The sequence below is a fragment of the Clavelina lepadiformis genome, chromosome 4 (genome assembly GCF_947623445.1).
Source record: "Clavelina lepadiformis chromosome 4, kaClaLepa1.1, whole genome shotgun sequence".
NCBI classification, from domain to species: Eukaryota; Metazoa; Chordata; class Ascidiacea; order Aplousobranchia; family Clavelinidae; genus Clavelina; species Clavelina lepadiformis.
In genome coordinates this window covers 19,789,860-19,858,900 of record NC_135243.1, presented here as the reverse complement: position 1 = coordinate 19,858,900, position 69,041 = coordinate 19,789,860, and the positions used below count along the sequence as shown (strand labels likewise).

Genomic DNA, 69,041 nt, shown 5'->3' with positions numbered 1-69,041 from the left:
GACATATAAACAGACATGTCGTGATGACATTACATGTTGTTCTAAATTTTTATGTTTGACATACATCAGATATTTCTTTCATTAAAGCAATGGTCGACGTTTGAAATCCGCTCCCAAAGTGGTTCCAGCCGTTGAGTATATGAAATAACATGTAAACCTTAAGACGCTTTTCGAAACCTGGAAGCTTTGGCAAGATATTGTGATAAGCTTCAAAAAATTGTGAATGGAATCCTCCATGTAAATGAAGAAGAGCGAGATCGAATTCGGAATGTCCGTAGAAAGATGCAGGGTCAAAAATACAGAGTTGGCTTTCAGCTTCGGTCTTTCCAGTATTAACAATCTCTCCAATATTTCCTTCCCAAAAATCACCATGCAGCAATGATGGAATTATATTCAAGTCATCGATGAAGATTTTTGGCAGAAGTCGTTCGATTCCCGACCAAAAACTGGCCACTTTGCGATCCTGGAATGTGGAAACGACCAGGTCGATTTGCGGTTTTAGTCGATTTCTGGCATAAAATGTCAACCAGTCATCTGCCCATTCATTGTTTGTTGAAACCAAACCGCAAGATGTTGAAACATCGAACCCAAACTTGTCAACGAATTGAGAAGTGCGTCGCCCTAAAATGGATCTGTTTTTAACGTCTTGGATGCGCAGATTTTCATTCTGGAGATGAAGTTGAGCCAACTTTTCCCCGAGAACTGCACAAAAATTAAAGTAAGCTTACAATACTCCTATGTAGGCTACAACTTTTCATGTGCTTAAAGTTTAAGTTGAAAGTCCTATAAAGTGTAACCTATAACAGCATACACGCGGGAAACCGCGTCCTTTGTTGCGAGGTTCTGTTATAGAGGATTCACACGGTTGTACATGCTGGGACACTTTTACTGACCCACGCCCATTTCGTGGTAGTTCGTGGGTGCTCCACCCCCTGGAATAAGCTATTTTATTAACACAGAGTGCAATAGCTTATAGTTATTTTGTGCGTCATGTCAAGACTATATCTGTCTAACAACAACCTTTATGTGCAAATAACGATCTAAATTTAAACTCTTTCAACATCCTGACGCTAGAATTAGACTTACGCAGTTTCTGTCAGCGAACAATAATGCTGAAAACTCCATCGCGTATAGAGAAAAGGAATGATTATAACACATTTTCCAGGTTAAATGTTTTTTGTTTAATTTCATTAACTTATCTTACAAATTGTCGATGAGACACAGAACAAAATGAATGTCCGCTGTGTTATATACAGCGCACCCAATACATACAGCTCATCCTAGCATAGGACCAATCTCATTGGATTTTTAAATATTTTCATTTTTATGGAATCTTGTGTTTAGACTTTAGAATAACGTAAGCCTACTGCAAAACCATTGCTTAATTAATATTTGCAAGGTTATTATCGAAATGTTATGTAAATAGTTTTTATATTTGGTATAAATTAATTACGAATTGCAGTGTCACGTACAGTATACGTAACCTAACTATAAAAGCATACATGATATATTCTGCTAAACGTAATACACATCATCAGCTCTTTGACTCAATCGTGCTTCCGCCTTCCTGTAACTGAGCTCAAAAAACGAAACTACCACTTTTATTACAGCCTTGTTAGGTTAAGCAAAGTTTCGTGTTGAGTTGTGATCGCTTTGACCAGTCAGTCTGTTGCAATATCTGTACTCTGTAGCGGAAGTGACGTTAACACAAGGCTATCAGGAAATCAGTGAGCACCAGTTTACAGTCACAACACAGTAGAAGTTAGTTGTACAAAGTTATTTCTTAGCCCAAGCTATACGCACGTGCAGCTTTCTTTATGACTGGGTTAATTTCTAGATATTCCATGACAAAGAAAGAGTTGTCACCACGTCCGAATACTTTAATAGGTTTTGGAGCTTTTACGACGTTGACATGGCCAAGTTTTGTTAGACTCACATATTCTCCTTCGTACATTGTTCTATGAAAAGTCGTTAAACAACTTTGTTTAAATCCGAACTTGTAGTGTATTTTATATCTTAACCTATACTTTCTATTCTTAGTTGCTGAACTTAAAAATCCAAACTTTAGATACTCTATCCTAAAATATACGGTGTCTAATATCTAATCTTCAATATCATTTAAGTTTTAAAGCATGTTAGCATAGGCTACTATCGGTGTCATTACCTGGAGCCTTTTAAAGCGTTACATTTGACAAAAACTTTCTCGCCATTCAGTGAAAAAACATTTGCATTTTTCTTAGCTCTTTGCTTAACTCCCACATTACCAATGGACCTTAATTCGTTGCAACCGAATTCTTCTTTAAGTAAATCCTCCATCGATGTAGTTTCTGGATGATTTCAGTCACATATTGCGAGCTTAGAATATTCCTCTCTTGTTATAATATTCTAAAAGAAATTACTTAAAAGCTGTAGAAGGAAAGGCAGATTGAAATAATTGCAATGTGGTCTCGATTTGTCTTTCAAAACTACAACTCTTGCAAAACTCTTTTTTGCAAAAGCTGGTCTAAATGTAGAAGCCCATACTGTTAAGTACGTACACGACTTACAGCAATGTCAGTTCTTTGTTTAGTCTACTGTTGTACACATATAGTATAGGATTACGTTAAACCATTGTCGATTGATCATTGTAGAGTCTAGACTGTATCGTACGTTTATGCTTTCAAGGCTGCCGGAATTACGACGTAGATTGTATCATTGTAGACAATATCAACAGTTACGATTTTCGATAGTTGGCCTACACCTAACATTTTTCAGCCAGGAGCTCCCTCCAGCAAACTTAGCTAAATTTGTCTAATAATAAATTTTCCTGCCTAAAGTTTAAGTAAAAATGTCCTTTTTCGACAAGCAGATCTGTCAATAAATTTCAGAGGAGGAAGATCGCCCGTCGTTCCGGTTTCGATATAACCTGTAAATAGTGAACTAAAGGCGCAAATTAGTGCACGCAAAAAACTGTGGCGTATCTTACGTCGTGATACCTTATTCCCGCCGTTAATAGAGCTCGGTTGAGCTGTAGAACTCCGTTGCCATCTGACACGATCGAATGAATGATTGACTGCTGTAACCCAGTCACTACACAAAACACTAAAATCGCTGTAGCGATAAATACTAAACATATCACAATAAAAATTTTTAAAGCCATGTGAAGCGTAGTCGTCACACAACTAACGAGTTTCAAACAACAGTTTTACAAGCTGAGATGGTTCATTGCTGACAAAGTATTTTCAACATTACCTAATCAATTTATGGAAAGATTTATTTCAGTAGGTGGGCTAATGAATTAATACGTACATAAAGAAGCCCACCTTGATGATCGTCTTTTATTTTTTATTTCAAAATGTTGTGACTTTATTAAGCTTTTATCTTGTGAAGCCACATATGTCAACATTCAATTATTATCTTATATTGCGCTAATTTTAACAAAATAAGGTATTTGTTCTGTACGCAAAACTGCACATTCCAAGCGTCCTTTATTTTGCAAAATTAATGGTAAACTGCCTATTAGGTTTACTTGCATCAAAAACGATATTTCGACGACATAAATGTAAGTTTATGATTAAACCAAAAAGGCTTAAAACGTGCTCAAGAGGAATAACGTTGATATTTCCTGGTAACAACTAACACGGCCACTAAACCTATAATTAGTTAAATCCATAAGACATGACTTGAAAAAGCGGGAATTGAGCAGACGAGCAGGTGGTGTGTTCAAGCAACTGATGAATGAAAATTTCTTCAATGCTGTACATCAGAGGATGGGAAAAAAACCCCATCCTGGGCAAGAGACCGGTGTCTGGTGGTCATAGCACTAAGGAAGGGCGTTGTTGATTAGCCCGAGTTTGTACAGCAAGAATGCAAACCAATGATAAATAATCTTTGGAAGATGTGATGATAATATACTAGTTGCAAGATGGACTTTTCTCTGGTGCATCGACAGTGATGTACGGAAAAAGATGCCAATGCTGTCCAATAGATGGTAGTGCTGAAAGAAAAACTCCTCTTAATCCGGAGCTGAAGACTTAAGTGGCGCTGGTGTTGGCATTTCAATCCAGTAACTGGTTCCAGTCTTTTATCTTGAAAATATTTAAAAAAAAAACGATCTGCGGTATTTGCAGTTAATAAACGAAATAGTTGTGTAATGAGTTTTGAAATTTTACAAGTTAATGAATAAACAGACTGACGTATAATTTTCTTAATCCGATTCGAAATTTCCAATACCATCATCTTATCAAAGTGCTTTATCAAATGGTTCTTTTTGTGCGCATGCTGGATGCTTACTGCCTATGTATAGAGTTTGGCAACCACAAATTTGGTGGCATTTCGTTGAGGAAAGCTTTAACTATTTTGAAGTTATAAGAACGATAAAGCAAGTGAACGTGTTTTTAAAAATTCAGTGAAATCTCGTCAATATAATTACAGTTCCAGTATTGCTATATGTTGCCATACACTCAATAACAGAATGTGACTTAAAGACAGTAAACGTCCATTAGTGAAATACAATTGAAAATATATACATAATAAAGAGAAAAACAGGTGCTGGAGTGCTTAATTGCAATTGTCACATAGTGTTATGCAAGTGTGATGATGAAGAAAAATAACTTATTAATTTTTTATAAAAAATTGTCTTACTTTCCAAAAGTTTCAAATCATTAGACAGAGCATTCCAAATTTTTGGTCCCATATATCGAATAGTTTATTGGGTTAATGATTTACTGTAGAAAGGAAGGCAAAAATTGTTTTGATTTTTTAGCGAATTGGCATATCTCGATGAATTTATTTCAGATTCTGCATTGTGGTTCTGTGTCTCATTGCAGCGTCACTACAGCCAGATTGCTGAACTGTTCCGATAATAATGTGATTATTAGTCAACCATTAGCTTACCTTAAGTCATGCAATTGTCACGAAATATTTTAGAATGAATTTACAGAGAATAGCTAATGTAATTACGTTTTCACTCATCGGAGATAAATTAGTGACTTGTGTACACTGCTTAGTGTACACCACAATTATTTTATTTTATTGCCGACTTTTGACTAATCGTTAATATTGTTATCTGACACTTAAGAATAATTAGAAGGTTGGGAATCTTGTCTAAAAATCCTCTTAACTTCGGTTGAGTAGATTATATAATATGAGAATCTGATTAATTTTGTAACAATTATGTGTTGAACTGAGAATAAACTTATGGCAAGTATGATGTTATGCAATAATAACGCGGTAAATAGCAGATACATAATTATAACGTCACAACTTAGAAAATAATAGAAACAGTGTCTTTCATGACCTTGGTGACATTCAGTCTTTTCAGATCGATCTTGCCTCATTCCCATTCTGATGTGCAATGCTCGGTGTGTGTCAGTGCATGAAGTTCAATCGTGTCATGTGTCATTTACAAGGTATTGTATGTTGTATATATTATGCTGCACAGACATTATTGTAGTGATGCGTGATAAGCTGATAATCCTGAGGGCAAATATAAGACCAAACGTACGCTAGATCAGTAGTCGTTTCTTAAGTCTTATTTCGGCATAAATACCTTCTTCTGATAATGTTTTAGTATCATTGAATTGACACAACGGCGATTCCATAAATTTGCTTAGTTCTTTCATCTGGACATCCCATGATTCCGCCTGAAATGGGGCGGCTGTTAGTATAACTCGACGAAAGGTATTACGCTATACATAATTTGTTGAACTGTTTGTGGTCCACGATTGAGGCTAATTCGATGCTTTTTATTGGCAAACAACATGTGCCGAAGCACAGGCAAAACTTGACCTGGAGAGACGTCCCTAAAGAGCGTCTCTGTGCCTCCATGTCTAACGACTGACTCGAAATACGTATGCCTAGGCTTACTGTGAAAAAAGAAATAAAAACGCGTTAATGATTCTTTCGGCAAATTGATGTCGTATCCTGCCGATAAATGTGAACTGAAAAAAAAGACTTCACGATCAACAGCAATATTGAATTATAGCCTTCACTTGCACCATCTTGTTTTGTGGACTTGTGAAAACAGCTACCATGGTAGAAAGTCATACCACACTGCCAGCAACACATTTGACACTTTGTAAGTTTTTTGATAAATCCTGACCTGATTCCACGCCCCCATATGGTTGCGTCAGAGGGCAGATGTTTTTCTTTGGCCTTGAGCTTCGCCTCTGCAAGGACACCCCATTCGTCAAGGATTAGCCCATAGGAAAGGGAAAAAAGATTGCATGGATTACCCATTCGTATGGGCTAAAAAGAATATTTCCATCTCTTAAAATAATTGTTGTAAGGCTAATCGTGTTCGAATGAGGTAATCCATTTGGGCACGTCACATTGCTGGTAGCTGTGTAGAAAACAGACAGCATACGTGAATTTACAGTGACTTCATTGCATCTACAGTGTAATAAATAGTGTCATCCCGCATATAAGCTAGGTTGCTTGGCCTACATAGACCTAAAACAATTGGCGGTAGTTGAAATACAGGACCCTGTATTGGCCTATAGCCTACATAATGTCCTTTGTAATGAAATGACTTATGCCTACAGATTATATAGGTATATAGTCTAGGCCTATAGTACAGGCTACCAGTATTCCAGTACTGCACCGACACACTAAAATGTTTGCAAGAAGGCCTATATGCCCTATAACTAACTTTGAAACACACTTCAGTAGAATATTAAATATTGCATCTATCATGATGATTGTCAGCTAGTAGTGGTAAGCATCCCGGACTGCTGAGTAATTGAGTTTGGAGCTTTTTTCCCCATCATTAAGTATGAACATTCACCGAAAGCTGCCAAGCCCAATATGCGACATTAACGTTTATGAAAAACAATATTGGGTGCTTCCTTGCCTAACTTTGCAATTTGGGTGACATCTATCTCACCGACTGCCAGTTATACCCATTGTGGAATGCGTGGCAACTACACAATCAAGGTTTTTAAAGACTATGCTTGCTGCACCCGAATATTTCACATGTAGACACTACCTCTTGCAAACACAGGCCACAGTTTCTAGATTTTGCCAACCAAATTGCAAAGTGTACCCCACCCCACCCCTACTCATCCTCCACCTAGTCATTCTAGTTTCAGCCATCTTGCACTTCTAAGATCTCGTTGAAAGGTGCAATGATTTCAGTGTGGTCAGATTCTAAATTCAGAAAAAAACTACAACTGTACATGCCTAGTCGGTTACAGCTTACGCTATTTGTATTTTGCTAGTCTACTTGGGTCTTGAAATAGACACTTATTTCACTAGGTGCCAGTAGCCGAAGTAAGAAAATACAAATATGAAAAATGGCAGTTTGGCTAGTCTGTCACGTGGAAGGTTTGCTTCTCAGTATTTACGGTTCACAGTTGGGTAGTTGTGAATATAACATTGATTGCATGCATTGTAATTTTTCAACTTAACGGTTACAGCGTTAGACAGAATAATCAACTTTTTCGTTACAGAATCACAACCTTTATCTTTGCGCAGCGTGACTAGAGTTTAGTAACTGAACTTGTTTTTGTCTAAGTTTCAACTTTTTTATTTGAATTTTTTATATTGTATTTCTCGAATTTGAAACTGTATAGTGAATTTGAAATAGCTAACTACGAGCGGTAGCAAGCTGAGCCAGGTGCTTTAACTGCTACATCTTTGAGCTGGCATTTTGTGCAGGAGCTAATTTATAAGTACTAACTGTTTGAAAATCAAGGTCTTCCACACATCACACAGACTTTTGTTACCGGCACAGGATTTCAAGGGCTAGATTAAACATCATGGGTCAGCAGGTTGAGCTCCTGTGAGTCTTGCATAGTTCATTCTCCAGGCCCTGTGTACCCAATTGTAATGAAATGAACCTTGTAAATATTTGCTGGTTACCGTAGTAGAAAGTGTGGTGTAAGACTTAACTTACCTTAAATTGCTTAAATTTAATTTAAAATGTTAGAATTCCATGTTACTTACTTCATAAGCAGATAGAATTTTACTCAATTTTTACTATATATTGTTGGTCTACATGAGCAGATCTTAACCAATGGGCTATTACTAACCTATGCAATCCTTTTATGAACAAAAATTATTTGCACGAAAACGTTTTCTTGTTTATGAGTATATATTGTAGGCTACTGCCACTGGCTAAACAGACCCAAATAGATGTGGATGACTCACATCTCACTGATTAGAACTTTCAAGTATTAAATATATTGCTGAGATATGTATACCTTGTGTTTGTGGCATATATCATATCAAATTGTCTGGGCAAGCAAGTCGCTGCAATGGTATGCAGGTATCATAAACAATAGACTACACTATGGTATGTACCTCCATGTTAATGCCTTGTTTATTCGTATCACCGGTAAGTTTGGTAATTTATACATACAGTACTTGAAAAACTCGCTAATATAGTTACATTAAATAATAATTATAATCTGCAACACTGTATTGTAAATTATGAATCATGACATAGGATCATAATTTTTTCTTAACTGAGACAGCTATTGAGACCAGGTATTCTCAACTTTTGTGCAATCATATGCAGTATATTTTATATATACATTTGAATGTATTCTTTTTAGCTTTATTTTCAGATATAGGCTTCCCAGCTGATTTAAATTACACTACAAAATCTAACTGAGTTAGTAGTGATCTAACTTTGAAATGAATATTGCACACTCTTACATAACCCCTCCCTCTTTGTAGGATTGAATTTATTGTTGTAATTGTTAGACAAAAATATCTATAGCACAAGAATTTGCCTGTATGTTTACTGCAAATGGAAACTTGACCTACGTGTCAAGAAATGGGAAAAATAAAAGGAGTAAGTACATTTACTATATTTTACTATGTTTTTTACGTTTTTTATCTAACGTCTGTTTAAATGGGATAGCTAATAAGATAGTAATTAGTTTCTTTTCATACCAATTTCAAGCGTTAATACCAAGAATTTGTTAATCTAAATCAGGGTAGTCCTGTTATTTTTTCTACATGGGGCAGCAATAATAGTGGTTAGAGTAATCAATATATTGATATATCTTTTCCATTGCATAGGGAATTACAAAAGCTAAGTTTCGATATTGGGTAAAAGAACCCAAAAAAAGAAAACGACCCGTTTACCTCTTTGGCAAAACATTTGGTCCAGCGTTGAAACCCAATGCAAACAGTCACATAGTTACAAGAGGTTCTGTGGAAGGTGATCTAACTGCTACAAATCCTGAAATACCAAGCACTAGTAATGTTAACAGTTCTTGTGGAGGTGAATGAAAGAAATAATATAAGGAGATTTACAATATATTTCACATTTTTATGCTACATTTTTTCTGAAAATAATCACTTAACAGTCATATTGAATACTGCATTTTAATTTTCATGTTATCACAGAGTTGGAAGAAAATTTAAATTACAAAATCAGAAGAGAGAAGCTGTCTTCAGATTGGCGATTAGTTGAAGAAAAGTTGTTTAAGTTGTCCATAACCCTCTATTCTCCTGAGCGACGTACTTGCTGTGTATGCTTTGAAGAAGTTGCCAACATAATTCGTTGTGGAGATTGTGGGCCAAATGTATATTACTGTCGTCAGTGCTGGGATAACTGTCATTCTTTTGTTTGGTATCATTTGCCAGACATATGGATGGTAATTAATAATTATATACAAATATCTTTATTTTTGTAAAGGTTATTCACAAAAAGACCACTCATTTATCTGGATATAAAAGGCCATTAATGTTTGTAAACATTTTAGTGCTGTAGGCAGTCTTAAGAAATGTTTATTAATTTGTCTGTTGATAATCAACAATAATTATTTCAAATGTATATATATAATAAGTTAAATACATTCGTCTACATAAAATAATTTATCATACCTTTAATTAATTACCACAAGAAAAAGTTGTCACTGGCAGAATATTAGAGGAAAAGAAACAGTAGCTTACATTTCTTTAAACTGGTCTAGACAACAATGTCATAGTTGCTTTTTGTGCAGTAGAATGTAAAAACTGTTTGGGTTAATACTGTAAACCAAGTATCTTTGCAATTATTCCTACATTTTTACCGGAATGTATCGAATAATGTTGAACTTAGATCTCTGTTTACAATATTGTTAAAAACATTTTCACAGCTGAGAAATGCAAAATGTGTCAAAAATGTATCTGAAGTATAAAAAGTAAAAGACAATACTGGTGCCATATGTATGACACATTTTATTTCATGGCCTTCAAAAGATTCCCCTCCAACACATTTTTCAAAGCCCTTCCATTATACCACTACTACTTACTAATAAAACTTTTTTAAATGCTCAAACATCTCCAGGTCTCTGCCAAATCAGTAATAGCAAGACTGGCAGCTGGAGAATGATGTTTGTGCTTGTTCTTTTTTTAGCTGTAAGTTGTTTCAAATCGCTCAATGTCATCAATTATATCAATGATAGGCAGTTATTCAGACAAATCTGGAACAAAAAATTCTGTGCAACAAAGTGAAGCATCCAGGCATGATGAAATTATAGAATTAAAGTGGTGAAGGAGATTTTAAGTTAAGCATATATTTAGGGAAAACGTTTTGCAGTTCTTCGTTAAAGTTTAGCTGCTTCTGCTCACAATGTATCACAGAAGACAGTTGGAGTAAGATAAGGTTGTAAATGATTGCTTTTTGAGACAGCCTAAATATTTCAGTGTAGAAGCCATGTTACACGAAATCAAAAAAATGTGTTGTTGTGGTATTTGACCACATAGGAAAACAAAATTAAGCGGTAAGCTTCTACCCATGTTAAAATCGTTGATTAAAACAGACTTAGTTTTTTTACAGAACTATTCCTGTATTTCTTGTGTATGTACCAATATCACTTAGTTAAAATATCCAAACATGCTCTTGCAATTTTAGTCAACATATTACTTGTAACACATTGTTAATGGTATTATTTACACTTTACAGGGTAACATGTTTTGCAAAATGGTCACTCCGATACGACTTTTGAAGAGATTTGATGGTCATGAATGTCAGTCAAGTTACACTCGACACATTACAGTGGTTGATTACAAAGGTATAATTTTTTTTATTCCTTTGCATTTATTATAAATCATCTCTGCCATTCTTTCATCCATTGTTTTCTTGTTCATTGGCAAAGTTTGCATTTTAGGTTTTGAAAATGTGGTTTCTGTACAATTTTGCTATTGTGAGAGTGAGCCTGAAACTCTGTTAAGATTAAATCTGTGGACCTGTTCGCCCAAAAAGCCTAAACTAGCAGTATCCATTGACCTATTGGAATACTTTCGAGCCTTGTGTCTCGAAAAACATCTTTCCACTGAAGGATTTTGCCATGCTCTTGAAAATAGATTTTTGCGAGTACCTGGATATACAGCAGGGGTTAGCACTTTTTAGTGTTTTGTATTTCTAAGAAAATCCGAAACAACCTGTGGATGTTTCTTGTTTTTTTTGTTTTAGGTAAAGTCTTTGTCAAGAGTTTTGCTACAAGAAGTGGTTGAGGCATATAGACACCATGTCTATAAGCTGCAACATCTGCATGGTTTGGTCTCTTCTGATGATATAGATACGGGTACCCTGTGTCCAGCATGTGAAGGGGTAAAGCTAAGAAGTGTGATTGAAAGTTCCCAGGCCTCTGTGATCGAGTGTAAATGCTTGGCTTTAACTGCGTTTTGTTGGTAGAATCCTGAAGGTATGCGGACATATTGCTTAGATGCAAATTTTGGTTTGGTGAGAAGAATTTTGTCCGGGAGTAGAAGCTGTGATCCTCACCACAAACAATCTTTTTTTTTAAACCAAAACGAAGTCGACAGCTTTGTAGACACCTATGATGAAAACAAATATGGCTCGGCTGTAAGTTATTTCTTAACAGTATGTACCAAAATGCATTAAAAATATTAAATCAAGTACATAACTTCAACAATTGATTTCCAATCATATTGTTATGGTCCTATTATACATTTCAAGGAATTTCATGCATATTTATAAGAATAAATGCTGCATACTTATGCATTAATTAGAATCATTATTTTTAGTCCAAAAATTGCAATGACTTTCAAGCAGGCAACATCATTAGATCGAAATCTAAAAGCAGTAAACTGGCTATCAAAGGTGTATTTGGTGTTTGTTGTAAACATGAGTTTCCGACAATGTTTTTTGACTTAAAACATGGTGAAAGGTAAAGTGTACATTCTTGCTTTAGTTGTTTTGTGGAAGGTGTATTACTACGGTATATATGTAGAATTTGTGTATTAGTATTTGTAAACAATGTTTTTAAAACTGATTCTGTTGCAGGCTAGCATATGCAGTTTTAGCTATTGAAAAACTTCTGTAAAGAAACGAAAATAAAATAAGAGTTTTCTATGACATAGCTTGCAAACTGAAAGTTCATCTTCAGGTATACCTTTAAGAATTTACACATGATATTGTGTTAGTATGGCAACATTGATATACGTTTAAATTATAGGTATACAACCCATTTTTCGAAACATATTTTATTTGTAAGCAATCTACTCCTGGGTCATTGATTGCATGTCATTAGTGTTCTTAATGTTAGTGCATACTGCAGACGATGCTGTATGTGCAAGTTAGTTAATCATTTTTGCTTACATAAAATACTGCATTTATGTTTAAATAATAATTAAGATTTTGTGATTTTCTTTCTGGATTCCAATATGATTTCATTATTTAGGTCCGAAAAAACTTTGCAATTCTTAATAAAATAACATTTGCAGTACCTGTTTTTCATTCATATGGCCATATTTTCTCTTGTCAGGTAAACATGATATTTTATACCTATATATTGTACAACTGTTAGGTCAAAGTCTTTTAGTTTTATTACACTGAGCACAAGAAATTCACCGAAAATATTAAGGTCTAATTTTGAAAAACTTGTTGTCTGTATGACAAAATCTTTATATAATGATGTATTCAAGTGTAATGAGATAATTATCTCTCAGTTTTTTTGTTCTGTTTAAAATTTAGAAACAATTCAACCCAAGGTTCCTGGACGGGTTTGGACTTACGGATGGTGAAACTGTGGAGCGATTATGGGCATACCTTCGTGGATTTAACAAAATCTCAAAAGAGATGAAACCGGAACATCGTACTGATTTGCTTACCGATGGCTTGATTCTTTATGGGCGCAAGATCAAAAAAAAATTGGGTAAGCCTTGTTTGTGATTTGGTCCAGATTGACTTAAGATATCTTCACGCAATTAAGTAAACTTGCATGATTTAGGTTTTCTTTTTCTTCAGCTTTCAAACATGCACTAAATAACTAAAATAAATATGACAAGCTTTAAGCTCTGTTTCAAAGGTTATGCATTGATGAACAAGCTGAAGAGAGCTAGCTGCAAAATGGAATTGGCCAAGAGTGAATTAGAAGCTATGGCAGCTTCTTACCCTGGTGGTATGTATGATTATGTGTCTTTGTATATTTGTATTTGTATCATCTATTTGAATTATTATATTCCATGTTATTTATTTTCAGAAATGAGAGTATAACATTATACAATAAACCTTACAGGAACATTAACACAACATCAATTAAAAGCAATAGCTCTGCAACCAGAGCCGTATTCTTCTGCAGAAATGGCATCTTTTTCTTGGGTAGAAGAATACTCACTTAAACTTCAAGAATACTACTGGTTGAAGTGAGTTGACTAAATGTTTTCTGAATGATACATTTTTCAATACAATTTTGTGGTGTATAAAATTCATGCTAGTTACTGTTTGTGGGTTGTATTGCAAAAGTGAAAATTGCGAAACTGTTGAACATACAAATTTAAGTACTGAATCCTTTAGGAATAGAATTTTGTATAATTGTATAGGAAACTATATAATTTTGTTAATTTGTAGAGAAGAAGTTGAAGATTTGACCAAGGAAATAACGTCTGAAATACTTTCTGGAAAAGTTGACCAAATTGCTAAGTAAGCTGAAGGACATATCAATGTTAAATTGAGTTACTACAATAATTCCCCAGACATAAACGAATATTGTTACTTCCCACTGCTGCAACATCAGAAACCATTAGAAAAGCTTATAAAACAGTAACAACAGTGTATCCACCAAATTTACTGTGATAAAGTTAAAACCCACACAATGATGGTGAAAATGCAGTATATGGGAGTTCAATTGCCAAGAGTATTGTTTGCCAGGACATGATATATGCTTTCTTCATCGATGTATTGCATGTTCTTCTATTTTACATATTGTATGCGTTGTTTTGTAGACTTGACAGTCATCTTTCCAAAGTTGAAGTAGAAAACGGTATATTGATTCGTTGGGATGTAAAAGATGATATGATGCTTAAATATTTGTCAAGTGCTGTGAAGAAAAAAAGAGCAGAAATTTTGGAGAACATTTATAAATTAAATATCGAAAGAAAATTTTTATCTACTTTGATTCAAAAATACCCAGGTAATTTGTGCATGCACTATGCATGGGGTTACATTATCGATAAAGCTACTGTTCTGTTATTTTCAAGTTTGTACATGATGATTTTTCAGCTGGTCAAACAATTGTTCAACGACTAGTGCGAAGCATCAGGAAGGTTAACAACAACATTCGTCATCAGATTACTATGTATAATAAATACCAGAATGTTCCACAAAATGAAATGAAAAGCATAACTTTTGAAATGGTTGTCGGGTCTGGGCCAGTTAAAAACGTACCTGGTTTTATTGAAAAAAAAATCAAGGAACAACATTGCATTCGGGAAAGGTGCAAAGAAGAAATGTGTCATTTAAAAGAAGATATGACAAGTGTGATGAACTTCTATCAAAAGCAAATAAACATAGTGTCTAATCTTGTAGAAGGCTGTGAGGTTGTGGAACCATATGTGGTTACCCATCAGTTGCAAGCAGAGATCGAACTTCTTTCTTTTATAAATGACATTAAGGGCACAGTACCTTTTCAAGCAAATACACCTCTGCTCAATGAGAAGCTAGGCACTTCCGATATGGCAAAATTGGACCCAATGGAGAAAGAAGATGATGAAAGTGAATCACCAATAAATTTATCTGAGCTTCAACACATTTTAACTGAATTTGGCTCGGAAAGCGAAGGTTCAGATAACGAAGATGAAGCTTAAACTAATTAGTTTTAACCCGTGTCCTTGAGTCAGTTATGCCACAAAATTACGTTTAACTGCATTTGTTTCCATTTTTTTGTACGCATTTCAGTTATTAAACGTTCATTACATATATACTTGCCATATGTTTGTTTTGCCTCAGAAACGTTTCCTAGGCAGTAGGCAGTCTATCAAATATTTCGCCTTTAATTGTCGGAAAGGAAGAGTACGATGATTGCAAAAAGGAGCAATGCACGTCGACCTAAAACGTGGAAAGACCTTGACCCTTTGTGCTATAACGGTGAAAGGTTAACGACGGCTACCCAACACACCATGCGTTTCACGGTGATACTGTACCAAATAAGATTTTAGGAAACTTACAGAACGTGCTCGTTGTTGATAGGCACATGGACGGTTAAAATAGAACTCGGTTATAAGAAACAGCATTTTAGGGATTAAGACCCCGCTTCTGTTGCCAGAACACATCAAACCCTCAGAGTTCAAGCATTCTCCAATTTCGATGAAACTGTCCAGTAAATAAGCATGCAAAATTTAGTACACTCTGTATTTTGTCACTCTTTCGCTGTAAGCTTACTTGTTTAACTTTCAATTATAAACGTGCGTGGGATCAACAAACTTCTTATTAGTCTATACTTTTGCTGGCCAAAGCAAAAATGTTACCGGTATAACTTTTTTTAATTAGATACAGGCTAAGGCTTATAATAATTGGCGTTGGTTTCTTTAATGAAAGAAAAATGCACAATTTTTCTTAAAACAGTCCGCACAAAAAATGAATTTTTTTTTAAATTGTTGCGATTAACCATGCCTAATTTGTTTATTCAATATTTCAATGCTGTTTTATTCTCTTAGAGCTACAATCATGGAAAATTTTCATTTCCGTGTCAAAATCTTCACCTAGTAAATAACAAAAAAAGTAGTATTTGTCGTCGTGTGATCCAGTTGTTATTCAGCCCATCAAGCTGAGTGGAAAAGAGTGAAAGCACAGGAGGTTGGATGCCGGCAACTTGCTGACCGCAAGGAAGAGAAGGTTTTTCAATGATATGGCACCCAGACATCCAGTACGTTAAACATCGTAGTATGCAAAATACCGTTTATGACAATGTGTACTTGGTGGTTGTGTGATGCGACACCAGACACAAGTGCAGTAAGCTACTCAGCGATGGAGTAAAGTAAAACCATCGCTTTTTTACGGAGAGTAGCAGCCTAGTGCCCGAGCAAAAGGTATCATTTGTCTTTCCAAAGCGATCCGGGATATTCGTTTCTTGCGTAGTGACTCAAGTTGTCGACAAAACGTGAGCCAACTGTTCGAGTTCGACAAAACGTGAGCGAACTATTATTCCGACTTATTTGGGGACTGGACAGAAGAGCGCGTAGATGTTTAAGAAGGAGTGCCATCGATCCTTGTGGGATCCCGTCTTTAAGGCGTCATAGCTTGTTTCGCTTATTGTGACCTGGGGTGAAGATACTTCTCCGTTTGTAAACTAGCTCCATGGTTATACGGATTATGTACCTGTTTTGTCTGGGAGTAGACGCAGCGGCTTGCAGGCAAAGCTTCGGTGCCATACTGTATCATAGGCAGCTGTAAGTTTATGAAGTACAGCACCAGCCTTTTTGTTAATCCCGAAGCTTTTCGCGATGTTCTGGATCATAAGGGTGACCTGGAATTCAGCCAGGGGAGAAGTTGTCGATTATGGGTTCGACGCAGGGGTAGACCAAGCGTTTGCGGACTTTCAAGAGGACACACAAAAGAGACAGGGGCAACAACTCTTCGGGCCCTAAATCACGATGATAAAAGCTCTTGAAATTTTGTGACCCAGAACCTTGCTTGGCTTTGTTTGATGGAGCACAGCAGCGAAGTCATTTGGAGAGAAATGGCCAGAGATGTTTTCGCCATCAGGGGTTTCTAACCTCTAAAGGTCAGACACTTCTTTTCCAACAAGTTTGGTCCCTCTTTTCGTGTATTCCGCTATGGGAATATGGTGTGTGGATTCTAGACTGGCCTAAGCCAAGTCTAACTGTTGACTCCGAGCTAGTTATCTTGACTCCGTTGCTTTTTACTGTCTTATTTATTGCTTCTTAAATCAACACCAACTTCATAAAGTTTAGTTGTTATATTGTCCGAATAAGTTGTATCGAATTAGCAATATTTACACCATGATCCCACTTTCATAGTAATTCAGTAATAACTTCAATTTAGCAGAACAAGGGAAATAACTCAGAGAAGAGAGAATTTCCAAGAGAGCCATTTAAATCCAACACTTGTTTTATATACTAAAATATTGACCAATGAGGTAGTGCCAAATTAACTGCTATCACACGTGTACATGTGTCCATGTTATTCTAAGCTTTTCATCACAAAGAATTCAAATCGATTTTACACCAGTACAGAAAAACCACTTGACACACTTACTATATCACATATTGGTTTGAAACCACGATTGTGATTAAAGATACTAGAACAATACCTTGCTACCATAAACCACGTGTCGCATTGTACGTTATCTGAACGTTTTCAAGTACACTCAAACTTTACGCCGTGAAAACAATGCTATTTGAAACACTTCAATCTGCGTTAAATATGTCGGTTCTGAATTTCTTGTTTGAGTAAGAGATTAACACGATAAATACGTCTGTTTTAACATTTACTTAATTCCAGCCAGAGAGAATGCAAAAACCGCCTTTTAAAAGTGTCAATTATAATTTGATGATATCCAAACGCCACACCGCATTCAGTCAGTTGCGTGGCGAATGTGTTGGATGAGAAAAAGCGCGGGCGTATTGAGTAAGCTGACCGGCCAGCGAAATTGTTCAAGACACTGTGAGCAGTATTGATAGTATTGAGCTTATAGGTCTGTCCACAGCGCTAGCTTCTTGGGATTGGGTCTCTGCAAGACCGAAGGGGCTGCTTTACTAGAAGCGGTATCTACAGCGTCAAGAGAAAAGAACGGTGGTAAAGGACGTGACGTGGTGTGTCACTAAGTTTTAAAGTTATAATTGCTGAAGCGATGCAATAAATAATAACAGTAGGTTGTAAGTCTTGCCAAGGTTTCTCTTTTGATATTTTATTAAAATACAGATTTAATAAAAAAAAACTAACCATTTGAGAAAATTTTCTTTTCGTTAAACTTATTCATAATTTTAATAGTTGGCAAAACCGGCAAAAAGATCTAAAAATGCGTTTTATTGATCTTGTTTTACCATGTGAACCCGAAAGAGGATCAAAATGTCATACAACAAAAGGGTTATAGGCTACTTTTATAAACGCATGTTGAGTGTTAATACGCATTTCAAATTCCGACATGATATTGTTGGAGATATTTATGACAAACTTGAATTTTATAGCCTTGCAGCGATTGAGCTCGCCTACCTCTTCAATAATATCATATCATACGACAGAAGAGATTATTACGATGAAATGTGTTCGACCCACACGTCAATAAGAGATAAGAGCTTTCAACTTATCTTGCATAGAATTTTCATTGTTAGGTTGCGTCCTTTTTAAAGTGGTTAATTTAACCTTCCTAAAAAGGTGTGAGTAACATTTTGAAGTTAACATCACGATCTTCTGTTTTTAATGTGGCCACATCAAAATTAGCATGCGATCAACTTATCAAAGAAACCTCTTATCATGTTACGTCCATTTGTATTCGTCACGTCATTGACTTTTAACGTAATCGCAAGTGTGACTCGTTTAGGCTACATATCAAAGTTTTGCACATATTGCAACTATTTTTTAGTGAAAGTGTCACGAAAAGTGATATTGAACCCCCATATTACTATGAAATTTTGTTAAATTAAGTTAAACGTTAATGTTAAATTAAGCCTTAATAGAAAATCAATGTACCAAAATACAGCAGTGAGTCATTATCACTAAAAATGCTTTGATTCAGCACAGTATATTTTCCGAAAGCGCAGTCAAAAAGTGAAAAGCAAAATTACGAAAATATTGAAGACGGTGAAATAAGTAAAAAAACAACAAACAATTTTAACGAATGTTAACTTTATACAATGACGAAAATGCGGACATAAATAAAGGATGAGGTGCTAAAATGGAATGAATGATCGCAGCTTACGTTAATAATAAAAGACTATAAAAGAGGCACACTACAAATCTAACTGTACAAATAAGGAAAATTAGCGAAAAGTAACTATCCGCTCACCAATACGTGTGTGATATAATTATATACTGTACAGTATATTAGCACAATAGGTTGGTCAGAAGAAATCATTGCACCGTTGTACGGCAATGTAAAAATAACAAACATTACCAAAACGAAACTGGCAAATGATGTACTGTATTTTACGGACCATAAGGCGCACCGGGCTATAAGGCGCATTGTCAATAAATTGCTTTGATTAGTTTTTTGTTCATACATAAGGCGTATCGGACTATAAGGGCATATGGCTATAAGGCACATGTGTTACCGTATAAAGCTCATTAAAATACGTTGTGAGCATGCGCATACGCATTATGATCCATACATTAGGCGCACCGGCTTATAAGGCGCACCGGCTTATAAGGCGCACGATCAATCTATGAGGAGAAAAAAGGATTTAAAGTGCGCCTTATGGTCCGTAAAATACGGGAATTTTTACTCGTTATACATATAACACTGAATCACGAACAAATTACCAATCTACTGTTCTATGTGTTGGTTCAGCAAAGTGCAAATGTTCCTCATTTTCACATTCTTCCGTTGTCACCAAAAGAACTAAATTGTTTTCTGCCAGCTCCAAATTACTATAAAGAGCAACAAGTATAACAGAAAGCGCACAGCGTAAAATTTGCAATGTAATCCTTTTATGCATGCAAAGATTACAGAAATCCCATCACTTACCCCCTTTTCATAATTATAATATTTTCTTGCTCATCTATAATTTTCTGGCAATCGACTGGACCATAACTGCCGGGATTTCGAAAGGGGATTCCACAAGGCATTCCAGTGATGCTGAACTCGTTAATTTTAGCATACGGCATACGTCCATTGGATTTGTGCATTGTCTCACCTGTGAAGCACCAGAGCAAAGATACCAAGGCATGCACAAACACAACTTAATATAATTAAGATGAAACAATTAGCATCAATTCTATTGTATTACATTCTATTGCTTGGAAAAATACGCAACACTAATAATAAAATTTTTTATTTCACACCGTTAGGCTAAAGAAAGACAATTTGTTGGCATAAAAAGACTTACAATATTTCTTATTAAAAATTTTTCGAACTTTCATTTGCAATTCGGTGTTTTTTTGTCTTGAAGTACTGCAAGCTGTATACAAATATATAGCATACGTTACTTCTAATGAAAATTTTTTCATACTTTATGATTAACATGATTCATGATGACACTAATATCATTCAGGTTCATATGCAAAAAAAATCTTCAATGAATTAAAGTTAAAAAATAAGTGCTATAAAAGTTCCTTTTAATATATGCTTGCAGTAAATGTAACTGTAGTTAATCATGTTCTTGCAAATGTTTAGAAATATCACAGTAAATTACATAAAATTACCTTTTCCGCAATGTAATATCTCAATAAAGCCACTTTGAACACTTGGCTCCAAGAAATATGGCCTTACATCTCTGCTTCCAAATGCATTGAATGTATCGTTAACAAATGCCATTCCACCAACGGCCACACCAATTTCCTCAAGTTCACCACACTAAAACAGGAACAAGTTACCTTTGTTTCGTGTACAGCACGGTTACACCATAGTATAATATGAACAGCAACATATAGCTTGAATTATTCGAGCAATGGCATTTTGTCTAAGTTTTTTTTTTCATATTTCCATCCATTTCATTTGGTGGCATGGAACTTTCAGAATTGAAGGTCTTTGCTTTCTCTTTCCAAACTTGTTTTGTTTGCTTCAAAAGTTCTCTCCACCTGCTACCCCAGAGTTTGAAATCTTGAAAAACAGCAATTAAAAATTAGTACAGAACATTTGAAAGCTTTATAAAAAAATGAACATAAATTGAAAGTAAGAAACACTGAAAACAGGCAAGACCTTACTTCATGCAAAACACTTTGATAACTTGTCTAAACTAGTACTTTCATTGTTCAGCTGTTAACATAGTGAAACCTTCATTTATGTAAATTTTGAAGTTGAGTAGAAGCTTACACCTCTTAAGATTTAACAGCGTCAATCAATGTTAACATCTTCGATATCTAAGGCTTTCTAATAACCAACATAACAGTAAACACATTTTTGGAAATTCATTACACACGTATCATGTGAGGTCACAAATAGCATGCACTTCAAGTCATGCATCATTCATTATGTATCATGCTCTTCACTAATCGAACTAACACTGTGACACAAGTTTCACAATCAAACCGAGAAAAAAAAATTACTACATGCAAATTTAGTAACGAACACAGTAAGCATGAAATCAATGAATGCAATTTATCAGGTGAAAAACAATGAAAATTATTTTCAGTGAGAACTACATTTGTGCATTTAACGACATAATGCTAATGACTCAATGAAGCAAGCGATCAATTAAGCAAACCAGCCAGAATATCAGACCTTGTACATATCTTAAATGAAACACATGTGATGCTGTCTAGAAGCTTCTCCCTTGAAAATTTGGGAAGAAATCATGCAACTGTATTAAAAATACCAATATTCTGTTTCTTAATGGAAGAACAAAATAGATTGTAGCCTGTGAATCTTCGTTTTCGAAAAGGTTTAACTTTTTGAACCCTTGGCCTTATCGATGCATTGTAATTGTAAATCCAGCGCTAAAACACAGCAGTTGGCAAAACGCTAGTAAACAAGCGTCAAAAGTATTTAGTAGTGGCAGTTTAACATACCATCATACAAGAGATCTGAGAAAGGGACAAACTTTAATCATTTTGTAAGATCATGCAATAAACATGCAATAACTACTTTAAGTTGGAGAGTTGTCCCGGACAAGGAACGGAGCTTTTTGTCAGCCAACAAGATTATTTTGGCGAAGACAACTGTTGCAATCTTTGAACTTAAAGTACGTAATGGCATCTTTCAACCAGAGTTCTATCATAATAGCCTACTTCAAGCGGAAATTACAGCATAGAGTTACAGTAATGAACTGTAACTTGTTTGTAAAGCAGGGAGTGCAGTTCTACAGCTTGCGGTAATACTGAAAGAGCTGATAACTACAGCAAGTATGAATTATGGCAAATAAAACTTTAATCTACGATGAATCACCTTGATTTGGTTTTTACTTAAACCAGTATTAATGGTTGCTTCATTGAGGTGCTCTGACTTTGCAGTTCTCATACCTTTTGTTTCCCACAAAGATATAAGCATATCCCGTTGGCTTTGTGAAATGTCCTTACTGAACAATGCAAATCAAATTATTAATAAGTGAGACACAAAAATATTTTTTTTTAAATTGAAAATACAGGTTGTCTGTATCTACACGAAATATCTTACGTCCATCTGGACGGCAATTTAGAATAGCGTTTTATTAACACTTTTAGTGACTTGTATGCAAATAAACAGAGTGACATGAAAAAAATGCCATACTAACAATTACTTATTTATGACCAAAGATCGAATTAAATATACAACAGATATATACATATAAGTTAGCTATTATACATGAAGAACTAACCGAGATCTTCTAGTGCTTGCCATGTTACTCAGAAAAGAGCAAATAGTACGACAAAATTTTAACAATTTTACAAAAATTAAAACATGCAATAAACTAAACTGTTTGGATAAAAATTAGTTTTGTAAGAAGTAATCACCACTCAATATGAATTAAGAATAGAACATACACACATAAAGATAGTCATCCTAATAAATAATATAACTTAGGGCACATGTTGCAATAAAAGCAAACGCTCAACACTAAAGTCTTACAGATGTCAAAAATTTACTGTGCACAGATATGATTTTCTTGGTGCTTGGTAATCAACAGTAAGCGCCATATTTCAACTGCAACTCCTTTTCAAATCATAAAGGCTTCAAAGATTATCAAGAAGTTTGGCCAACCCTTTTATGTATATGGTACACGTAAGTCTTTTCCTACAGCACTATAGTATTACAATATCACAATGTTCTTTAGGCTAATAGCTTATATGCACATACTTTGATGTGAATTAAACACTTAATCTGTGAGGTCATTGTCTGTCTCAGCAAAACCAAGTTATGGGCATTGATGCTATAAAAATGTAAAAATATAAGCGATAGTAGCTGTGACATGAAATGACAAATGTTCCAAATCAATATACTTGATATTTGTTTGTAATAAGCGATTGTTTTTCGGAGTAAATAGCCATTTATCTGCACAACTTCTTTGACCAGATTTTTGTTTAAATAGGCCATTCTTGAATGCAGTTGAGAATAAATTGCCAACATTACTGTTCAAAGTGGATGGCTTTTAAGAGGTGGCAAGTTGTTTACAAGCACTTGTTGTTTACAAGCACTTTTAAGAGGATGTTTTAACTAAAATCCATTATATCATATATATTGTAGTAACCGGTGCCCTTCAAAAACTTTGCTAATCGTAACTTTCTTAATTGAAATGTTTGGTCTGAAAAGCATACAAAGTAGGTGGCTTCAGGAAGAAATTGAGTTTTATTTTGAAAACGTTACACCAAAATGAAGTGCTGTTTTCAATCCTCGCAGAAAAGCAATCGTTTAGACAACAACAACCTTTTATTTGTCGTAATTTTGATGGCAGCCACTTGAGATGGTTGCTTTCGCATGGACTAAGATTCAAATCAAGAGCACTAGAGCCAAAGTACACATTTCAGTAATAACTCTAAACATTCTCTTGGAAAGGTAGAACAAATCTTACTGACACTTTTTAGTCGGAGGTAGTGGTATATTTTGAAATAATTTGAAGAATATGTAAAACAGATAATAAAAAAGTCAAGACAGGCTTCAGAATTTCATGGTCCCAAACTAGGGTAAAGTTGGTACAACAACAACAAAGGTCAGTAAAGGGGTACACATGAAACGTTTCCAAATTAAACAACTTCATGCATTATGTATTTACTTCCAAGTGAAGTTTCTCCCAAAATAGCCAAGTTTCAGTCATTCACAATGTGCATCAAACAGAAGATTTCAGCTGGCAAACAATGTTTGGTGGTGGATAATGTTGCATTCCAAACAAATTAAAAAATTTAAATAGTTTTAATTTAAGAATTTAAAATACGAAATCAAATCAAAATATTCTACTGTTGACAATAATTATTACCATCAAAAAAACTCTGCATAATCTAACAAAACCTTCTTTTGTCTTAAGTTAAAAAGCAATGAAGCACATTCAAAAGTAATCAATTTCGCTAAGCGCAGCATCTTACATCGATCAGCAGAAAAATTCTCGGACAGCAGTTTTTGCCACAGCGTGTGCTCTGACTTACTCTGACTGCTGGTTGGTCACTATGTTTTGTTGTCTCAATTTAAATTATTTTCTCCTAATCTCACTTGATGCCACTACTAACAGCATGATCTGCATATCAACAAGCACTTCCCAAATGTCTGCGTTGATGCCTGTCCTTTTTGGGTACGTTTGAAAACATCCCTGATGTGTAGTGCGGTACGAACTACACAGTATCGCTTAGTGGCTTGTTTACCATAGAAGGTCTTGAAGTATATCAGCATTCTTGCTGTGACTCACATGACTGAGTAAGCGCAAACAATGTCAACAGAGCAAGTTATGTATGCTGAGCGAGTCCCCGGCAGATATGGACCTTGCCTCATGACACATGACTGTGATAATGACAGCATCTTTGCCAATAGACTAATTGTTCTTAATGAATCGAGATAAATAATTATTATTAATTACCCATCACAGTTGAGCCAAGTGGTGAGTGAACTTAAATAACGACCCACCAAGAGATCGGGTACTCGGCCAAAAATTGGGAAACAGTGAGCTGACCCTTGGCCAATGCATATATCCAAAATTGGAGAATAAAGCTACCAATGAGTGTTAGCATCCATTTACCCTAACACCAAGGTAGCAAAACGTGAGCTTAAAGCTAACATCAACAGCTCACCTTGTGACACCTTGCAGAAAATTTAAATCTTTGGTCAAAAAATGACTAATGGGCATTGGGCACCAAATCTACACTGTTATAGTAAACAGCGTCCTGTGACTGGATGTAGACCTATAGGACCCCACAGCATGACAATTTTTCTGTTTTTGTGAGCATTGAACCTGCTGGGCTTCAGTGCGATAGAGTCACTCCTTACCTTGCACATTATGAAACGGAGCCACTCTGATTGCTCCTCCCGAAACTATTTGCCTCAGCAAAAAAGCAAGCCGGATAAATAAAATCAAGATACCCATTGCTCACTGGCTCTACACTGCTAAGGATGGTGTGGGGGACTTAATTGCCTGCTATCTGGAGATGGTTGTTTCTGCTCAACCCTGTAAAAATAGGGAATGGCAAACATTGTAACTTGTGAACGTAGCACAAAGAAGATTGCAAAATAAAGATTACAACATATCCAGCTATTGTATCCCCACGTTCCCCATGGAATACATAGTCATCAATTTTTGGATGGCAGCATTACCCAGTTGTTACTTGACTCAAGCTCAAACATCTAGTTTGTGTTGCCAAATAACATCTTGCTCAGAGGAAGCAGGCTGATGGTAAAACAGGGATATTTTTACACAAGACATTTATTTTCTAGAGGCCGTTTATTATCATTTTTAATTTGTAATAATCTGCAAACTCATGAATGCATATAATCGACAAATAGCACTCTTTGAGAACGATTGAAACCTTCGTTTGTTGAAAGTCAAGACAAATTAAATGATTGCCTTTTGCTTATGATCTGCATATCAGATGGATTTCCTTTTTGGAATACTACAACGTTAAGTTGCTCATTCACTCCACTCAGGATTTCGAAGTTCTCTGACAATCACACAAGATCACTGTACTCTGCAAGCTCGTTATGTAAGAAAGCAGCAATGTTGAGTAGTAGCCAGCTTTGTAGCCGAATGGTTAGAGCTGGCAATTAGGCAGTGTTCACTATCCAGTAGCACTACCATTGTTATGCCCTTGGGGTATTACCAATGCTTGCTCCAGTTCAGTGCTTCTGATAAACATACCTAAATTCAAGCAATAAAAAACATATGTGTATCATTCCAAACTTGCTTGAGAGCTAGCCAGATAAGTGGGGCTGGAGCAATTAAAGATTACCACAAAGGTTAATGGAAGCGAACTAAAATGACATATGAAGTTATACTTCTATCCTAGCCGCCAAATAAAGAAAATCATGTTGATTGCTGTGAAACGCTTTGACCTTATGCCACAGCAGTGGTATGCCACGTGTATATAATTGATGCAATCAGACCAGCTTGAAGGCAAAACTATTTCAACCTGATGCTGAATAAAAGCACCATGCAATTACCACAATTCAATTTAATACATTGCATGAGCACTGCAAACCCGAAAAAGTGACTTTTGGCTACTAGAGTACCGGTCTATCGTTGGCTGGATTGCCAGTTCAAACACCATTGTGCATTGCACTGTGCAACAATTAAGCAGTCTTTAGAACTTGCTTGGATTCTACATTCAGTAAGTAAGCATGCAGCTATTCCAGTGCCTAGAAGCCCGAGGTAGATAACCTATATCTTGTCTACGAAACAGGACCAATTAAGCAGCGTTAATGCCAGACACACCAAACGCATGAAAGAACTGAAATCGAAAACTAGGCTATTTTGTTCATTTCAGCCTTTTCAGATTTTTAGTAAGATCCGTTTATAGTTTGTGCAAGGCATTCCAACGTGCATCAATCACTATACAAACCTTATCCATACATACCGGTATAGATCTCAGTAGTCTTCAACAGTAGCCTAACAGTAGCCTAAGCCATCCAATCGTACCGTACGATGACCAGCCACAGCAGTTCGACTGGATTACTTATTCGACCTATCGCTCGGTTGGATTACTCATACCAACACGATTAGCCTTCCAACAATTATTTTAAGAGATGGAAATATTCTTTTTAGCCCATACGAATGGGTAATCCGTGCAATCTTTTTTCCCTTTCCTATGGGCTAATCCTTGACGAAGCGGGTGGCAAGGATCCCAAGTCCCGTTGTGTCATCACTCATCACTTGTCTTTCGATCAGCCGTACGGTAGAAAAAAATAAAAATATAATACAATTAGTCAATTATGTATTATACGAATTTATTTTACGAAGAATTAGACTTTTCTGTTAATTTAACCTAACTTAATCTTTAATTATCCCAAAATTAACATATTAGATAATTAATTATTAGATGTCTAAAGGAAAAACTGGAGGTTTGGCAAAACTCCCCATTTCATTTTGATCATGGTCGTCATTATGCTTTCATGAGCTAGCATGCTTAGTCTTAGGCTACTTTCGGTGAAAGTGTTATCTCGGAAGTTTGTTGCTTGGCCTAGGCTAGTAACCTACACCTGTAGACCATTACTACAGTTCAAATAATTCTGTGTTGGATACAGCCTCCATTTTGTAGGCTAGATAGGTAAGTTTAAAATCCAATATTTTTTGAAGTTACCTTGACAGTCTAACCTAGTCGACATATAATTTGCATAGTAGACAGTTTGTGTCAAAATGCAGAAATATAGAAACACGAAAATAGTCTAGCACTCTAGCTTAGATTCCCGTTTTTCTGTACTTACAACTAGCATGTGATAGCATAGCCTATAGGCCTAGAATACGATGTTCGGTATTGCATTTAAGCTATTTTGTGCAATTAGCGGTAAGTATCGTAATTTATGACCCTGACTGTAAAGCCCTACTGGCTCATATGAAAAGAAAGCGTTTTTCATTGGACATGACTGGTGCACAAAATGGATCTAAAAAGCTACTTTGGTGTGCACATTACTTCTGCGGCATCTGGTGCACACTCCCAATTACCAATGCACATTTTATTGTTGCCTGCTGGTGCACACCAAGATCATAAAGTTTGGATTTTGATTGATTTTTTTTCGGAAAAAATTTGTGTGGAATTTGAACAAATTGCCTAATTTTTGCTGAAGATTTTATTTTTTTGCATTCGATTTAAGAGTGTTAAAATCTAGCCTGCTGGCTATTGCCATGTCGCGATTTAGGCTATTTCTGACTCGCACTCACCCCTTTAGTCGTGTAACTGACATGCAAACTACCATACCAATGTTAACGGGTATTTTGAAAATGATCTCATATATGCCAACTTGCGGCAGACATTTTCCAATCGCAACTCCGGTGGATTGGAAAATATATCGATATTTATATCGATATATACCATATCGATACAGAGCGATTCCGGCTACAGGTATACAATTATTTGAAGTGACAGAGTTGTGTTAGCACTGTTCGGTAGCTTATAATGCTTCACAAGACCACAGTAGAAAGTACAAGTTGTTACAGAAAGAATCACAGATGCAGTCGTGTTGCCCACAATTTTGAAGAAAAGCTTCCAAATTGCGAAATGAAGTTACCCTCCATGCAGGGAAAACTTTCCATCCTGGGTGCACACCAGCCTTTGATAATTCTGTTGTCCGGTGCACAAAACCTTCCAGTCCATAGTGGCATATACTTGAAAATTTGCATGATGCCCCAATTTTCTGGCAAAGAATTGCCTTTTGTCCTATATGTATAGGTTATGCCCTACATCTTAAAGCACAACTCTGTTATTGCTATCTTGCATGTTTTGGACCCTTGGGCTTTACCATTTTTTTCCTGCTCGTTAATTGTTCGTGAGCATGTGTCTTATTGTGTCATAACTACAACAGTTAGCATCGTAACTTCCACTCCTCACATTTCATGGTGAAAATAAACAATACAATTTTATATCATAAGTAGTATGTTGGCGTGGTGTAAATTTTGGCATTACATTTATTGACGCACTGAAAGCAAACTTTCCAGTATTTTTGACGAGAAATCGTGTATGCAAAGATGCAAATTTTGGTGTGATGGTCACTAGAAAAGATTAAGTGACCAACGGATAATGCACGGTGCCCTAACTTTGGGTCGTGGCTCCTAGGTTGACAATTTATGATATACAATATGTATGTAAGTTACATGCTAGGAAGGGAATTTTTTGTAATATATTTGCCTTTCTCACTTATTTGTTGGGGAGCCTTTGTATATAATATCTCTGTATTTTGTAATTTATATTTTTGTAATTCCTGAAATCATAGCTACGTAAGGCAGGCGGTACGGTGGCATTTTCCCAGCCGCCCTGGGATTTTAGTTTTTCCTAATGATAATTTACCAATAGCTTTTAATCACAACCTATTGTCTTTGCAACTCGTCTTTTTCTGTTGCATTTTACGTCGGGGCAACTAACAAAAGTTTAATGTTATGTTGTATATGAGTGGTTGTAAGTTGTGATTGATGAACTAGATGATTTTATTAACCACTGGCCACTACTTACTAACCAACTCGCAATTACCCATGAACATTCACGCCCTTGCTTGTGTGTCACGTGAATGGTCACACTCTGGCCACGAATGAGAAGCGAGAGGCTTTTGTGTCACAAAAACATTGTTGTTGCTATTTATGATTTGATGAAACTTTGATTTCTTTCCATTATCTCTTACTGCTGTTTTCACATTAATTCTAAGTTTGCGATGAAACCGTATGTACCCTACATTACAAAAAAGGTAGAACCACTGTTTTTAAATTAGCGGAATCCCTAACTTATGTAAAGACCTGCCCTGGAATTTAGAAACTTAGGCCTATGCCTGTATTTCCTGTGTTGCACTTACTTTTATAAAATTGAATGTCATTTTTATGGATTAGTCTAGTGTTGCAATGGCAGCATCCATTTGGCTGACTTCTTACTGATTTTATCTTTTTAATCGACGTTATTAATATTTTTCTAAAGTTTCAGTTATGTGACATGTATCAAAACAGATATACATATAACAGTACAGATATATAACAGTTATGAGTTTGAAACCAAACAGATTTCTTTCAATTTTTTATTCCCACATAAAAGCCCTCATGGGCAAGGGTTATGGGATGATAAAGAGGGAGGTATCTAATATACGTATGTAATGGTAATAGTCAATTTTGACAAAAGTGTGGCAGAAGTATGTAGGTTATGAATGACTTAAAGTCATTTAAATGATAAAAAAACGCAAGTTAACAGCACTGTTCCACATAATGATACTAAGTTCATGTTAAGCTGATTCTCCTGAACTGTCACTCTTTGTGTTTCAAACTTTTACTCTCCATAAAGATTAACCCCCTTAAACTTAACATGAAAAGCTTGAAGGATCATTGTGAGTGTAGAAGTCATCACACTGATTAATAAGTTCGCAGTATATTTCATTTAGCAATGCGTGTTATCAGAGAATTTAGATTTGTTTTCCGAATGAAAATTAATTAAATTGCACGTTGTTAAGTCTTGTGTTTTCTGTTTTTCAGCTCATCCTTCGGACAATCATTTGCTCTCCTGCAAATGTAAATATCAAATCTAAACCACAACACCAGATCTTGTCATGGAAATTTTACTTCTCCCTTTGAAAGTTTTTGAGGCTGATTTGTAAAATTTTGATTTTTAGCTATATTACTAACTCGATTTATGATCTGATCGTACAGTTGTGGGTAGCCTTTATACCTTTGGTATAATTTCTGTGCAAGATTTGGTGTTTGGGTGAAGTTTGGATAGGCTACTCTTGTGTTTCTGTTCAATGGAGTAGCCAAACAATTGCTTTATTTTGCTGCTGTTTCATAGTTTAGGCAAGTTAGTAGTACTCAGACAGGATTGTGGAATGGTCTTCTTGCATGATCAGGTTTACGAGGTCGAGTTACAGTATGCTGCAATGTAACTCATAAAGATAAATACTCAAGCAGTGCCAGAAGGTGTAAAAATCAGTGACAGCATTATGGTTCCTAAAATAAAATGATGAATTTTGAATTAAAGAACCATATAATTATGGATATACATAACTTTAATATATCCTACATTTTAAGACAAATTTGTTTATTTTCTGCTTCAGTATTGCTGAGTTTTGTTGTCACAATTTATACCTTTCTGGCTCTGCCTGTAAACTGTACAGTGTACAGTGACCAATATATAAAAACTACAAGTAAAAATTAATGCTTCGATATGGCAGGAACTACAATCAGACAACTTATGGTTTGTTTTTCAAAGTGTTTAAATATAACAATTAAAAAACTCCAGCTATTGCCCTTTTTGCATCTATGAGATTAAGTATTATTATTATTATTTACTTGTATATATAATATTAAATGTGTGCTATTCAAAATATTAAGACATGCCTTTGAATATATACGGTATGATACATACATACATATATATGTATGTTATGTCATTATAAATAGGTAGTTTGTAAAGCTGTCTCTAATTTGAGCCCAGAATATGCATCAGCTTATTGTCTGTTTGTCCTCGGGACAATTTATAACCACTTACAATTTCGTGTTTCTTTCTATCTGAAGGTTTTGTCTAATTTCATCACTTGGAAGTACTCACAGTTCCAAGTTGTATTGTACACAACATGGACACCATAGGTTTCACGGAAGAGGTTAATAAACCTGAAGAAAACTTGAGCGAAAAAGTAAGCATGCTAAATAAATATCATCGACTCCATAAGTGCACAAGTGAACGTATATGATAAATGGAAATATGTTTTGTTTGAGATCTTTTTCATTTTGTGCTCTTTGCTAGATGTTTTTGTTTTGCTGATTCTGGAAAATATGCTAAATTAATTTGATATCAGACAGCGACACAGTGATAAAAGACAGTGTTTGCTTCAGGTTGATGTTGGGGATGAACTCATCAAGGCAAATGGAAAGGAAGATAAAGTTGCATCTTCCGGAGATGATGGTGGTAATGATGAAGAAGAGGGCGAGATAGTGGATGAGAATCAGGACAAGAACAAAAGTGATGACTTGGAAGATCCCAACAGTTTAATGGAGAAGGATAAAGAGCCTAATTACCATGTGCCTGAAGTTCCTGAGATAAACAACAACAAAAATGATGATGTTGCATCCTGTAATATAGCCTTGGATGGAGTTGAGTGCAAAGAAAAGCAGGCAGATGATAAATTCTCTGACGATCAAGATGAACTACAAGATAACAAGGAGATGGGGCACAAAGACAAACAAAGCTTGAATGAAGCAAGTAAAAGTGAAGATAAAGACACTGCTGTCCAGAGCAAAACTGACGAAGATAAAATTGACAAAGAAGACATTGAGACGAAAGAGGATGGAACTGAATCAGATGGAGAAATAGGTAAATATGTAATTACTTGATTGGTTCAAACTTCTGTTAAATTGCAATTTTCAAATGCCTTACTCATGGTGGCCTATGTCATTATAGTTATAGATGCCCAACCAGTAGCTTTAATTTTTTGTTCGCGCAAAACGTTGTTTATTTATCTGCTTACTGCTTTCAACAATGCTAATTTGTTTATCCTACCAATTTAGTTGATTCGGATGTAAACGACGATGATGAACTTCCTCAAGTTCAAGAAAAGATAAAGGTAGATTATGGAGGAGTGCTGGATGAGGTGCGGCCTGAACTTGACCAACTTGACTATGATGAGGATGAAGATGATCTTGTTGATGCAATGGGTGTGCCTCCTCAGGTAATTTGCAAGATTGTGGTTCCACCTTTACTGGATAGTATACCCATGGTGATAGACTCTCATTGTCTCATTTTATATACAGTACATAAAATATATACATTTAAGATGTCTCTGTAGTTGATGCATATATTGCAAGTTATGTATATAGATTTATTTGATATTGTAGTTTGTTATTAATTTATAGTTGCTTATATTATTAATTATTACATATATACTATATGTTACAAAATGACAAGAAATCGGCTTGGCTGCAATCTATATATATACATATATTGTACAACATATATATTCTATATTAATTTTCTTATACTGTTATATAAAATCTCTTTGCAATTGGAATTGCCAATGACTCTGGCACTCTGCACAATGTGTCAGATTGTTTCGTATTCCAGCTATAGGTTAGAATTTTTATTGCTTTCTCAACAGGAAGGAACAAAAAGCGTTGAAGAGAAAGCAAAAAAAGAAATGTCAGATGGAGAAGTGAGTAAAGGAAACTTATGTTCTCATTGTCGGATCTAGGTCAATTCAATTCATGGGCGATGTAACCCAGAGCGATTATACCCAGGACAAGCCGTCCAACATATATGGGTTGAAATGTCCTGAGTTAAGTTGTCCATTGGTTGAGTTGACCGACTATCCCTTTCCTCTTCAAATCTCCACGCTTATGCTTTATCCAATTACAATGACAACATTTCTATGTACTTGACACATGTGCAAAAAACTTGCCACTTAGTTTTAATGAAAAAACTGTTTTGGGCAGATTGAGTCCAGTGACGGTGAAATCAAAAGTGACAACGAAGCAAAGGTACAAAACATGCTAATCTAATGTTTCAAGTAGGATGTTTGTTACATGGTGTAGAAGTGTTTTCGAAGCTAAATTTCTGCCTTGCTGATGTTTCGCAGGTTTCTCGCGGACCCCACCAAGGTTTCTATCCTGATGATTTTGAGGAGGGAGAAATGGTCGACCCAGTTGGTGAGTCCAACTTTGTAAAATAGATAAATTTTTCGTTGTGAAATTCTTGTTATTCATGTGCAGTTTACCTTTAAGCAATATCCGGGCTCTTTCCAATTATCGCAGGCCTCTCATGTTCTTTCTTTGCTAAGTATATGCATACCTAGTTTTCTTACTACCTTATGAGTCTTGATGTGTAGTGATTAGGATACCATGTAATGGCAATAAAATTTTATTATGCAATTATAGGTATTATATGTAGTGATAATTATGACAATAGCAATAAACACTGATCATTAACACTACCTTTAACAACCACACTTCTTGTCCAGCTAAAGTTGTCTTGTAAAGCATGTTTCACTATTTTAAAAACTCTAGTTGTTAATCCTTGCCTTTTGCAATTATTTTGTGTTTAGAGGGGCCTGCAGTGCCACGTGAAATCTGTCGATTCTTTGAAAGAGGAAGCTGCACGTGGGGTGATCGATGCCGCTTCATTCACCCTGGAATAAACGACAAAGGTTACTTTTCGTGTAGAAGTTTTTTTCTGATTTTACACATTCTATGTTTCAATTCCTATGCCTGCAGGTGGATACAACATGTTCGATGATAGAAAAAGGGCAAACATGTTGAATGAACAGCGCCCTCCGCCAGCAGCAGATGCAATGGTGAGATGAAGTTGTCGTGAAATGAATTGTTAATATTTGTAATCACCATTAGACTCCGTAACTACTGCTTTATATAACCTTGTATACATTTACTTCAAAGTTTGACACCACTAAACATAAGTTTTTCCCAACAAAAGACATATTACTTTACAAAAAAAGCTGAGTAATCTATATGATTGCAATTAATATATGTGTTTAATGCGTCGAAAATGTATTCAGATGCCTCCACATGGCATGCCAACTGAAATGACGCCTGGGCCAAGGATAGAAACTGCTTGGGAAAGAGGACTACGTCATGCTAAAGAGGTAAAAAATTGACAGACTTCACAGGTTTTTGGTCTGAAAGTCGAGACTTTATTCTTTCAATCAACTATGAACCCTGCAGATGAGAAAGAAATCGATGCAAAGGAAAGTCAATGAACCGGACTTTTTGAGGAAACGTGAAGTCATTTCGCTCAATGAAGCATTGAACGTGGATCGTGATATGGACTACATCGCTCACAAACCACTGGTTGAAGATGCCAGGTGAAATAATCAACAGACTTTTCTAACATTGAAAGTTTTAGATCACATCAGATATAGGAAGAAAGAAATTAAGAGACTTATGATGAGAGATGAGTTATAACTGAACCCAAGCAGACATTATGCTTTTTAGAAAGACAACTTAACATTTACATTATCACAACGCTTATAACTGAAGTAAACTTTGGCAGGCGTTTTGATGAAATAAACCACTAGTTCAAGAATTTTTTCGACACCTTTTTATAACTGTGACCTTTAATTTCAAATCTATGTTGCTATACAATTTGAGAATAATTGAAAAAGTCAAGTTTTTGTCAAGTTTACTTGGTAATATAAAGTTTAAAACCTTCTATTAATAAACTGGTCCAATGTCTTTAGTTAGTGATTCGATCCACACTTGAAATGCGATAAAAAATGGCACAAGGCAACTTTAATATAAAACAGTTTTGATTTTTAATGCTCTCAGGTAGTACCAGCCACCAGGTCTGGTTGGAATACTACTTTTTGCAAATACAATAACCTTTTACTTAGATAGCTGGTGTAAACTTAACTAGTCATTTCAAATTTTTGCGTACTGAGTTATGCTCAAACATTGCCAAGGTGTCAACCAATCAGCTTGAGTCAGTTTTGAAATATTACAATATCTATTTATGGTAACTACTGTATTTGAAAAACTATATGTTGTATTTGGCAAATTGCGTCATTTAACTTTTTTATAATAAATATCTTACTGTATTCTGAATACAATGTTAGTTTTCAAAACACAACCAATATCAAAGCATCACTTCATTCTAATGAATATTTTCGCAGAGGTTTTGATCCTTTTAATGCATTTGATGATGATGATCGATATGCAGTACCACCACCAGAAGAGTTGAAGAAATTCAAGAGATTTGATAAGTCCCAGGGTTCCCGAGGTCGCTCTCCAGTCGGGGTAACTTCATTAACTATCACCTACATCATCATTGCCATGTTTGTTTAAAGTTGCTAGAACATTTTATGGTTATGTTTTTTTTTCTTGTTACAACATAAAAACATACCACCATAGCCTACAGGCCACTAGTTTTACAGTTTAATCAGACTATTAGATAACTGTTGGTTGTTACAGTATTGATATTGATAAGTAGAAGATTCTGTAAATGATTTTAGAATATGCCTTCACATCATCCTGACTCCCAAAGAGCACGGATGGATAAAGAGCGAAACTTTCCACCACCAGGGCATCCCCTTCATCGTGAGATGTTAGATCGACACGGAGGAGGTGACAGAAGGTGAACATCGTGTCCGCGTAGTACTTAAATTTTGCAATTCGCACGAAAGTTTAAGCAGATTTGTTTTAGTCCTTTTGCTGTTAAGAATTTCTTTTGATGCTTAGATCTCCGTCACGGCATGTAGGTCCACCGCATCCCCAAAATCGTCACCAACCGCCTCCGATGCATGCTCGTGACCACCGAATGCCTCCTCATCCAAGATCTGATGATATGTTCCGAGATTTGAGAGGAGATGGAGGAATGCAAAGAAATCATCCTGATCGGGGTTACAGGGATCACAGGATGGACGATGCAAGGTTTAATTTGCAGCATGATGTCAAAAATGTTATAGAATCTGTTGGTTAAAGTTAGTGTTTTATTCTTGTTAATGTTGACGGAGATCGCAAGATACTGTGACCTCTGTTGAATCATCGTAAATGATACTTTGTACTGGCTAGAATGCATTAGTTATCAGCATTATATAAAATTTAAGGAGTATTGACAAACATAACTACATATATTAAAAAGTACTTAAAAAATTCAATAAACAAAACCTTTATTTAAAGTAGTGAAATATTGCATATACTGTCACTGTTAGTTTTTTCATTATGTGATAGTGTGTCATAGTTTAAATAACTTAATCAAAGTAATAATTTGTTGATTTTGTGACAATGTGCTTTTAGTCACTTCCCTCATCCAAATTTGCTAGCATGCAATCGTATCTTTTGTTGCAGGAGAGAAGTAGAAAGTAGAGTGGTTGCTGTTGGCCACGAAGGCTCAAATCCGACACGTAAACCTCAAAAAAGCAGTGAGTTTTTCATACTTGCAGACGATGTGTGATCTTGATGATAAATTGTCAGCAACAACACAAAACATTTTGCAATATAACTACAACATGCAGTACCTACCCACAAACATTCCTCAGCAATCACGATGTGTTAAAAATCATAACTACTGCTTCCGTAAATTTTTCCAACACTAATACTTCCACCATCTCGGTCATTAAGATCTTCGTCTTAGCAATAAATCCTTTCTTGCATTGCAGTGAAATCCTTCAGGGGAGATAACTGGAGTGATCCGTGGGCGAGAGGGAGACAAAGTGCAAAGAAGCGATCCACCAAAAGTGGATCGGATTCTTCAAGTGGCTCAAGTTCAAGCTCATCATCCAGGTAACTAATTAAGAATCTGAGTTTTGACCATTAAAATAATTCATTGAATAATTAATATTTGTAATTAATTTTGTAATTAATAATAAAAGTATGTTTCGATATTTAAAAAAATGTATATTATTGTATAACTTATTATTAATTAATAAAAAAATCAGTTTATAAACATGGAATTTTGTTTTAATTGCAAAAAAATGCAGTTGAATATTTTCATCTGAGACTAATATTTTAATTGCAACTTGTCATCATCAAGTCATTTTCATCATCTTACTCAGGTCATCAGATTCCTCTCGATCTTCGTCTGGATCCAGCAGGTCATCTTCAAGGTCCTCATATTCCAGGTGAAAACCTCACAGTTTAACATCTGAAACTGTTCCAAAACAATGCCACCTTATTAAACTCAATGTTTTCAATCAGCTCATTCAGTAGTTCTGGGTCTAGTCGATCCCCTTCGCCAAAAAAGAACACCAAGAAGGTGTTGAAAAAGAAAGCTGCCCTGACCAAAACTGCAACAGGGAAAGGTATGCATTTCACCTGAGAAACATATTTAACTCTTGTAGATGTACCACATGTGTCCATTCTACTAATTGTTTGACTGTCTTTCAGCACATATACAATCGCTTAACACTTGGTATATGTCCTTTAAGCTTTTCCAAATCTCATTCTTAGAACCCACAAAGCCTGTTACCAAATCTGGGAAAGTTCCTGCCACTGCACCTAAGCAGGTAGTTAAGAAGACAGTTGATCCTGCGGCAAAGCTGAAAGCAGTCAAAGTTCCTCAGCAAAAACCTGCTGTTAAACTCCCAATACCCGCGTTGAAGCCTCCTGCTAAAGTATGTGATGCCCATGCATTAATGTTTTCCCGCTGGTGGAAGTAATACTGTTTAAAAAATTGATTGGTTTTGAAAAATCATTGAAATCAGTTTTTTCCTCATTGCAGGTCAAAGCTCCACAGCAACAACGGGGAAGACAACCAACAAAAGCACCTACAAAGAAATCAAAGCCTAAAAGGTAAGTGTGACGCTTTGTGCTTTTAGCATGGTGAAAATACCTAAATGAAAGCTTTAAGCTACTTCTAATTTGTATGTATAATGCACAGTACAGTAACATCGTTTTGGCAGATATTTCAACACTTTATTACAAAGCATGTTAATTGTCTTTTTTCATCACATGCAGGAGATCACATTCGTCGAGTAGCAGTGAGTTTTCGCACACCAGTAGCTCCGAGTCCAGATCTCGATCGAGAAGCAAAGGTTCCGGTTCAGACAGCGGCAGCAGTAGTAGCAGCAGTGGAAGTTCTTCAGGTATGAATGAAAAAAGATTTCTAGTCATGGAAGTGAAAACTTGTTAACTCAATTTCACTCACTCATTTCACTCAATTTCGTGTTTGCTTTTATACGTTACCGAATCGCCGATTACAATCCTAAAGAAATTTTGCATGCTGCTATTTGTTGTTAAGGTTCTGACAGCTACACATCATCAAGTGGATCATCATTCGATAGCTCTGATGAAGATACGAAGAAGAAGCCAGTGAAAAAAGGTTGGAAAATGTTTGCCAATACTTTTCTAACAAACAAATTTCTTTGCCTCTTTTTCTGAATTAAAATCTTTCCAAATGTTCCACAGTATTTGATACTTATCGAAATGCTGAACGACTGCAAAATACATCGTTTCTTTGTTTTAATCTGGCTAAGATACAACAAAGATCTAAGTATTTACAGCTAGCTACTGTACCATGCAGCAATTTCTCTTGGTATAGAATCCTCAATGACAATGAAACGACTACCTTAGCAAACCAAACCATGAGCATTACCTAATTTGAAAAATTTCAAGATTTTGTCAATTATACAGTAACAATTTTTTTATTGGGAAAGCAGAGACCCAGTTTTGCGCAAATGGTATTTTAACCCGATTTATCTTACATTTTCTTGTGTATTATGTCAATAAAGGCAAGGCTGTACCAGTCAAGAAGCCTGCAGCGCCGGCTGCAGCAAAGAAACCGGTTGCAGGAAAAGTTTCTGTTCCTTCTAAACCAGGAAGAAAGGACGTAAAAATGACAATCATTAACAAGGTAGGGTCTAAGCCCGACGACCTTAAATGCTGCAAATCACGTATGAGTTTTAACATGCATCTGTTATGTTATGTCTGGTTTAATACTTTCTTCATTTTCAGGCTGCTCCTAAACCGGCTGCGCCAACTACGGCTGCTTCTAAGGAAAACAGGTTTGTGTGTTTCTGCTGTAGCTGATGGAAATACTCTGATAGTTTGTCAAGTTATTCTTCTTTTAGGTTAATGAATGTGCTTAAGAATAGGTAGTGTATAAAGTTGGAAATTATTGCCAAGATGGTATTATTCCAATTAAAATCTTGCAGGAAAAGGCCAGCAGCGGCGATGAGCGGAACGACAAAGAAAGTGTCTGCAATTGCCAATCGCAGAGTGGAACTTCTGGAACAGCTGAAAGTTGTGGAGAACGCTATTATGAAAAAAAGGGCAAAACTCACCTGAGATGTTAAATTCAAAACTTAACATTCCTCCACCAACTGTGGCGCTATGTAGATTAGTGAGGGGTCATATATGCTGCCAATTTTTGTAGATCAGCTGGATGGCGCTTTATGTGTTTTAGTTATATTTACTAAAGCTTGGGCTATCATCAGTTGATCTTTCAAATGGTCACACGTTTTATTCCGTTTGTGGCGAATTAAAATTGTGCACTTTTATTTACGTGTTGATTGAAACCAGATTTGTTGAAATTAAGTGAAAGGTTAGATCTCAGGGTTGTTGGCAACAATACGCGTTTCAGACAAGGTTGCCAACTGTTCGAAGTTTTTCGGACTCTCCCGTACAAAATTATCAACAATAATATGACCATCCATAAAAAATCCTCTTAACATAAGGTTTTTAATTGTACTTTTTGTTACCCGAACCGCACCAAAAATATGCCACATCGCCTGTCTGCTCTGACGTTTCAGTGTGTGGAGGAGATCTGTGGGGAAATGTGTATTTGTAGCTATCATGTGAATGTTTCGAAATCTGAATACACTGACATGTAACTGTCAGCTGTTTTTTCGCTTCCTTTCTCAGCTGTTGGCTTCATTCCAAGCACAAAAGTATCGAAAATAAAATTTATCAGAGTTCGTAAAAACGTTTTTCAAGGGTTCTCAACGATGGTTGCAGGTAATAGAAAATTCCATTAAAATAAGCAGCCAAATCAGTTTCATCTTTATTCTTAACTGTCTAACGCCGAGTCTTTCTGGTCTGTTTCATTTTCATGCAACGCAATCGAGTTGGCAAAGATTGGTAATTTATTCCGGTTTGTACATTTCGAAACGTTCAACAAAAAATCTTGAACTGAATTCTAACGTATTAAAACTGTTAAAGGTATTGACTATGATAAATAATAAGCCTGTTGCCATTCTGTCTTAACCGACTTTGACGATACCCTCGGAAGGAAAGGAGTGCTCAGGGACCTCAAGGTTGGCAGGAGCCGGACCTTTTCTGATACGGCCTGAAGCGTCATAATGGGACCCGTGACAAGGACAGTAATAACCGCCGAAATCTCCAGCGTCCGCGATAGGTACGCAACCCAGATGCGTGCACACACCAAGAACAATGAGGAATTCTGGTTTAATGACACGTTGGTTGTCATGCTGTGGATCTCGCAGTTCGCTCAAGTTCACCGACTCTTCTTTTGCGATTTCCTCTGCAGTCCGATGCCTACCACACGATATTTGGAATATAAAATCTCGACGTTTAACTGGCTATTCACGCATTAACAAAAATATGTTGTGTACAACTAAGCTAAATGTATGTGCAAATTCAAAATTTTGATTCTGCACTGATATCGAATCGATGATATAACGAAATTGTTATACAACTATGCAATAAGAAAGACAGTAACTTACATAAAACGCTACAACTACACATCAAATAACCAATCAATAACATTAATCACATTACATTATTATTTTTTGCTTTCCCTTGACTAAATTACTATCAGCTACTGGCTAACACGACTTAAGCAACCTGATAAAGAGTGGTTTCCCTCTCCATTTAAAAGTGACACTCTTTCCTTCTGGAACGTCCGACAGTGGGATTTCAATGGAAGCCAGAGCAAGAACATCCTTTGATGCACTCATGGACGACAAAAACATTGTAACAGCCGACTTGGCAGCATACACACCCAGTATGCCAGCTCCGGCTGAATACAAATTATGACTTTATTATTTGTAAGGGAGACACATGCAAACCACAGTATTCTTCATGTAGCAATCACGGATCGGAAATTTAAAATCTTGGGAAACAAACGTGGTACAAGTACAACAGACAGTAAGCACCTTGATACATTCTACAACATCATATATCATGTGATGTAAACATGTTAAACTTTCAGAGATGGGAAGTACCGCTGTACTATAGTACTAAATTACTGTACAGCGGTAATTTTTCAACACCGGTACCATCAGTACTTTCAGAACGACCCTGTACCGAATTACTTTTTTCAAGAAATATAAGTCAGTTTCGGTACTCGGTACTTTTAAAATGATTACTTTAAGCTTTTGAGAAGTATGTCTTTTAAAACTTCATTTTAATTAAAGGCTAATGCCAATTGTAGCACTTTTTGTTTTTTTAATCTACAAATTAGGTCTAATAAAGTCACAAAGAGTGAGTTTACATATTTTTTGACCTGAAGTAACCTTTAGCGGGGACATAATATCGGCAAAAATGGCACTTGCAGCAGGATCCGCTGTACAAAAGGTACCGATCTACTTTTATGAAATAATACCAAATACAGTTGGTACATTTTTTGACAAGTACTGGGACCAACTGCCCACCTCTGTAAGTGTAGAAGCTTTAAGTGATAATGGCATACCAGTCACAGCATAGTTAAAACTTTTATTGTCCGTTCTTCTTTGATCTTCTCTTTCCCGAAAATTTGTCAATGACTGCGGACTGAGGTTGCCCACCCGATAATCGTTAAAATCTGGGACTGTGACGTCGGTGTGAGCATATCGCACACCCATTGGTCCTGAAATAAGACAGATTTCATTTGTAACACTAATACAATTCCTCACAAAACAGGACGTTACACTAAAAGTAATGGAAATGAACGCATGAAATGTAGAAAAAAATCAAAATTGCACAAAGTCCTATGCACATTATTATCATTTCTCTTTTTTTTTTTCGTATGCATCCAGCAGGGTCGTAAACAAGTCATCAAATTCAAGTCAAGTTGAGTTTTGAAAAAAAGTGACTAGATCAATTTGGCAAATAACGCTTAAATCAAGTCAATTGATATCAGAAGCCAATTCACACAAAAAGTAAAAATAAGTTTCTGTCAACCAGATACATCTGGACTTAACATTTGCTTTGTTTTGTTTGCTGTCCCACACGCATTTGTAGACCAACAAATTCTATTGCCTCAAAGCTGAAACGCAATTTTAACAAGAACTGACTCAATCTGTCATTCATGTATATAAATTCTTTAATTAGTTACTGACTCAATTCAGTAACCTGACATCGAAGAAAAATCTAGTGCAGCATCACTTAACTTCTTTCACAAAGGGCTAGGCAAACATGAGAACTAACTTGGACCACTAATTTATTTTCGTAAGCCCAATGAAGAAACAGTTTAGGCCTAATATTAGGTCTGTGCAACATATAACTTGCATCACTTCCATATATGATATATGATCTGATATGATATACGTCTAGAAAAGTAAGATCTAGTACTAGGCCTGAACAATAAACATGACAAGCATTAGATCTAGTTCAAGTGTATGATGATTACTTGTAAATGAAACTGTAGTTGCAACATTTCCAGTAATTGGTTTCTTGGTTAGTGTCAGAGTGTTCTGAGGCATTTTGATTTCTGGTTTTTTCATCACAGCAGGAGCACACCTTGATCCAGAATTGCTTCCAATTATCTACAAATCATAAGTCTTTAATATGTAATAACAACACCCCAGCCACAAAAAAGAATTACGAAGTTTTCTCAATTCATTAACCTTTTTAAACTAACAACAAGTAAAAAAATATTATCCTCCTGATTCAAACCTAAATAAAACAAGTTCTACAGATCGTACTGCAACACATTTTGTCGTTACAGCAGTGGGATGTTTCACCTTTATTCCCATGTATATAGGGTTGGACTATCCGGATATCAGTTAACCAATTAACCGAGGCAATTTTAGCTATCTGATATCAGGATAAAACTTCTTCGGTTAATCAGATAATAAATGTATACATTGTTAGTGTATTTTTACGTTTTTTATGGTTTGTTAGCAAATTTTGAAAAAACGTTAAATGTTGAAAAATTTTGTCCTATTGTATCACAAACAATACGCAAGTTGATTGAAATGCACAAGTACAATTATAAGTCCAGGCATTAACACTTCAGTAGTATTCAGAAGTATTTTAATGTGTTTTCGAAAGAAAGCTGTTTGAGATCGATTGCAAACTCCAGAATTTACTAAATTTCAAAATCACTTTTCATCACTTGATTTTTTAACATAGAGGTCATATTCTATGACATCTTTAATTTTACCAGATTTAGCAACATTGTCCATTGAACAATTTTTCAGATAGGAACTGTTAAATTTTAGTTGCAAGTTCATTTTGCCATGTATAGCCTATACAGAAACAAATTGGGTTGAAAAGTGTGGCATACTATCTTTGACATTTTCAAAGGGAGTCAAATGTTCAAGGAACAATGCATAAGTATCGAACATTAATCAGTGGTTTATTATGAGCAATACAACTTCAAATTCCAGTAAGACAACAATAGAAACAAGCCAATAAACCACAAGAAGTCAACGTCAGGGTTAACATGCTGAAAAATATTTAATCAATGATTTATTGCAATGATCTTTTTCAGATTTTGATACCATTTGTCTATTAACACTTTGTTTGGACAATGTTTTGTGTTTTGGCAAGAATTTGTTGGTGGCATTATCACTGAGGTCTTTTCAGGTCTTATGGCTTAATAGCAGGCAACACAGTAAGCTATCAAGAGCAATCTATTGTACTGTAGTAGAGAGATTTCGAACTACTGGTCCCTAAGCAAAATTTAGATACTCACAAGAAAAAATTGATTAAAGAAATTTACGAAGAAGGTAGTTCTATGCTGACTTACAGATAGGTACAAAGAGAAAGAATTAATGCATGAGCTTGTGAAAAAAGTTCTCTACATATTTTCATAGGATATTGCATGTTTTGCACCAGAGAAATTTCGTCTTGGGCAACAAACTATAATACCTATGAGGTAGGTGTATTTGATGCAACAAGGAGAGACTATAGTAGACTCAGACATAGAAAATTGAAATACGGCATTATGATACAGGGAGAACTGGACTTAGTTATGTACATACATATTTATTCGGTCATGTAACCTCCATTGAATCCAGACCAGAAAATTGTGTTGGCACAGGCAACACAATCTCCGTACAAGCTTGGCAAAAATTAACATGTCTATTTTAGTGATTTTCGGAAATATTTTGCAAACTACAACAGACACTTTTGCATAATAGCTGGGTGACTTTACCTTATTAACCTACATACGACATTAAAAGAAAAAGATGGTACCGTAGGGTATAAAGAATTTATAAGCTTACCTGGATTGTACTGGAAATTGCCGGCCTAAAAGCATTTCTAGCAATAGAAGTCATGATTCTAGCAAGAGAGTTAATCACAAAAAAGCAAACTTTTTTAACTTACATGGAACGCTCTCTGCAAGAACAAAGTCAAAACGTATATATTAAGAATTTGAGCTAGTTGCCTGTTTCAAACTAAATTTAGATTCCAAGAACAATATTAAGCTTGGGCATGTAGGAACATCTTACGATATTAACTGTGACAAAATAACACATGTAATGTAAACTTTCATATCAAACATTAAAGCTTACGCATACATACACAATAAATGGAAGAAAACACTGCGCTTCCAAATATTATTGACATGTTAAGTATAGTAATGATGACCAACATATATGTAATGACCAACATTATAGATCTGGTATGGTATGATAACCTTTACCCTCGAGCTAAGGAAAGTCTTGGCACTACTCAAAACCGGTGATGATCCCTCATCATTCAGGACGCAGTTGTTATTGCCCAAATTTATAACTGTTACAGTTTTATAATATTGCCCAAATTTACAACTGTTCACCAGGACCACTGAACAGAAGTTAGTGCCGGTAATGCATTTCCCAAGGGCATTACAATTGTATAGCACTAATGAGTATTGAAAACACAAAACAAGTGGCATTTACTGCAAGGCCAGCAATTGAACCAACATCTTGGGAATATTATTAATATAATACAGTACTTCCTCGATTATCCGTCCCTCGTTTAACCGGCATTCGATTATCCGGCCGAGTGATCAATGACTTTGGGAGGTGACAACCTGTTCAGTGTTCACTGAACTGGTAGGAAAAAATCAGAAAATAATTTTCTACTTGGTTCTTTTCTCCTTGCAGCCACTGCAGTGAACACATTGTGAGCCGGTAGTAAAATGAACCGCAAAGTTATGAGCAGCTCCGTCCTGCTATAATACTAAGGCCCATTCTCATTAAAAATCTTACTGTACTTGTAGCTCATTGTTCAAAACTAGATCAACACTGATCAATGACCTGTATACCACCTAAAAGAAAAATCTATCACACAATCATTTCAATTATGTCATCACAAGCAATAATTGGTGTGCCCAAACTCTGTTAAGGTTCGGTTTAACTTCTTTGTAACGTAACAAACTACCCGACTAATTCTAGACTGGAGAATGCATTAATTGTTGCATTTCTACTGGTTACAATTGTTGAATAAACAAGATGTCTCTATGGGTCCAGCAGCCTATCCTTCGTAAGTAGTGTGAAGTTAGACCAGCCTAAACAATAAATATCGAGATGGCTTCATATTCGAGAAGTACTACTGTGAAACAAAAAAGGACAGTTTTATCTATTGAAGACAAGCTGATGGTGTGTGACATGGTACGAAGAAAAATTCCTAAAACAGAAATTATGTTCAAATACAACATCGGAAAGTCAACTATAAATGACATTTGCAAGAGTGAAGAAAGTTTAAAGAATTTCAAGATGGCAAAATGTGAACTAGGCATTTCAAAATCAGTTAAAGCAACCAAAACTATGAAAGGAGGAATGTACCATAAATTGGACAGTGCCCTTTATCTATGGTTTAGACAGCAGCGTGAAAAAGGAATTCCAGTGACTGGGCCAATTCTCTTAGAAAAGGCCACGGAATTTCACGACCTTCTTTATGAAGAAAACCCTAAGCCTTTTAATGCAAGTTATGGTTTCCAATGGCGCTTTTGCAATCGTTTTGGGATCAAAAGTCTTGCAATTGCGGGAGAGAAAGTAAGTGCTGATGTTATCTCCGCTGACAATTTTGTTCGTTCTTTCGATGAGCTTGCTGATGGATATTCTTTGGATCAAGTTTTTAATTGCGATGAGACTGGTCTCTATTATAAAATGCTTCCTGGACGAACTTTGACTACGATCCACAGTGATCCATCTGGCACCAAAAAAGCTAAAGAGCGTATAACTATAAATGCATGTTCTAATGCAAGTGGCTCCATTAAACTGCCATTATTGTTCATCGGCAAAGCAAAAAATCCCCGATGCTTTCGTGAAATTGACAAATCGACATTGCCCGTTGTGTATCGACACCAGAAAAATGCTTGGGTTAATACAGTTATATTCAACGATTGGTTTCAAAACTGCTTCGTGCCTGATGTAAAAAAAAATCTAATTGAATTAGGACAGGAACCAAAAGCATTCTTGATATTGGACAACTGTTCAGCTCACCCAAGCGAGGATGAACTAGTGTCCAATGATGGTAAGATTGTTGCCAAGTTTTTACCGCCCAATGTCACTTCTCTCATACAACCCATGGATCAAGGTGTTTTGGAGTGCCTGAAGAGAATTTATCGGCGGTCTGTTTTAAAAGAGCTGGTTTCTCAGACAGAGGATGATATGTTAACTTTTCTGAAGAAAATTGATATGCTGAGAGTTGTAGAAAAGATAGCAAATGCTTGGGAACAGATAAGTCCAGAGATATTAAGGAAATCTTGGCAAAAACTTATTCCACTCGACGAATCTTCTCTGGACGAAATCGCCGTTTGTTCCGATAGCATACTAAATGCTGATTTCGTGGAACAATTTGCCGCACTAAACATTGAATTAGAACCCTCTGACGTTGACAGATGGTTCAAGCTGACGGTCCAGGTTACGAACATATGGATGAGCAGGGAATAGTTGATCTTGTTTCAGCAGAAGAAGAAGAGGATATATGTGATGAAGAAGATGCAGATGAAACTACAGAAGACGCAACAAAAAGAGCACAATGCCCTGTTTCTCATGCAGAAGCAATGCGAATGTTTGATCAGTGTCTGATGTGGCTACGTTTTCAGCCAGAAGCAACAGTTTCAAACACTTCCACGTTAGTACAACTTCGTGAGTTTGCTGCCGAAAAACGTGAATCTTCCCGCAAACAATCCAAGATTGATTCATTTTTTAGTAGATTTGCTGTTGCAAATGAAAATTAAGCGTAAATTTTTTGTAAACTGCTACATTTCGATCAGTTTTTTACCATAAAAGTGCTGAGTTATGACATTTTTCTGTACATTACTGTATTTGTTCTCTCTGTTTCTATTTCTATGATGTAAAAATACAAATTCAATTATCCGTTTTTTTTGCTTATCCGGTCAGATTTTTGAAAATATTGACCCAACTTGACCGGATAATCGAGGAAGTACTGTATTAATTAGGGAATATTAGAATATTAGTAATATTAGGGAATATTAATATTTTTCAAGTGACAATTTCACTAGGCTCCTTTTAACAAAACTGAAATATCACAATTCAGTAACTGTCTAGTTTCTGCCACTTGGTGTAAACGATAACTTACCAGTATGTTATATGCATGGTGGCAACCAGATGGCCATGTTCTATGGCCTAATGCAGTGGTTCTCAACCTTCTGATCTTGGCGGACCCCTTTTGCTGCTGTCAAAGCAGTGGCGGACCCCTGAAGTTTAAGCAAACTAAGGGTTCTGAGACTGCACTTAAATGTTTCTTTGCTTAGTTTTACTTAATAGTCTTGGTGCACAACTGCGCTATTCATTCAAAATAACATCAAACTATGCGGATATTTTTACTTAAAATAACTGTATCCAGCTGTCTTCTCATATAATCCGCAATCTAGTGCATCACAATAGGCCTTCCCTGCTGGTGATAAATCTCAATAAGCTTTTGTATTGTCCCATCACAATAGGCAATTAAGCAAATGTTCAAGCCTATTTCAAAAAGCAATGATAAACAGCAAAATTTTTTAAAAAACTCGTACTTTATGATGCAAATTTCGAAGTTCTCACGGACCAACTGAAAACGTTTCGCGGACCCCCAGGGGTCCGCGGACCACCGGTTGAGAACCACTGGCCTAATGGTTGGTCTATGTGTGCATAGCACCTTATCTCGGCTGTTTAGATCCAGCTGCCAGTTGGTGATGTTTTTGTAGCAGAGAAAGGAAGGTTTGTTTTTATAAAGAAATGAAGACTTAAGATACCGACATGTTAAGGGTATGTTTCGACTCAAGATAAAGTTAATGTACAAATATTATATATATATATTTTATGTCAAAATGCTTTCAAAATGTTGAAAGGAGTGTGAAAATGTTCTTCATTATGATGAACTTCTGCTATATATATATAATAAATAAATTTAAGGCAAAAAGCCAGTCGAAAGGGAGTAATAATATGTCGAAGTAGTTTTTAAGAATAGAAAGACATCATTTTGGTGGTTTTCACGCTTCAAGAAAACTCTTGCCACCCAAACAGTAACTGGAAAAAGGTTTATTGAATTAAAATTTAATACACCAAACTGGGTATATTATAGTGTAAATACGCACTTTCATAGCATCTGAGCAGTTTTGCACACCACACTTGTCATTTTTTGTTTGTTTGACGCGCCCAAGATTTTTCTGAAAGCAGCCAGACTGTGCAAATCGAGGTCACAGGGGGATAAGTTTTAGGTTAATTTACACTTTAGAAAAATTGGCACGTCGTTTTAAGGTGAAAATTGGCATACATTTTAACTCACAGACTAGGTCTAGTCTAATTGCCGTTTAACATATTCATATTTTGGTAAGTTGGCTAAACAGCAGTCAGTAAAATAGGAAACTCTCTACTTCGCCGGAGTAAGACAGTACCAATTGCGCAACCGGCTAGCCCTTTACAAAAGTAACCTTTTCAAAGTAGGTAACCGGCAGCCAGCGAAATAGATGCTGCCTTGAAAGAAACTTTTTAGTCTTTAAAATGGTTGAAAAGGTATGCAAAAAGTTAATTTATGCTAGCCCAGGCCAAATAGGGTTTAATTGGAATTAATTAACATTAATTTAGATTAGTAGATTTAGGTTACCAACCTATGTCGTAACATTTATATTGCAAAGTTGGGTTAACAAGAAACTGTATAGGCCTAAATTTAAAAAAGTTAAAAGCTTGCGAGTGTCAATGTCTTACCAAACTAACGGTTGCCGGTCAAAACAAAGAAGTGTATAGATCCAACATATTTTAGCACTTAAACGCTAATTAGGGAAAAATCTTAACCTGCACTTGTCCACTTCTATTACCTATACCGGCACTTAACTTGCTGTAACATCGTTGTGTGAACTGAACAAATACGTAACTTGCAGTCACAGCTGAACTTCAGCTTTGACCCTTTTAGTCACACAATTTTTACAATTACACATAGAAATCAGAAACAAATAGTTAATCAGCACAAGAATCAAACATAATAACAAGATAATTTGATATTACCGTGCAAGTTTTCCACAAAAAAAATACGAGTATGTTTTAATACATTCTATTACTTGTAATACTCATGTCTGTGTGTTTGATATACAAACCACCTGTTTTGTCATGTCATGTTTTGTATATCAAGTTGTAATGAAATGGAGGTTTATCGTTCCTTTGCCTGTAAGAACGACCACTTCAATTACAATGTTTGTCTGTAGAATTGCTTAATGTCCTCGAAGTGAAATGAGTCTCAGGTCGTTGTTTCGCTTCTCTTAATCTTAGAATCAATTGTACACCTCGACAACTGTATAATCTGGTTATATTGGAGCTTCTTTGAACGAATACATCAAGATAGAACACTGTGACAGCAACAGCACAAAGACATGTTGCGGCGTTGAACGTAAAAACCAAAAAAGAGACTGAATGAATCAAAATGCACGCACAGTAAGAGGGAAGCATCGATTACGTCACGCAGTGTTATGCTTCGCTGATTCGATAGACGAGAATTCTATGTCGTACACAATTTTATATTATATTAAGTGATATATTTATCACAAAGTGACTAGTGTATCAATGTCTGCTATAATTGCCAAGGTTTGTCACTGTACTGTACCAAATTGTTAATGTAAACTTGGTCGTTATTTAGTTTTAATTGTCATTTTGAACATAAAAACATTTCAGATTTTTCGAGCTATCCTTTTTTGTCCACTTTATTGTCACTCAAGGTTTTTTCTGGCATAAGAGCTATTGTCATATAACGGCCATAGTGATTCCTTTAATTACATGACGATCCCGTATTTAGTCGGAAATTTTATCGTTATGTAAACCCATCATTTACTTTTCAGGCAATTGGAGCTCAGCACTTGTTATCTTATTTTTTTTTGCTATAAACGCTATATCATGGACTTGTTTGAACAGGAGCGTATCTCTGTCCTAGACAAACCTATCGTTGTTAAATCAGTTAACCCAAAATGTAGTAGGCCTAACCTCATCTACCACGTGTAGATGTCGAACTTATAGCTGCCCCGGTCAACCTAATAAAACAACGAGAAGATTAAGATGTGTTTAAACGACCATGTGCAAGTCATTCGTAGGAGAGTTACTAATCAGAAATAATCAGGCTTTGAGATGAGAACCGTTAATATAGAGGAATAGCGGTAAACGTCATCACACTTCATCGTTCTTCTCGCTTGGCTAAAGGAATGATAAAATTCACCAACGCCGGCACATGACAGAGACGACGGACGTTATTGTTATACGTCAAGTAACGCAGTAGACATCTTTATTTGTTACACGCTATAGCGTTGTGAAAAATTTTAATTTCAAACAAGAAATCAAAAAATAATTTTTACAATAAAAAATTAAAAGAAACTGGTCTTTTTCCAGATGCTTTTAAAAAAGTATAACCTACAAATACGATGATTCAGAAAATACAACCATTTTTGTCTATCTGTTTTACTTTAAAAATTACTGGCAAAACCGTTTCCAAAAAGGGGTGCCGGAAGCGGTTACATTACAAGTTACTTTGATGTCACGGTGGTAATAGCCTGCCCTACAGTGTTCAAACGAATAGGCCAAACGCGAATGAGTAAATAAACAAAGTAGTATATGCAGTTTAAAAATCGTTTTAGCAAACTTTTTACCAAGAGAAAGACTACCGCGGTATGGGTATGGTAATTCGGTACAATAGAACTACGGTATCCTACTGCCCACCTCTGCTACTAACGCTAACAATTTTGGTGTTTTCCCGAGCAAAACTGATAAGGTAATAGTTATTATAACCTTGAAAAGGTTTCTAATATTTTGCTACCAGAAAAATACGATTAATTGTAAATAGACATTAGATACCGCTTCGTGACTTGATAATGACTATTCAGTGCATCGAAGACAAGGTTGAGGAACAACAAACATGGACGAAGAGAGATTTTAGCCCTGCTTCATCTACACAGGAATATCATTGTTTTAGCAAATGCCATTACTAACCAGGTCTTTCAAAGCGGCCACCGTCAACTCGATTTTGTGTAGCGAAAATGCATTGGCCTACTGTATGTTACACCTTGTGTCTATATTCGTGATCTCTTGTGTAGTTTCGCTTATTATCCCCAGTGTTTTTAGTTTAGCATAAATGTCATTGTATACCCAAAAACAATACTCTGCAATTGCAAATAACAATTGCTTGAATAGGTTGTTTTCACAACTTGGTTAGATATTTTATCATATGATATAGCGTGTATTGTCTAAACGTAAACATATTTTGTTGCCTTATATTTATCATCTTAATAAAACTCTGATTGTTTTAAACTTCGAAGTGGTTCGAATATTTCATTATCTTAAATATTCTATTTTTGCTTCTGGCTAACTTTTTAAGCATCACCACCATCTAATTTTGACAAAAGCCAGAAAGTGAATATGCTCTATATGTCAATGGTTTTTAACCGGTGGAAAATTTTGCAAGTTCAGGTGGGAAATAAGTAACCCCTACAATATCTATCTTTTTTACACAAAGACCATACCAAGTTTTGTTGTAAATAAAAACATATTATACGCTACAGCTTAATCTTCGTTACGCATTTTGCCGTGTAACCTCCGACCAATCGCCCCAACGAGGGGAAGTTTGTTTTGGAAGTTGGTGAAAATGGGAAAACAGATGAAAAAGGTTACGAACCGCTGTCTAGGTGAATATTATAGCCAGTCAAAAAGATATCTTGCGATTAGACAAAGATCGTGTTTGTTTTTGTGCGATTGCATTAATTATTATGAACTGCAGCAATCGAAAAATCGCGTCTAGTGCACTGTACAAACAGTTTCAAGCGGTAAGACGATACATTGCGAAACGTAGCAAACCAGATTTTATGCCAATTATATCCAGAACGCAAACAGTTACATGATGTCTCTCTTTTGCCACCTTGATTTTTTTCGCCCGTTTTTAGATGATGCTTATGCTGCCCAAAGTTGAGAAACAGAGTCTTAGGATTTCGCTTGATTCAATCTATCGTGAGGTAAACAATTGCATGTACTATACAATTATAAAACCGATGCTAGATTTCCGTGATGTGTCATATGTGCATTGCGGGCATTTTCCGATTATTTTCTCAGGTAGCACGCCATTTCCGCCTCCTATAACATTATGTTTCAATAGGCTGATATAGATCTCACAAAGAGATGTAACAGCTCTTTAGGCGAGAATGCATTTTCTAGAAGTTTATTCAATAACTCATGTTTACAGATTTATGGTTAAACTTATTAGAAGAGAAAATGTTACGGAACGGTTTTCTTACTTTCTTTCTTCTCATTATTACGGCTAAAGAGAGCATTCAGCTATGCGAGGAATCTGTGACACTCGATTCTCCTATTGTAAATTCTGTGGTTGATAACGCGGGTTCATTTTGCAATCCTTACCAGAGAACTTACTCAAGAGCCATAGAAGGCAGGACTGTGTTTCGCGCTGACGGTATCTTTGTTACTCCAGCACGATGCAATGTAAGTTGCGTGTCAAATGAAATAGCTATGCTATCTAAATGGTGCTGTTATGCATGCTCTACTATAATACAGGAATGTAAGCCTGCTATACCATATACTTGATCCCTTTTCACTTAGAGAAGTAGAGAATATATTTAAATGTTTAACTTGTACGGCTATAAAATAGAAGAAGGAAATCGAGTCTTGGGAAAATGCAGCTGTGAGGCCTGATATGGTAGCTCTCATACAGTAGGCTATTTGTAGGATCGTGAACTAATACAAAGTTTTTCTTGTTGTACCTACTGTATAGGTGTATAACGGAACGTCGAATTCAAGTGAACCTCTTGGAGTGATTACCGATGGATCAGTTTGTTGGGTTGAAATTCCTGATGACGTAGTCCTATTCACGGTCCAGTGCTTTGACGTATATTCCTCTCAACGTTTTATTTGTCAAACCGGTAATATACCTGTAGGACGCAATAACAAAAACAGTAGCCTAGATTGTATCACTTATTGCAAAAGTATTGTAAAAACCAACCATACTACAGGCAGAAAACGTATAACATTATTATGTTACTGTATAATCGACCATTAGAAACAACGAATCTCTCTTCTAGATTACTTAAAAAACTTTTTTTTTCGTATTAACAAAAAATATTGTTTTCCAAATGCTGTATTTGAAAGTCTCTGTTACACCAACAGGGGTTTTATGATTTTTTTGAAGTTACAACAGGTGCTATGGTTACGTCATTTGCTGTGTCGCGTATCCGTTGAGTCAAACAGAACTTGAAGTTAATCACCGTTTTTGTTCAAAAAGTGAAGTTGGTTACCGGCTCCCTGGTTATTTATACGCAGTTCAAGCGAGTTACACACGAAATCACTTGCTATACCACCAATAGAATGATCACGCATTATACGAAGCACACACATAGCCTGCGACTCGCTTAATAGGCCTATACACAGTATTACATCATTTAGAGAACAAATTGCAAAAAGTGCTGTAATCTTACAACAAAATGAAAGACGTGTTATAGTCGACAGCCAGGAGGTCATTAAGGTTTGCGCCAGCAAAATTTGTGACGGTTTAAAATAGATACAGTGCGTTTTACACAACATACAGCAATTTAATAGAAGGATATGAATCATATTAAAAGCTACCGATGTATGCTAACTACTGCAAAAGATACAATCAGTTCTAACTACCTTCGAACAGCAAATTTCACAACCGAAGAAATCGATTTTGATTCAAGCGCAACAGTGTCCTCAGCTAATTATCCTTCGAACTACCCATCGGAGCACCTACAGGAAACTATTATCAGAAGCAACGAAGTTGTAGAGTTCACGATCACTTTCTTGGAACCGATTTTGTTTGATCGCGCCGAAGTGCTGTGTGTAAGTTCTGGTTGGTGTCATCAAAACTAAAAATTTGAATTAAATGCTTGAGCACTTAAAATTGTTGACAGTCAAAGAGTAATCACTTGCTTCCATATTCTTTGTTTTTAAGATAAAATTCGACGATGGCACCGAACTACCTTATGCAGATGTTGTTATTGCTCCAGATCCGATCATAAAAAACGCTTCCGAAATAACGATTCAGTTTTCAACAAACGAAAATGAAGAGTTTACAGGTTTTAGTCTGGACATAAGAGGTATGTTGAGGTAGTTGCTCTGCAAATTAGCCTTGTTAAATATTGGTAACGAATGTTGTCGTAAAACAAACTTTATTCGGTTTGCTAACTCTTTATGACAAATCGTGGAATGCATCAGGCCTACACTGTAAATACTATAGTGTCTTCTAATCCATTTGTGTTCGAAATGGATTAAATTGGTATACAGTATAAAACGGTTTGGTGACACTTAATCACGCGACGCTTAATCACCGACACATAATCACTAGGACATTTAATCACGCGACACTTAATCACGCGACACATAATCACTAGGACATTTAATCACGCGACATTTAATCACACATTTACAATGTTTATTTACATTTACAATTTACATTGTAACAAGTACATGCATATTTACATGCAACTAACATTGTATTTTACGGTGTAACGTTTTGATGGTACTTTGGTCAAGAGCTTCGGTGACAATAGAATAATGTTAGATATTACATAGGTTATACGTAGCAATGCAAAATGACATGTTATTTCCTGATTGGCTAATGTGTTTGTATAAAAACTAAGGTTTGGTTAAAATCTCCCCTTCTTGTCTCTACACATAATATCAGTTTTACCTTCTGGACTGTTCATTACTGAAATGGAGTTACAGTTTTGTTTAAATGTGAAAAGATGATGAAAGTGTTTCTATTGTGATACAACTTACTTCCGACAATATAACAATTAGACTTTATGAAGCTGGTGTTGATTTAAAGAAACATTATAGAGAAAGCCGGCGCAACGGAGTCAAAGACAATTGTCGGGGAGTTCTAAAAGAAAGACTAATAGCCTTTGGCTTTAGGCCAACCTTAAAAGCAATCCACATCGCCATCCCCACAAAGAGATGCACACGAGCTTGAATTACTGAATTTTCCTCACGCTTTTCCGACATCCAAGTGATTATGTGTCGCGTGATTAAATGTCGCGTGATTAAGTATCCAAGTCGCGTGATTAAATGTCCTAGTGATGATGTGTAGCGTGATTAAGTGTCCTAGTGATTATGTGTCGCGTGATTAAGTGTCCTAGTGATTATGTGTCGGTGATTAAGCGTCGCGTGATTAAGTGTCGCGTGATTAAGTGTCGGTACACCGTATAAAACGCACTGCATTGGCTTTGCAGGTCCACTGCCTGAAATTACTTGCACGTCTCAAGGGACAACCGACATCAGGTAAAGATCAATGTGATACAGCAAATAAAAGTAAATTGATAAAAGAAAATTGCTTCAAAAATGTCAATTGATAAACCAAAGTATTGGGAGAATCGCTTGAAAACTACAATCTCTTGTTTAACTATGGATCGACTCAGACGCGTTACGACAACTAGTTCAAGGTTCACGTATAGACAACGGCACTAATCACTACTTTTGCTTTTTATACTCAGCATAAACGGCGATACGTTGAAAACTTTGTCGTGTAGTGACCCAGGTGACTATCTTTATATTTCACCAATTCCTGTCGACAACTTGACCACACTTGACCCAGCATGTGTGGCAAACTCAAGCTTCCCCAACTTTGACTTGCAGTTCAGTGATTGCTCTTCTATTCAGGTGATTTCGAATTTTCTTGCAACTGCTGAAACGTTGAGTAATTTTCAGTAGTTATCTGTATATAGGATATTGTGTAGCTCGTCCTGTAAACAAGCTAGGTATACACACCGGCGCCTAACTTATCGTGAAAATGTTTTGGCCAATAAAATATGTATGCATAATGAAGCAAACGAACTACACTATCACCGTTGTTTCAACCGTTCGCTGTCAACAAAATCTATCGTTGGCTGCAATCCAGCGTTACGAGGACAAGTGCATCAACTTTACTTGTGAATACAATGTCACAGAGTTGTGGTCGACTTCTGGAATCATACCGAAAGTAATGTAAGTGCTTTAAACGTGCGGGATTTGAAGTAATAATGAAAATGAAAATTTTAATTTCATTTAATGATGTATAGGAAAGTAATATTGGATGGAGTGCAAGCGACCGGAACTTTTCCGGTCAAGTTAATTTTCACTGACGACACTTATTCGTCTGAACTTGCCGGTGATCGTGTTGTTATTGTCCCCGATTTTGTCAATGCAAAAGTCGAGCTATCATTGCCCGGAAACAACAATTCTTTCTTTGTACAAGTAAGAAATATCAACCTCACCTTGACCTATAACAAAATGAACATGCAAATTAATTTTTTTAACGTAAAAATTGATAATTACATCCGTTAAACTTATCCGAAACCAAACGTATAACTAAAGACGGTTTTTCTAAACAGGTTACTCGGTGTTGGGCAACACAAGATGCACATTTCAGTGATCCAAGTTACTCGATTATTCACGATAGGTATATCATGCCATTTGAAGGTTGAAGATTGGTTTATCTCACTCTATAATAATCGTTATCCTGTGTGTGCGCGCTTTCTCTTTTCCTGGTGGTCCAGTCCCGCACAGCAGGAGGGCCACATTCCAAAGAAAAATATTGACATAAGTGTAACTTGCGAAAATAGGTGTTTTGCACTAAGTTTACTTTTCTTGACATAAGCAATATGTTAAAAGTCGATAGCCAAAGAAATTTTCTTCCAACTTGTGAAAGTTTGATTACTTTACGATATTTAGTTTTTGAGTAATTAGCGATTGAAAACTACTGCGCAGTGTCGGCCACACGTGGATAATAACCAAATATCGCTTAACCGGGTTAGTGTAATACACTAAACAGGAGCTTACAATAAGCTGAAATCTTGAAATGAAATTTAGGCTACAAATTTCTGATAAATTGCATTTGTCAATTTTTCAGCTGCGAGGATCTGAACTCTTTCGACCCACCGGACGCAAAAGAAATCGACACAAATTATGACGCTAATTTCGCAGCGTTCAAGTTTCGTTCATTTGTATGGACCGGTGCTATTGAAGAGGAGATTTACTTACATTGTGAAGTCACACTCTGCTTCAATTCTGACGACGACCCCTGTCCACCCAGGGTAAATAAGTTTATGCTAAATGGTGCTATCATATTTTAATTGTGCAACAGAGTTGACATGTATGTACATATTGCGTCTATAAAGATTTCTTGGTAGAACGTCTTGTAACGATTCAGTGCAATTGTGTATTTCCACCTCATGCATGCTTGTTTTTTCCCGGTTTATATTTTCTTTCAAGCCTAGCTGTGCTAAGAAACGTCGTCGACGTGATTCGGTCGATGATGGCTCTAAATCTCGTGTCATCTCAACATCTCAGCCGTTGCGCATAAGACAAAATGAGAAGGAAAGCTGTGAGAAGGTGAAATATGTCCTGACAATTGCTATAATGATGTGGCCGAGAACTTCCCTCAAATGTAAAAGACAACGTCAAAGTTCTGATTTAATAGTTTTATTCAAATTCAGGAAAATGGCGGTTGCAGTGACGTATGCGAAATGCGTTCTGCCGACGTAATGTGCTTGTGTTATGTTGGAAGAAAACTTGCAAAAGATGGGAAAAGCTGTCAGGGTGAAAACAGTTCAACGTTTTAACATTTGCTTTCAAAAACAACTTAAAATTTGATCACGACCTTTTAAGATTTTAGGTATAATTTCTTTATTTTATAAGTTTATATGATTTTTCTGTTAGATAAAGCTTCTGAGGTTTTGGAAATTCGGGAAGCAAACAACCAATCAAATGTATTGCTCGCCTTGGTAATGATAGCGACAGTCATCTGTGCTCTTGGACTTGTGCTGAAGTTGAAAGGAAATGGGAAAACTCTACTAAATTTGGCCTGAAATTTTATGAACATATTCCGAATAGAAATCAGCGTGGAAAAACTATTTGTAAACAAGCACTGTACAGCATATGTTATTATTGTACATTATTTGTAACATAAAAATGACATGTTGAAAAACAATCCTGAAAAACTTTAAGCCAAAACGAGGAATTTAAACGGTCATTCAACTGACGCCTTTGTAAAACCATAAAAGTTGTAACAAGTTCTAAGTTGTTAAATTTCTAACAATCCAGGAAAGACACAGGCTTTAATTTCTATGATGAATAACCTTTTATCTAGCTTTATGCTCTTTGCAGTCTTGTGTTTTATGTAAACTCATGGGCAACCTCAGGAAAATCAATGTAACATGAACATGGAAATAAGCTAAATCCATCAAAAGCTCCATCATCGTTTCAGATTCAGCCTCATTGGAAACTATAACATGCATTTCAATATAGGACAAAACCGGTTATTCATGACCTAAAATTGATACTTCTTTCACATATAGCAAAGTGATCTTTAGGTTATACAGATGATCTCACAAGTTATTCCAACGGACAAAAGAAAATAGGGCTTAAGCTTGTTTTATTGGTCTGACACGTTTGCGCGATTTGGAAGGTAAGTTTGCGAGCAAACTTTACACAAAATTCCTGTAATAGGCTAACAGTATATACTTTTGGACGTTAATATTGTAGAATTTTAGAGTATAGTACTTTTAGAGGATAGATTTTTCACAGACTTTACTTTAAAGTAAGTTTCGAATCGTCCGATCGTTTGAGTGGTCACAGAAGACGTTTAAAAAGTAGCCTTATTACTTATTATGGTTATGGTCGAGTGGATAAAGTGCTGGTCTGGAAAAAATACAAAGCAAATCAAACCAGTCAAAGTAAGCTGCTGTAAAGCAGACAACCTAAAGCAAGCCCAAAGCTAAAAAAACATCTATGTGTGACAAAGCTACGCGTCCACTGAACACAGAACGTTTCGTGGAAGTGTAGATAAGAGCAGAATATTTAATGAAAACAGTTTTTGGAATTTACGATGACTACTTATTGAAGTTGTCTTTTGAAGTTTGAATGACTTATTAGTTAGAAACGTCTGAATAAAAAATAAGAAACAACGTTGGTCAAATTTAAAATTAAATTAGATTTGGCATTTATCTGAGCTATAATCGTCACATCGTATCACGTCATGCCGAAATTGCCTGCAAAGCGTTTTTTTCGCAACAAGTTTTTCTACCCCCACAGCCATGACATACGAAGCGTAATGTCGTCATAAGTACACCTGAGCAGACGATTGGCAAGGAAATGGCAAACAGTTGACAGGATTTTTTACCTGGATATAACTACTTTATCGGGTTACACCTAGAAATGTAGCTCAGCAAAACCGAAACGGTGTCCGCTGCCTTCCATCTTAACAATAACGCAACCTTAACGCAAATTGTGAGCTTAAGGTTAACATCAATTGTACGCTTTCACTTCTCAGTTCTGAAACCACGTACCATAGTTTGCTCTCGGACAGGTAGCTTACATTTCGAGAAAATACCTTTCATAAATGCACAAAAAACTCGCACCTCTAGTCGACTTAATAAAGCAACTCTTGGGTTTTCCCTGGATCATTATAGGCAGGGTTGCCATAAGATTTGTACTTATTTTGAAGGTATACGAGTTGGCCGAAGTCGTATGTCTCGTATTTCTTAGAAAATATTTTTGCTTTTTTTTCTAAGAAACGTCCTTATTTTTGCTTTATTTTTTAGGTCCTATTTAATACATTTCGACACCTTTAAGATACCATTTTGTACCAAAGAGATGTCAAATTTAAGAACATACAAATAGTGTCTCTTTTTTTAGGAACATTGATTGCCTTCTCCTGTTGTGAACTGGTTAAAGTAGTATTCTTCTTTCGTTTCCTAGTCGTCCTTATTTTTGAGTTCAGACCGATGGCAACTCTGATTATAAGTAAAGTAGGCTACTTCCAGTATTAGCGAATGGCATGGCAGAATTACATGAATAAAACGTATCGACACCAAGACCATTAAGAACTAGACTAAATATCACCGTACTTTGTTAATACACTTTGTACAACAAAAATACTCCAAGATACGCTGATACGCTGATACGCTTTGTACGACAAAGTGTGCCTCAACCCATTGCAAAACTGTCTGGTAGCGCAGTGCACACCAAATTGATGATGTCATAAACGGTATCTTGCTTTGGCTTACTGAACGGGATATCAGCGTCCCATAGCATTGGACAAGCTCCCATTCTACTGGGCCATAAGTGTTTGTTTTTCTCACTTGTGGGGCAACAAACCAGCATCCGATCAACTCCACATAAAAAGCACCAAAGCAAGTAAATAAAACCCCAACCACTAAAAACGAGACACCCATTGGTACCAACCGCATTGCATTTGTCAAAGTAATCGAAGAACTCGAGCATCTGAGACAGACAGTAGTGGGTGGCTCGTCGGGGGATCCCAAATGTCGAAAGCAACATCGCGGCAAAAACTTGCCTGTTTCATAACTGACATCCATCCCACCGGATTTGTCGGTGCCCAGGATGCAGGCCCATAACTAGGTTAGGTTATCAGAGGATGGATGGTGAGCAAAAATATCCTAGAGGAGCTTATCTCGCAATCCATCGACTCAATAATCCATTCTATCGTTCTGGCGATTTTGGTCAATAAATGATTATTATGACGCCACAAACACGTGTAACTGGTGATGCAACGAAAGTTTATATCAATCATTACGATCGACGGTTTATATGGGACATGAAAGCAAATTACAACGCGGCTAACTCTACGCAAGTATAAAAGCCTACAATTGGCAACGATCTATTAATTGATGTCGGAAAATTCACAATACAAAACAATCTACTAATTGAAAAGAACAGAAATAAAGAAAATTATAACCATAATCTTGTTAAATAAAAATCGCAATCATCCAGTCTAAATACACTTGCGAAGCCACACTACACAGCATCGACAAAATTTCGTCAATTCGATTTAAGTCAAATCAAAAATCAATGAAAGCCATGTTGACCCTAGTAACTTTTTCCTTTCTCGTGTTATGCCGCAACACACGTTTTTACCCTTGAGGCCTTGCCACGTTTGCCTGACTAATATCTGGGAACTATTGTCAAAACTGCTGATATGTTTGCGACCACCTGCGTCAACACAATTTTTCGTCTCCCACATTGAAGACGAAAAATAAAGTGAATGAAAAATAGTTTCAAACAGTGAAAGAGGAATGTATGACAAAATAATATTTATTACATCACAGTCAGTGTTTTTTTAAGGTGTTTTGGGGGACCGAAACGGTCCCCCAAATTTCTCCAGTGGTTTCCCAAAATTTGGACTTGCAACTACTTTGGTATTTAAATGAAACACTTGCGGTCTCTTAAAACTACTTAGCGGTCACCTAAACCAAACCTTAAAAAAAAACCTGATCACAGTGATGTGAATAAGAAGTATAGAGTTTCTGGAAAGTATCAAAGACACGAGAAAAATAATTTATTGAAGTTACTGTTTAAAACTGCAAAGCGCAACATAGGCTACATCAAAGCTTTTACAAATGTTGAAACCATATACATCAAAATGAAACTGTGCACTATCGAAAGTGCTTTACCTGGGCAAAAAGGTCTTACAAGCAGTTAACTTATTTCGTCAGCCGTATGCGAAAGTATACGTATGAAAGTAAAAGCCGCATGCTGCACAACATCAATTAGTACAGAAAAAGTGGTGAAAGATTTCATGACGGATTCCGAAGGAAGCTTGATTAGCGTTGGAACAAGAAAGTGCAGTAGTTGATGAGATTAACCCAGCTCCTTGCTGGTGTCAAAGAAGTGTAACGGAAGTTAATTTTTCTGGCAAAATACCTATTTTATTTGTTAAAGCTTTGCAGTTTTTATAGAGGAATTCCCGAATTTAAAGGAGAGCAGCTTTTTACTTAATTCTCAACCGCTTTCAGTCAAACGTATGGACAAATTTGAAACATTTTCATTGCTCAGGACTATAGTAGGAATTTGAGAACTTTGGAGAATGTTATTGTTTTCCTAATTATTTTGAAAAGTTTGTGGTTTCTTCTTTTTGAAATTTTATTAGCGTGATTCGTGCCGTACCAAATCGAGTACTAAAGTTGTTCCAATTGCACAGCTTGGATGTGATCTTGGACCGAAAATCTATTAACGCCGAACTGCTGCTTTTATTTTTAAAACCTACTACCTACCTACCTACCTATGCTCATAAAATCGTCATTTGAAAACAATGCTTGACAAATTTTTTTTCTTAGTATTTTTAATGATGATTGATGAAATGTGAAATGATAATGAAATATAATGTTGAATGAAATATGCACACACAATGAGATGCAACTTATATCAAATTATGAGAGAACTTTACATAAGAATACTGTTCTACAGTATAATACACGGGAAGTATACATCTAACACACTGAATTCGTTTATGATAATAAAATATTCTTTGCAAAATACACCACAAGGTAACTATATGAGAAAATTTCTTGCTATGAATGAACGTTTTAGATGTGTCAATCGCTCTTTATTTATTACAAGGTGGTAATTATGCATAAAATCAATCGAACCAAACAAGTGTGCAAAACAACGGTACGACCATTACAGTAAGCTAAATAAAGCTATAGCAATAGCGTTTATGACTCAAAAACATCATTGAAATGCAAAATTTATACTAATGAAAGGTAAAAAATGCACCTACTGTAGCTATACAAAAACCATTGGATAAGGGTAAATAACAATTCTAGAAAAAACTAAAAAAAAAATAACTTACGTTATATACAATGTACAGAAAAGTTAAATATGACAGTGTGTAACTATGCGCAGTATTTTACATATGCTTAATAATGTCTGCAATGAACTGCAATGGAGAAAAATGTACTTCTTTACTTTAAAGCGAAATAAATTCGTGCATTATATTATCACATCCTTTAAGCTTTGAAAAAGATGCTATATTTGATATAACACGATGATCTGTCGCAGAGAAAAATAAGTTGAAGTCTTTCTATAATCAAGTCACACGCCGAAACAGCGTTATATAGAAAAATAAACCGTTCCAAATTGACAAATTCGGTAAATTTTTTGTCACCAGAAATTAAAGTGAACTTTCTGACATTAAAAAATCATTCATGTCCACTGCATTTGTAGTGTGCGCATCTACACCGTCATTATTGTTAGCAGATGAACCTAGATTCAAATAAGTAAAACTGCACATAATATCATGAGAAGGTTGCGATGGAGACAGAAAGTTTCCTCGGTCATTGCTTGAATTCGCCATAACTGATAAAGAGGCGCCACCAGCCGGAGAGTTATTATGCAACGGTTGATGATCTGTCAAATATGAATTTGACATAACTGATGAAGGGGCTCCATCAGCCGGAGAGTTATTATGCAACGGTTGATGATCTGTCAAATATGAATTTGACATAACTGATGAAGGGGCGCCATCAGCCGGAGAGTTATTATGCGACGGTTGATGATCCGTCAAATATGAATTTGACATAACTGATGAAGGGGCGCCATCAGCCGGAGAGTTATTATGCGACGGTTGATGATCTGTCAAAAATGAATTCGACATAACTGATAAAGGGGCTCCATCAGCCAGAGAGTTATTATGCGATTGTTGATGATCTGTCAAAAATGAATTCGACATAACTGATGGAGGGGCACCACCAGCTGAAGAGTTATTATGCGACGGTTGATGATCTGTCAAAAATGAATTCAACATAACTGATGAAGGGGCACCAACAGCTGAAGAGTTATTATGCGACGGTTGATGATCTGTCAAAAATGAATTTGACATAACTGAAAAAGGGGCGCCATCAGCCGGAGAGTTATTATGCGACGGTTGATGATCTTCCAAAAATGAATTCGACATAACTGATGGAGGGGCACCACCAGCTGAAGAGTTATTATGCGACGGTTGATGATCTTCCAAAAATGAATTCGATGCCGAGTAAAACAATACGGCATTTGAACCGCTAGCTCTAATCACAGTAAACAGAAAAGGGTAAGCATTGCCCTGATACCCAGAAGTTAGATTTACCATAAACTTATTTTAGTATTTACCCGGAGGGGCCCGGCTCCACGGAATTTAACTCTGCGTGCAAAGCCAGTGGGTTTTGTGCCTGAAATTGTCGTTGTCGACGTCGGCGATGTGTTCGTGCTTCATTTTCAACCCTCTGTCGTCTGTGCCTCGACATTCGTCCAAACGTTACACCTGTTTTATAAAAGACTCAAGCTAAGATCAAATATCTTATTGTTCTTGACAGAACCTAACAAGCAAAATTAAACAAAAAGGGAATAACGATGGAAGATGGAAGCCAGATAAAGGTCTGCACATTGGCCTTTGGCTAAAAACGAAGTGCTAATCTTATACGCAAATACGACATGGTACTGATCGCAGCTGTCTTTCAGCAGAAATAGTCTGGTAAGAAGGAAAAAAGTAAACACACTAAATGGTGTTAAGTACAGAAACATAAAATTAAACTAAATCTATGCAGAATTCACCACCATTGAAAACAAGAAGTACAGAATTTTTATCGCACCAAGAGTGCGACATTGTAAACAAAGTTCTGTGATCGAACGTCGCCAAGCGTCGGTGAGACAATTACTTTTCAGAATTTAATACTAACTTCAAACAAAATCGCAGTCGCACCGATTTCTGCTATTAGTTTGATCACAGGAGGGAAGTCAAGTAGAAATGCAATCCACAACGTAATTTAAAACTAAACCTTACAAGGGCCGATTTTTGACGAAGTAATTTCGTGAAACCAGAGAACTGGTAAGACTGTCATTACGGCAACCATCAATTTAAACCAAACGTCGAGAAAAAGTTTAAATGACAACGCAACGTCTCAATTGATCATGCTTTAATGATTAATTTAATTCGCAAGGCAGTTACCCTAAGATTTAGCATAATTATTCACCAACATGCATTATATAGTTTATGTAAAGCCTAATAGATAAAAAAGTAACATGCATGAAAAAAATAAAGTACAAAGCAAGACGTGACTAAATGCAAAAAGAAGCATCATAAATTAACAAAAAATCACAATTGTGAGCTTACGGGATTTACACATGCCAACTCTTAGACATTTTTGGAAACGACAATATTGGCATCGATTCCTGGTCTTGCGAGTAATAATACACTTCTGATCTCTTCGGCAAACGTAAGTGTCTTTTTTCTTTAAGCTTCGTCTGAAAAACCCCTTCAAAACACATAATAATGTCAACAGACAACAATAAAAATAAAAATTGTTCTATCAACAGAATTTGAACAAATTTAAAAAAATTATGATCTGCAGTTTTTCGTTGTATGACACATAACATAATCTAATAAAGTGGAAATATTTGACTACAACAACATAATGCAATTGCGTAAACGACACAATAGACTCAAACAGATATTTGCAGCATTACGTACCTGTGAGTTTCATGCACTTACGGGGTGTTAAGTTAAATAATTTCCCCACACAATTCAGGGTTATGAAAACTAATTCAAAACTCAGCAGCTTTATCACAGAACTATGCATCATTAATTAAATCATCTTTGAGTAAAAACGACAATCAATGGCAAAGTGTGAGGTGATGATTACAATAAAAAGCATTAAGCGCATGCGCTATCTGTGATAAGCAAACTTTTGTGTAATGGACGATCGTAGTTTGATATGAGACGAGACAGCATTGTTTGTGAAGCGTACGTGAACGGCGACTCGTAAAGGTGGGTAATTAGGCCAACAAGAAGATAAGATTGTTGACAGGCACGAAAAACTTGCTTGGACGTCGCTTGCTTTGGTACCAATACCACGTCTTTGACTTAAGGAAACAGAGACATTTAGGCAAACAAATGAAAACAAAAACATTAAAAACCGCGCTGTAACAAACATATGTCTTATACCACAGACTAAGCGCTTTATCTTCTCTATTACTTTAACGAAATCAACACAGGTATTAGTTTGGTCGTGTTGAAATATATTTCTACACAAAATCGGGAGAATCTGTCCACGCCAGTTTGACTGCACAGAGGTTAACAAACCGCAAATTCGTTTTCGAGCAAATCGTCGTCAAATGACAACGTAATTCTGACACATTCGACAGAAAAAAATTAAAAGACGTTTCATGAGTAATAAATATTCCGGCGTCGTGATTTGAGAACAAAACGACAACACGAATTTGCTGACCTTACACCCTTCGCAAGTATATTCGCCATAATGGACTCCTGATGAACTGTCTCCGCAAACCTTGCAGGGGATATACTGAATCGGAGCTGTTAGAAAAACATAAGAAAACATCAGTAATAGAAACATCTAACATTTTACAACTCTTAAACAACAATTCACATTCAACGCTGTAGGCCGTAGGGTGACTAGTTATTAATAATTCTAAAACCGAATAAAAAAAACTTCACAGATGGCGATATAAAATTTATGGAACAATTAATTTTGCAAAATATTTTACAAAAAATGCAGTGTTATAAAATGGAAATGGTTTTCGGTGAAAATTTCGTAGAAGCTATATTAGATTTACTTTTATCGTTACACTTCACTTTGTCAAACCTTTCCCACTTTAAATTTGTTGCTTGTCGAACAAATTATGTTTAGCGTTAAAGAGTGACCACTTGGATTTTCCTAGAGCCTGTATCAGTAACATTACTAACAGGTAAATCTCACCTCGTCCTATTATTCTGCGATAACGATTGGGCTGAGTTGATGCACATGGTCCGTCTTCACTGGTTGTATCCATTTGATGACTACTGCTGTGGTTATGAGGTCTGTAATCTGCGAAAGCTGGAGACGTTACATTGTCAGCATTAATTGAACCAGGATTAGACGAGAAAGTTCCAACACCGCTGTGTCCCGATTGAAACGTAAAAGAAGGTCCAGCATTACGTTGTTGCGGATTGGACGATGACACTCCAACGTCGTTAAGTCTCGATCCAAACGTAAAAGAAGGTCCAGCATTACGTTGTTGCGGATTGGACGATGACACTCCAACGTCGTTAAGTCTCGATCCAAACGTAAAAGAAGGTCCAGCATTACGTTGTTGCGGATTGGACGATAACACTCCAACGTCGCTAGGTCCCGATTCAAACGTAAAAGAAGATCCAGCATTACGTTGTTGCGGGTTGGACGATAACACTCCAACATTGCTAGGTCCCGATCCAAACGTAAAAGAAGGTCCAGCATTACGTTGTTGCGGATTTGACGATAACACTCCAATGCAGCTAAGTCTCGATCCAAACGAAAAAGAAGGTCCAGCATTACGTTGTTGCGGGTTGGACGATAACACTCCAACACCGTTGTGTCTCGATTCAGATAAAATAGAAGAGCTGGCGTTTTGTTGTCGATTTCCAAATTGACGCACAACACCTTGCCTGCTGCTGCACCCAGTTACTAAGACAGCACGTTGATGTTCCATGTGAGGATGGTGCGCCTGAGAATTTGCAGTCTGGTCAACAACAGGGTTAGATGTAGGTGTACTACTCTGGCCATTTTCATAGCTATGCGACATATCAGTGGGGCCGTCTTTAGGATTGTTTGAATTGTTCAATCAATCAATCAATCAATCAATCAATCAATCAATCACATCTACCTGAAAAAAATTAATAAAAAGTGAATCAGTTTGATCAAATGCAAAATACAAGAAATATAGCCTACTTTACAAGTAATGTAGGTTAGCCTACTAGCTAGTCTACAAACTAGCCTACAATCTAGCCTACAATCTAGCCTACAAGCTAGCCTACAAGCTAGCTTACTTTATAATTAAAGTAGGCTACTTCCAGTATTAGCAAATGGCATGGCAGTATTACATGAATACAACGTACTGACACCAAGACCATTAAGAACTAAACTAAATCTCACTGCACTTTGTTAATAATTTATTCAAATTTAATTTCTAATGACTATTAATGTTCAAAAAATGCTTCCTATTTCTAAATTCTTGATGCATTTGTTGAACGCTTAACGATCCAAGTGAATCACTCATCTAAGCCAAAGCACCTAACGTTAAAATGCTTAAACAACATTTAAAATGAGAAATGCGTCTCTGCGAGAGATTTCTCCTTCTATTGCAAATGGTGCACAATGTAAAGACTGAAACCTCCAAGCAAATTAGAAAAAAGCGATCGCTGTTGCCTTGGTAACTCGCTCATCGCAATTTGATGCAATTGTTTGTTTCCTGAATACAAAGCACGTGGGCAGCAAAGCGACGTGACGTTGGACTCATGCATTTTTTTAATTTCAAACC

The 69,041-nt window shown here is 36.1% G+C and overlaps 7 protein-coding genes across 21 annotated transcripts in view; 3 read left to right on the top strand and 4 right to left on the bottom strand.

Annotated features, from left to right (window-relative positions):
- Positions 1–2,413, bottom strand: part of LOC143452691 (ketosamine-3-kinase-like) — a 3,857-nt gene extending 1,444 nt beyond the window's left edge. For 3 of the 4 annotated variants that reach the window (XR_013115089.1, XR_013115090.1, XM_076953743.1), the window contains exons 1-3: positions 2,165–2,413; positions 1,804–1,958; positions 1–702 (exon numbers count right to left, since the gene is read on the bottom strand). The exon at positions 1–702 is cut by the window's left edge. Coding sequence is in view for 2 of the 4 variants with exons in the window: in XM_076953743.1 (XP_076809858.1) it covers positions 50–702; positions 1,804–1,958; positions 2,165–2,316 (960 nt within the window). In the remaining 2 variants the exon portion in view is untranslated. The remainder of the gene's footprint in view (positions 703–1,803; positions 1,959–2,164) is intronic. The other variant, XM_076953744.1, reaches the window with a different exon arrangement.
- Positions 2,414–6,249: 3,836 nt separating this feature from the next.
- Positions 6,250–15,141, top strand: LOC143451567 (uncharacterized). 2 transcript variants are annotated; one of them, XM_076952218.1, is made up of 10 exons: positions 6,250–8,779; positions 9,010–9,214; positions 9,340–9,590; positions 10,883–10,991; positions 11,088–11,314; positions 11,393–11,530; positions 11,615–11,785; positions 11,968–12,110; positions 12,227–12,329; positions 12,624–12,707. In XM_076952218.1, exons 1-9 carry the CDS (start codon positions 8,762–8,764, stop codon positions 12,264–12,266), a joined length of 1,302 nt encoding a protein of 433 aa, XP_076808333.1. In that variant the 5' UTR covers positions 6,250–8,761; the 3' UTR covers positions 12,267–12,329; positions 12,624–12,707. The 2 variants fall into 2 exon arrangements, with proteins under 2 accessions (XP_076808333.1, XP_076808334.1); XM_076952219.1 differs by lacking the exons at positions 6,250–8,779; positions 9,010–9,214; positions 9,340–9,590; ... (3 more) ...; positions 11,615–11,785; positions 11,968–12,110 and adding exons at positions 12,917–13,097; positions 13,251–13,343; positions 13,461–13,587; ... (1 more) ...; positions 14,167–14,354; positions 14,444–15,141 and having other exon boundaries at positions 12,115–12,329.
- A 3,766-nt stretch (positions 15,142–18,907) lies between these two features.
- Positions 18,908–27,047, bottom strand: LOC143451488 (uncharacterized). Of its 7 annotated transcripts, none has more exons than XM_076952093.1 (6): positions 26,804–27,047; positions 22,224–22,353; positions 20,543–20,939; positions 20,227–20,298; positions 19,866–20,034; positions 18,908–19,768 (listed from the first exon to the last, which is right to left on the bottom strand). In XM_076952093.1, the coding sequence occupies exons 3-6, from the start codon at positions 20,652–20,654 to the stop codon at positions 19,657–19,659; spliced, it is 465 nt and encodes a 154-aa protein (XP_076808208.1). In that variant the 5' UTR covers positions 20,655–20,939; positions 22,224–22,353; positions 26,804–27,047; the 3' UTR covers positions 18,908–19,656. The 7 variants fall into 7 exon arrangements, with proteins under 7 accessions (XP_076808208.1, XP_076808205.1, XP_076808204.1 ...); XM_076952090.1 differs by lacking the exon at positions 26,804–27,047 and adding an exon at positions 22,633–23,981 and having other exon boundaries at positions 20,543–21,775; XM_076952089.1 differs by lacking the exon at positions 26,804–27,047 and adding an exon at positions 22,633–23,981.
- A 279-nt stretch (positions 27,048–27,326) lies between these two features.
- LOC143453461 (uncharacterized) lies at positions 27,327–39,845 on the top strand. 5 transcript variants are annotated; one of them, XM_076954803.1, is made up of 26 exons: positions 27,328–27,493; positions 30,388–31,102; positions 31,423–31,541; positions 31,741–32,218; positions 32,413–32,573; positions 33,000–33,053; positions 33,334–33,378; positions 33,477–33,546; positions 33,942–34,043; positions 34,111–34,190; positions 34,410–34,496; positions 34,576–34,715; positions 35,523–35,646; positions 35,862–35,983; positions 36,088–36,279; positions 36,697–36,770; positions 37,008–37,131; positions 37,404–37,469; positions 37,546–37,649; positions 37,798–37,961; positions 38,069–38,139; positions 38,305–38,432; positions 38,588–38,668; positions 39,078–39,199; positions 39,301–39,350; positions 39,501–39,845. In XM_076954803.1, the coding sequence occupies exons 3-26, from the start codon at positions 31,482–31,484 to the stop codon at positions 39,631–39,633; spliced, it is 2,832 nt and encodes a 943-aa protein (XP_076810918.1). In that variant the 5' UTR covers positions 27,328–27,493; positions 30,388–31,102; positions 31,423–31,481; the 3' UTR covers positions 39,634–39,845. The 5 variants fall into 5 exon arrangements, with proteins under 5 accessions (XP_076810917.1, XP_076810918.1, XP_076810919.1 ...); XM_076954804.1 differs by lacking the exon at positions 30,388–31,102; XM_076954801.1 differs by having other exon boundaries at positions 30,388–31,541.
- A 567-nt stretch (positions 39,846–40,412) lies between these two features.
- On the bottom strand, positions 40,413–44,874 carry LOC143453462 (cytochrome b-c1 complex subunit Rieske, mitochondrial-like). Its single transcript, XM_076954807.1, has 5 exons — positions 44,739–44,874; positions 42,917–43,052; positions 41,999–42,154; positions 41,152–41,326; positions 40,413–40,842 (listed from the first exon to the last, which is right to left on the bottom strand). The coding sequence occupies exons 1-5, from the start codon at positions 44,790–44,792 to the stop codon at positions 40,548–40,550; spliced, it is 816 nt and encodes a 271-aa protein (XP_076810922.1). The 5' UTR covers positions 44,793–44,874; the 3' UTR covers positions 40,413–40,547.
- An 8,197-nt stretch (positions 44,875–53,071) lies between these two features.
- On the top strand, positions 53,072–59,130 carry LOC143451939 (CUB and zona pellucida-like domain-containing protein 1). Its single transcript, XM_076952725.1, has 13 exons — positions 53,072–53,408; positions 53,698–53,845; positions 54,601–54,779; positions 54,892–55,036; positions 56,171–56,219; positions 56,432–56,597; positions 56,764–56,921; positions 56,996–57,170; positions 57,308–57,375; positions 57,826–58,009; positions 58,188–58,307; positions 58,412–58,514; positions 58,635–59,130. The coding sequence occupies exons 1-13, from the start codon at positions 53,145–53,147 to the stop codon at positions 58,781–58,783; spliced, it is 1,908 nt and encodes a 635-aa protein (XP_076808840.1). The 5' UTR covers positions 53,072–53,144; the 3' UTR covers positions 58,784–59,130.
- A 3,895-nt stretch (positions 59,131–63,025) lies between these two features.
- LOC143453459 (uncharacterized) lies at positions 63,026–68,366 on the bottom strand. Its single transcript, XM_076954796.1, has 5 exons — positions 67,466–68,366; positions 66,977–67,062; positions 65,863–66,004; positions 64,863–65,013; positions 63,026–64,780 (listed from the first exon to the last, which is right to left on the bottom strand). Exons 1-5 carry the CDS (start codon positions 68,304–68,306, stop codon positions 63,889–63,891), a joined length of 2,112 nt encoding a protein of 703 aa, XP_076810911.1. The 5' UTR covers positions 68,307–68,366; the 3' UTR covers positions 63,026–63,888.
- Between the last annotated feature and the right edge of the window lie 675 nt (positions 68,367–69,041).

What these genes read in the sequence shown, in the direction of transcription:
- LOC143451567 (XM_076952218.1), top strand. An exon ending in TGTGTCCAGCATGTGAAGGG is followed by an intron (nt 11,531 to 11,614) that starts GTAAAGCTAAGA and finishes TTTTGTTGGTAG; the next exon opens with AATCCTGAAGGTATGCGGAC. An exon ending in GACTTAAAACATGGTGAAAG is followed by an intron (nt 12,111 to 12,226) that starts GTAAAGTGTACA and finishes ATTCTGTTGCAG; the next exon opens with GCTAGCATATGCAGTTTTAG.
- LOC143451488 (XM_076952091.1), bottom strand. Translation starts at nt 20,654, where the DNA reads ATGGCATTTGTTAACGATACATTCAATGCATTTGGAAGCAGAGATGTA. An exon ending in GATATTACATTGCGGAAAAG is followed by an intron (nt 20,299 to 20,542) that starts GTAATTTTATGT and finishes ATTTGTATACAG; the next exon opens with CTTGCAGTACTTCAAGACAA. An exon ending in ATTATAATTATGAAAAGGGG is followed by an intron (nt 19,769 to 19,865) that starts GTAAGTGATGGG and finishes TGCTCTTTATAG; the next exon opens with TAATTTGGAGCTGGCAGAAA.
- LOC143453461 (XM_076954802.1), top strand. Translation starts at nt 31,482, where the DNA reads ATGGACACCATAGGTTTCACGGAAGAGGTTAATAAACCTGAAGAAAAC. An exon ending in AAAGTGACAACGAAGCAAAG is followed by an intron (nt 33,379 to 33,476) that starts GTACAAAACATG and finishes GATGTTTCGCAG; the next exon opens with GTTTCTCGCGGACCCCACCA. An exon ending in CCACTGGTTGAAGATGCCAG is followed by an intron (nt 34,716 to 35,522) that starts GTGAAATAATCA and finishes ATATTTTCGCAG; the next exon opens with AGGTTTTGATCCTTTTAATG.
- LOC143453462 (XM_076954807.1), bottom strand. Translation starts at nt 44,792, where the DNA reads ATGACTTCTATTGCTAGAAATGCTTTTAGGCCGGCAATTTCCAGTACA. An exon ending in CAATTTCCAGTACAATCCAG is followed by an intron (nt 43,053 to 44,738) that starts GTAAGCTTATAA and finishes TATGATTTGTAG; the next exon opens with ATAATTGGAAGCAATTCTGG. An exon ending in GGGAAACCACTCTTTATCAG is followed by an intron (nt 40,843 to 41,151) that starts GTTGCTTAAGTC and finishes ATCGTGTGGTAG; the next exon opens with GCATCGGACTGCAGAGGAAA.
- LOC143451939 (XM_076952725.1), top strand. Translation starts at nt 53,145, where the DNA reads ATGTTTACAGATTTATGGTTAAACTTATTAGAAGAGAAAATGTTACGG. An exon ending in TTACTCCAGCACGATGCAAT is followed by an intron (nt 53,409 to 53,697) that starts GTAAGTTGCGTG and finishes CCTACTGTATAG; the next exon opens with GTGTATAACGGAACGTCGAA. An exon ending in AGATGGGAAAAGCTGTCAGG is followed by an intron (nt 58,515 to 58,634) that starts GTGAAAACAGTT and finishes TTTTTCTGTTAG; the next exon opens with ATAAAGCTTCTGAGGTTTTG.
- LOC143453459 (XM_076954796.1), bottom strand. Translation starts at nt 68,306, where the DNA reads ATGTCGCATAGCTATGAAAATGGCCAGAGTAGTACACCTACATCTAAC. An exon ending in ATACTTGCGAAGGGTGTAAG is followed by an intron (nt 66,005 to 66,976) that starts GTCAGCAAATTC and finishes TGTGTTTTGAAG; the next exon opens with GGGTTTTTCAGACGAAGCTT. An exon ending in AGTTGGCATGTGTAAATCCC is followed by an intron (nt 65,014 to 65,862) that starts GTAAGCTCACAA and finishes TTTATAAAACAG; the next exon opens with GTGTAACGTTTGGACGAATG.